Source organism: Tyto alba, unplaced genomic scaffold, assembly GCF_018691265.1.
Source record: "Tyto alba isolate M040663 unplaced genomic scaffold, T.alba_DEE_v4.0 Super-Scaffold_15, whole genome shotgun sequence".
NCBI classification, from domain to species: domain Eukaryota; kingdom Metazoa; phylum Chordata; class Aves; order Strigiformes; family Tytonidae; genus Tyto; species Tyto alba.
The window spans coordinates 7,067,522-7,137,753 of NW_024881277.1; the positions used below are offsets into that span (position 1 = coordinate 7,067,522).

At 50.8% G+C, this 70,232-nt stretch overlaps 4 protein-coding genes, 1 long non-coding RNA gene and 1 pseudogene across 5 annotated transcripts in view; 4 read left to right on the forward strand and 2 right to left on the reverse strand.

Annotated features, from left to right (window-relative positions):
* Positions 1–3,623: 3,623 nt before the first annotated feature.
* LOC122153154 lies at positions 3,624–6,146 on the reverse strand. The gene is made up of 3 exons (XR_006164989.1): positions 6,002–6,146; positions 4,478–4,510; positions 3,624–3,728 (listed from the first exon to the last, which is right to left on the reverse strand). It is a non-coding gene; the product is annotated as an uncharacterized LOC122153154 (long non-coding RNA).
* A 16,143-nt stretch (positions 6,147–22,289) lies between these two features.
* LOC122153053 (mucin-1-like) lies at positions 22,290–28,167 on the forward strand. The gene is made up of 4 exons (XM_042789172.1): positions 22,290–22,686; positions 23,018–23,722; positions 24,562–25,879; positions 28,135–28,167. Exons 1-4 carry the CDS (start codon positions 22,327–22,329, stop codon positions 28,152–28,154), a joined length of 2,403 nt encoding a protein of 800 aa, XP_042645106.1. The 5' UTR covers positions 22,290–22,326; the 3' UTR covers positions 28,155–28,167.
* An 8,278-nt stretch (positions 28,168–36,445) lies between these two features.
* LOC122153054 lies at positions 36,446–40,446 on the forward strand (annotated as a pseudogene).
* Positions 40,447–47,691: 7,245 nt separating this feature from the next.
* Positions 47,692–48,651, reverse strand: LOC122153055 (olfactory receptor 14I1-like). The gene has a single exon (XM_042789173.1). It carries the CDS (start codon positions 48,649–48,651, stop codon positions 47,692–47,694), a length of 960 nt encoding a protein of 319 aa, XP_042645107.1.
* An 11,643-nt stretch (positions 48,652–60,294) lies between these two features.
* Positions 60,295–61,290, forward strand: LOC116959385 (olfactory receptor 14A16-like). The gene has a single exon (XM_032983825.2). It carries the CDS (start codon positions 60,295–60,297, stop codon positions 61,288–61,290), a length of 996 nt encoding a protein of 331 aa, XP_032839716.2.
* A 4,815-nt stretch (positions 61,291–66,105) lies between these two features.
* LOC122153056 (olfactory receptor 14A16-like) overlaps positions 66,106–70,232 on the forward strand; it is an 11,233-nt gene continuing 7,106 nt past the window's right edge. Inside the window, exon 1 of the mRNA XM_042789174.1 lies at positions 66,106–66,286. Within this exon, the coding sequence (XP_042645108.1) occupies positions 66,106–66,286 (181 nt within the window). The remainder of the gene's footprint in view (positions 66,287–70,232) is intronic.

Here is a 70,232-nt window from a genome sequence, read left to right on the forward strand (position 1 = left end):
CCCCCAACTCAGAGGCGGAGGGGCAGAGGGACGATGGCCCCTCGCTAAAATTTAGCCAACAGGAGGGGCGCGAAGTAGGTGATTTATTGTGGGACGAGACCATCACTGGAGGCAATAAAGGCAGTGAAGCACGACAGCAAGGGCTGGTCTGGCGAACGCCCGTAAAAGCCCTGAGGGAGATGCCAGCAGAACAGAAAGTAGCTGCTGCTGCCATGGCGGCTGTCAGCGCTGTACCATCCCCGCCGGTCCCTGCCGAAACCAACCGCCCGTCCCGATCAGCCACCTTCTTCGGGGTTAATCAGCAGCTCCGCTCTATTAAGGGCACGGCACCAAGTGTTCCTGTTTGCTCCTCCGCGCAAGAAGCGGCAGAGAAATCAGGCGGCGCGGGGGGACAGGGGGGAGCGGCTGCCGCCCGAACCTCTGCCCCCCCCCCCCCTTCGGATGGTTCCGCCCCTGACGGCGCGTCAGCGTCTGAGTCGGAGAGAAAAATGGCGGCTGTGTCCGAATTAAAGCACCAGGGTCACACACCGGTAAGGGACAGGGACAGAGTCCGAGAGCTTGACAGAAAATTACAGAAGTTGAGCTACAGAGCAGAACTCTGCATTTACAATGACAAGAAGAGGAAGCGCTGCCGGCAGCCCCCCCACACCCACTCCCGTCACCCTCACCAGAACCAGCTCCGCTTTTAGCTCAGCCCCGATGGAGTGGGGTGATTCGGGGTGCCTTGTTAGAAGGGGACTGGCATGCTGCTGGGGCGTTGGCCTGCCCGGTAGTGACAACGGATGGGGGACACCCGGGAACACAACACCACAAGATTCTCCTCGGGGGGTCTGGAGAGTCCTTACGAACTTTAGAACTCTGAACTGCCATCTGGGTGTTTCAACATCAACACTGGTATCAAGAACTTGTTCATGTAGTATCAGATTCATTGTATGTTGTGAGTTCAGTGCAATGTTTAGAACATAGCATGCTGAAACCTGTATTAAATTCTGTATTGCATACTCTGTTGTTACAATTGCTGACACTTTTAAAACTGTAAGGGTGGTTTTCTTGCTACATAAGACTGCATAAGATTGGAACATGGACTGACAGAATGGTTACAAAACTTGGGAATTTGAAAAATGGACTGACAGAATGGTTATAAATCTACAAAATTTGGAAATTACTGGCTGTCTGAAAGCTTTGTTGATGTATGGACTGGTAATGCTGATTGTCATTATGATTGTCATGATGGTATTGGGGTCTGTGTGGAAATGCTTTATGAATGCTATGATTCAAACGTTAAAAGGAGTCTGGATTGTCCAAAAAAGAAAAAGGGGGAAAACCTGGTAGGAATTTTTTTTGCGGGGGGATCAGGGTCATGCACTGATCCTACAGGGTTTGGACAATCCAGGCTGGGTCTCTGAGCAGAAAACTGCCCCGTGGTAATCCTGCCCTTGAGGTCACCTGGAAGGGCAAGAAGGAGGAAGTCAATCTAGTGCTTCCTCCCTGTTTGAATGCCTGGATACACTAACCGCACAGTAGATTTAGTTTGTTCACGCGTGCTAAAGATGCAGACCTATCACAGCACTTCTGGGTGCGTGATAAGTGCCTTTAGTCAATAGATTGTAAGCCTGCATGCTTAAGTTGTGCCTTGTCATGTATTAAGAAAATCTTTGAACATACGTTGGGGCAGGCTCTGCTCGTACAAAAAGAAAAAGGGGGAATTGTTGGAGAATGGCTCAGAGACAAGGGTCCTGAGCCCCCCGAGCAGTTGTACGATCAGAGCCTGTTCTAAGGGCTGATGCTGCCTCGCTGATGCTGGGCCTCACTAGGGTTTGCCCGCAGCTGCCGATACATGAGGAATGTCAAGGACGCTTCGGCCTTGTGTACCGTGGTGTGTCGAAAACAGGTTAAGAGGAATTAGAAATAGTGGTCTGAGAAACCTAGTGTTATGGTAACGATGGTCTGAGAAACCCAGTGTTATGGTAATGGTGGTCTGAGAAACATTTTGTTACGGTACTGTTGTGTATCGAAAACAAGTCAAGAGGAATTAGAAATAGTGGCATGAGAAACTTAGTGTTATGAGCAGCTTGTGCTGTTTGCTGACTGCAAGTAGGTGGACCGTGCGAATACAACCTTTAGAGCTTAAGCCAATCAGCTAGTGACTAGTAGGCATAATAGTGTTGTCTGTATAAATATATGTACCCTGACCAATAAACACACACATGTAGATTGATGCTCTATCACCCACATTGAACCCGTCTCAGCGTGTCGTTCGTCCACGGCTCCGCACTTTACCTGCTTCTGTCCTTCTCTGTTACGAAGGGCTTTCATCTGCAGTGAGGGCAACACAAGGAACGGCTCCCTTGCAGGCTGTGGTATCTGCTATCACTGAAACCTCTCACAAGAGTCCTTTATAAAACTGGAAAGAAAGCCAAGGCAGTTCATAATATATAGAGAATAGCAAAGCCCTTACCTAAATGAATGAATGAGTGAATGTCTTGTTACGGTAAATACAAACTACTTGAATACTGAATGCTTGCCCTGAACACAACTCCAATAGAAACATTTGATTTTACTGCTAACAGTACTTATCTCAAAAAATCAAAAGGCAGCCAGCATTGTTGGAAACTGGAACCTTACAGATGTCTAAATATACTGCCTTATGGTAACTGCAGAACCAAGATTATTATTTTTTCTCCTTTTTTCTGACTGCTTTTCAAGTTGTGAGTGGGCGTATTTTAATTAATCCAATAATGATTTTTGAGATAGTGATTGATGTAGTTTAAACCTGGCTGGCAGCCAAGCACCACACAGCTGCTCACTCACCCTCCCCTCCCTCGGGGGTGAGGGAGAGAAATGGCAGGGTAAAGCTAAAGAGACTCGTAGGTTGAGATAAAAACAGTGTAATTTTTTTTTTTTTTTTCAGTAAAATACAAAGGGGTAATGCACAATGTGATTGCTCACCACCTGCCCACTGATGCCCAGCCCATTCCCAGCCAGTGATCCCAGAGAAGTGAAGATCCCAAAACTGCAATCCCAGAAGCGAGAGCCCTCCCTTCCCGACCACCCCTCCTCTATACACCGAGCACGACATTACATGATGGGGATTATTTCACTGGCTAATTTGTGTCCAGTGCTCTTGCTCTGCTCCCTCCCAGCTTCTTGTGCACCCACGCACAGGCAGGACATGGGGAGTTGGAGAGTCTTAGAGCTCTCAGCAACAACTGAAAACATCAGTGTATTAGCAAGATTCTTCTCCTACCACACCCATTACTGAATCCAAAGCACAGCACTACTCCAGCTGCTAAGAAGGAAAATGAACTCTATCCCAGCCAAAACCAGGACAGTATCCACCCCTTATTCCAACCCATTTATGTTATGCTCAGGTTCCATGTTTCCCAGTACGTTCTAAGGAATCACCATCCCATTTCCTGGTTTTTGAGGTATACACACAGATATCATTCCCTTAGGCTCTAGGCCATCCCTCTAACATGTATAGTGAGTTCATATAGTCCATAAGTTTGGGGTCCACTGTCATGACAGTCTTTTAAGTCAGGCGGGGTGATGTGCTGTTGGTTCGGTGGGTGGAGCGGGTGGTCTTGGGCACAGCAGGGAGGAGGGCACGTAGCCTCTGCTACATCTGGAGCTCCTAGCAGCTGTATCTGGTGTGGTCCATGCTCACAGATTGCGGGCTGAAGATGTTGATCTCAAGGAAGTTGCTGGGCACCAATTCAGTCCTGAATCTATCAAAGTTCATTTCTCATTAACCTGGGTGATTCTTAATCTGATGTCGTTAGTATAATATGTACCAACCGTAGTGATGACCATCTTCAATAACAGGGTTATTTAGCAATTAACATCATACAGTTCAATTCATCAGCTATTTTTACCCAAAACCAAATCCCCTTGAGGCACACATTTGAATTCCCCGTCCTTCTGCATTACCCACCAACTGCACCCGGGTCCTTGGGCAAAAATAATCCCACGCATGAGTTTACCTTTACCAGAGGCAGGAATAACCCAGACTGTCTCCCCCAGCATAATTTTAATGTGCCCTATGGGGACTTTATCTCCATCTACAGTACGTAGGAGGTTTGACTGGGCAGGTCTATCCTGGTTGGCAGATTCTCTAGTATCTGAAATCCTGTTCACCTAAGGCCTCTGATTTTGGTGCACTAAAATGCCAGATGTTTAGTCTAATGACTTTTAATTGTACAAGGAATCACTAGGCGTTCCTCCACAGTAACTGAATTACTGAATTCTAGTTATCTTGAAAGAAACGCTATGGGTTCAGCTTGTGTTCTCGTTTCACTGCTAAAAAAAAATTGAAACTAAGCAAAACAATTCAACAAAAAGCTGTGTAAACCACATCCTGTCGATGTTCCCCACCCTGCAGCCCTTTACTCAGCAGCCTTTTCACTTGTGTGATGAAAGGCACACGCAGACCCACAGAACACACGGTGCGAGAGCACACTCACCAAAAAATACTGACATATCCCACAGGAGTATCTTGAATACCGACTTTCTGAAAAAGGAGAACATTTTGTATCCGTTGCCTAATCACCACCGGTAGAATGTTTTAGGTGACATGAACATGTTTGAATGGCTCAAACACATTCAGTGCCACTGCAGGCAGGACACCTCACCATCTACTGAGGGCCTCTGCGGCCCTGGGAGGGCAAGAAGCCGGAAAGGCTGGCAGCACTGAAGGCTCATTTCACTGTCATTAGACCCTGAAAGCAGTTAGCTTTCCCAGGGAAATAACATGACTTCTCTTGCATTTAATATTTAAAATGTGATTTAAATGTTAATAATTAATGTCAGAATACTTTTAATTTCTATCAGTGAAAGCATATGCTGCAGTCTATTCCATTTCCAGTGGGAAGGAAACTGTGGGCGCTGTGGTCTTCTGTTATTAAAGCATTACAGTAGCAGTGTGAGTCAGTAGAAATGTGAATTTGTCACAATTTCCTTGTCGGATAATATTTACAGTGTTTCAGAGTGTATGTATGTGATCAGCATTTTGTACCCGCTTGGAAATTGTATCTGGACATCTCCTTTCACGGTTTGAGTTCACACAGGCCTGGTTCCTTCAGTGCTGGCGAGGTATGAAGCCTAATCCAGCTGCAGCACACTGCTAGTGTCACGGGTCTGTCCCATTTACTGTTCACAGTCCCACTAGCAACTTCTGCAATGTTTGTTCTTTACGATAGCTATGCCATTGCAATTCAGAGTATAAGAAAGCCTTTGGGCAAGCCAAGAGTGCCAAGATCTTTAGTTTATGCTGGTCATCATTGTTTCTCAAAAAACATTGAGACATATCAAAGCAGTATCCTAGAAAAGTAGTACACGGGAGGAAGGAAGGTGAAGGAAGACACATCGGTAAAGAAAGTCACAAAGAGCTGGGGCAAACGTCTACACTACATCATGCATTGGCTTTCCCCTGCTCCCTCCCTTTTCTGAAATCCAGTGGAGCTGAAAACAGTATGCACATCCACCAGAAGAACAGAAAAGTTGACACAAGAAAAAAAGAATAAAGTAAAAAAAGCCCTGCACAGATAAAGCCACCAGAAAATAATTATCTGAAAGTCCCACAGCTTTTAGAAACACTTAGCAATTTTAATATATCATAAAAGAAACTGGCAAAAAAACAATTCAAAGAGCATAAAAGAAAAAAAAGAACTACTCATCTAGCACTATCATCAAAAGTGAAACAAAAATGTTCCCGCTAACAGCCCAATTTGCCGCTTCCCGCCCCCCCGCCCCCAGGAGACACCCCCCCCCCGCCCAAGGGGCTCGCTCCCCTCACCGCCACCCGCCCCGCCCCGCCCCGCCCGCCCCGCCCCGCCCCGCCCCGCCCCGCCCCGCCCCGCCCCTCTCTCTCCCGCGCACCGCGCCTGCGCCGGAGGGGCCAGAGCCGGCGCGCGACCGCCGGGCTGCAGGACCGCGATCGGCGCGCAGAGCGCCCGGCGGCACCGCGCACGGGGGGGGGGCGGCGGCGGCGGCGGCTCCTGACCGGGAGGAAGCGACGGGCGAGGCGGCGCCGCTCCGCAAGCACCGCCGCGTCACGGTGCCGGTAACCGCGGAGGGAGCCGCGATCGCTGCAGAGGGCGCCCCCACCGCGCCTGCGCGGCCCCGGGGCTGCAGGACCGCATTTTCGGGGAGCAGCCGGGAGCCCGCAGGAAAACACCCAAAACCGGCACCGAAACTGCACCTCGAGCCGCGCTGCGGGGGCCGCGGCGGTAGAGAGGGCTGCGCCGGGCCACGCACCACAGAGAGCAGCGCAGCTGTCCGGCGGCCGGGCCCGCGAAAACTACAGCTCCCGGCATGCCCTGGGGCAGGCACAGCATGGCGCCCGCCGCCCAGTGCCGGCAGACTACAGCTCCCGGCATGCCCTGGGGCAAGCACAGCATGGCGCCCGCCGTCCAGTGCCGGCAGACTACAGCTCCCGGCATGCCCTGGGGCAAGCACAGCATGGCGCCCGCCGTCCAGTGCCGGCAGACTGCAGCTCCCGGCATGCCCTGGGGCAAGCACAGCATGGCGCCCGCCGTCCAGTGCCGGCAGACTACAGCTCCCGGCATGCCCTGGGGCAAGCACAGCATGGCGCCCGCCGTCCAGTGCCGGCAGACTACAGCTCCCGGCATGCCCCGGGAGGCAGCTCGCCCTGCGCTCTCCCCCTGCCGGCACACAGGGCAGAACTCTCCCAGAGCTCCGAGGGTGCCGCCGGGGGTGCCACGGCCAGGCGATCCGTAAGGCTTCAGGTAGTTGTTGCATAATTTTTGAAATGAAATGTGTTACTCTGTCCAAGTCTGTTCTTTCTATTAATCCATATCTGGGATAATGTTTTCCAATAACACCTTGGATACCATGTGTAAGAAACTATGAACTAAGGGTATTGTTTATTGAAATTTATGTTAAGCTCAATGTAAAGGTTAGGCGGCAAAAGACAGAAAAACTGCTTATGCAAATAGCTGCCAGACACCGCTTGTGTGAGACAAGATAACCTGTGAGACAAGATAACCGCAATTGCTTACACAAACCAGATAGATACCGCTTGTGCAAGCAGAAGGGGTACTGATCAAAGACAACCACGAATGTAAAAATGTATAAAAAGGAACTGTTTGAACTGATCAGTACGGCAGTTGGCGGAGCGCAGACTCCCCTGCCGTCCAGCGCTGTCTTTGCTCATATTCTACTTGCTATAATTAATAAAATTATAATTGGATTATGATCCATTGTGGTCTCAATTTATAACAATTTTGGTGCCGTGACTCGGATAAGGAACGGTGGGCTTCTGTCCTCCGGGGAGGCGCCCCGCGACAATCCGCGGCCCCGCGACTGATAGCCCACCCCATCCTTACCGACGAACCTAAATTCTAGAATAATGAGCAAAGGAGAAACCGGTAAAATCCCATAAAAATTCTGTGCACGGGAGTCCGGACGAAGACGCAGGACGCGTAAGTATATTGCGAATTTGTTCGCGGGTTTACCGTTCGGGCGGGATTGGGTTTCCTGGATTATAGCGAATGAGAGGTTCGATATACTGAACCAAGCGAGTGCGGACCCTTAAGTACTGCGTTTCCCATTTCCCGCGAGGGACTGGGCCAGGAACAAGGGGAGCAAGTGAGTGTGTGTTTGTGGATAATCCAGAAGATGGGGGCGAAGGGCAGCAAGCCTTCGACTCCCATGGGAAGGGTACCCACTGTACCTAAGAATACCCCTCTGGCATATGTCTTAGACAATTGGAGATATTTCCCTGGAACACTAGGGAAAGATAAGCAGAAAATGATAGAATATTGTACTAAGATATGGGGAGGGAAGAAGATTTCTAAAAATGTCTTTTGGCCAGTCTGCGGGTCAGAAGAAGATTGGATAAAGGCAACAATTAAATCTCTGGGTTAATAATAAAAAACCCCTTAACCCAGAAGAAAGTCAGTATGCGGAAGTGTGGCTAAAAAGACCGGGAGCTAGACTTTACCTGCTGAATGAAATAAAAACTAAACAAAAGAAAAAGAAGGAAGAGTTAGACGAAACCCTTCTAACCCCCCCTCCTTACATTTCCCCTCCTGCTCCCACAGCCCCTCCAGAGGTCCCCAGAGCGCCCACTCCCCCACCGGAGTCGGAACAAGAGTCTCCCCCTCCTCCTAGACGTGTAACTAGAAGCCAAAAAGGGGCAGCTCAGATGTACCCCCTAAGGGAAATACCCATGGGGGGACCTCAACCCGTGATCGGATATATTTCCGTACCCTAAACTCGGCTGACCTACGAGATTTTAAAAGAACCGAGATGGGAAACTTAATTGAGGACCCACTCGGAGTGGCAGAAAGATTAAATCAATTTTTGGGACCAAACCTTTATACCTGGGATGAGATGCAATCTATCCTTGGTCAATTATTTACTACCGAGGAAAGAGATATGATTAGACGAGCAGGAATGAGACTGTGGGATGCTCAACATGCCCAGGGACCTCAAGCGGATATTAAATGGCCACTCCAAAGACCTAATTGGGATAATCAGGATCCGGTGCATAGAACTCATATGCAGGACCTGAGAACTATAGTAATTCAGGGAATTAGAGAAGCAGTACCCTGTGGCCAGAATATTAATAAAGCATTTAATGAAATGCAAAAGAAAGATGAGAGCCCTACTGAGTGGCTGAAACGACTGAGGAAAGCCCTTCAGCTGTATTCTGGGGTAAATCCAGATGACCCTTTAGGGCAAGCACTCCTCAAAACTCAGTTTGTGGCAAAATCATGGGAAGATATCAGAAAGAAGATTGAAAAGTTAGAAGACTGGCAGAATAGAGGGTTGGATGAATTATTGAGAGAAGCTCAGAAAGTCTATGTAAGGCGAGAGGAAGAGAGCAGCAAGCGACAAGTAAAAATGATGGTAGCAGCGGTCAGAGAGGATCGTAAAGGACGAACTGGTGAACACAGATCTGCTGGAACGAAACAAGGGAACGTAGTAGTAAAGAAGGAACAGAGATGTTGTTTTTACTGTGGAAAGAAGGGACATATAAAGAAGAATTGCAGAGAAAGGATCAGGGATGAGGAAATATTGAAAACGGAATAGGAGAGCCAGGGGCTCTATATCTTAGGGGACCGGAGTCATCATGAGCCCTTGATAAAATTAAAAATAGGTCCCCATAAACAAGAGTTCACCTTTTTAGTAGACACTGGGGCTGAAAAATCGACTATTAAACAAATACCTGAGGGATGTAAAATTTCCCCGGAAAAAGTACAAGTAATTGGGGCAAAAGGAGAACCATTTAAAGTAAACAAAATCAAAAATGTGGTATTCGAAACTGAAAATAAATTTGGAATGGGTGAACTCTTGCTCGTCCCTGAAGCAGAATTTAATCTGCTAGGACGAGATTTAATTGTTGAATTACAATTAGAAATTAAAGTGAAAAATCAAGAGCTAACAGTGTCTACTTATCCTTTGACCGTGGATGAGCAAAAACAAATTAACCCCGATGTCTGGTACTCTCCGGACACAATTAGTAGACTGGAAATCCCACCGATTAAAATCCAAGTTTCTGAACCCCACATACCTGTGAGGGTAAAGCAATATCCCATTTCCCTAGACGGACGGAGAGGATTAAAACCAGAAATTGATCGATTATTAGCACAAGGAATCTTAGAGCCTTGTATGTCACCCTTTAACACCCCCATTCTGCCTGTAAAGAAACCAAATGGGAAATACCGGCTCGTACATGATTTAAGGGAAATCGTTTAAGGGAGCACGGGGCGGCTAGGGTTAATCCCTTGCGGGGAAGTCCCAGCGGCAGGAATTCAAGGGGGGATGGGATTTGTGGATGTGCCGCTCACTAATGTAGAAGTGAGAGCGTATAAGAATGAATTTAGGAGGTTATTAGAGGACCCTGTGGGGCTGTCAGAGAAGACTGATCAATTTTTGGGACCCAGTATATATATACATGGGAGGAGATGCAGTCGATTACGGGAATTTTTTTCTCTCCTGAAGAAAGACAGATGATCAGAACGGTTGGAATGTGGATATGGGAGAGAGAAAATCAGCAGGGGATACCTGGGGAAAGGAAACTCCCTGTAACCCCTCTGCAGTGGAATCAGAATGAACAAGAGCGGAGGAGAGATATGAGTGACTCTAGGTCATTATAATAAGAGTCTGGAGGAACTCCTGAGAGAAGCACAGAAAGTAGATATTAGGAAGGATGAAGAAGAGGCTAAAACTAAAGCTAAAACTATGATAACTGCACAAGAAGCTGTTAGAAACAAACACAAGGAATCTCAGACAGGTAAATCACAAATTTGAAACAGGCAAGGGAATGAAAGGGAAGGTGGAACCAAGAGGCACCACTGGCTAGGGAAATCACAAGGGAATGTTTTCATTGTGGGAAGGGGGGGCATTATAAACAAGAATGCCCCCAGAGAATACGGGACCTGTTGGTGTTTGAAGTAACCCAACAGGATGAGGGTGGTAATCACTAGGGGTGTCAGGGACTCTACCTCCTGGGGGATATACCAACAGAAGAGCCCTTGATAAATTTGAAATTAAGACCCCAGGAGGAAGATTATGTAAAAGATACAACTTGGGCTGTAGGGGCTAAAGGTGAAGGGGTTTTCGGTCCCAGTTATAAAGAATGTGTTAATACAAGGGGAAGATCAATATGCTGTTAATGATTTGTTGTTAATGCCAGGGGTAGGATGTAATTTGCTAGGTAGAGATTTACAAGTGCAATTAGGAATAGGTGTGGTGCTGGGTGAAGGAAAACTAGTGGTTAAATTACTAGAATTATGGGAGGAGAATCGGGGAGGATATTTAGGAATGAGAGCATCACTGTTTGGATTTTATAAATTATCAAATGAAAATAAGAGAAGATCTGTTAAATAAACCTTTGCCCTATAGAGAAAAACTATTTATTGATGGGTCCTCTCGATGCCTAGAAGGAAAAATATTGGGTTATGTAATTATCGAGAGGCAGAAGATGGAAGTGTTTGAAAAGGGGAAATTACCTGCTGGGTGGTCAGCACAAGCCTGTGAACTCTATGCCCTAAAACAGACATTGGTATATTTGAGAGATAAGGAAGGGACAGTGTACACAGACTCAAAGTATGCATTTGGAGTGGTCCACACATTTGGAAAAATATGGGAAGAAAGAGGGCTTATAAATACAAAAGGGAAGGAGCTAGTACACGAGCGGCTGATCAGAGAAGTTTTAGAAGCCCTGAAGCTCCCCACAGAAATTGCAATTGTGCATGTGAAAGGACATCAGAGGGGAGCATCAATGGAAATAAGGGGGAATAATTTAGCAGATTAAGTAGCCAGAGAAGCAGCTACAGAATCATCATTGGTAGTTTTATTGGTAATAATACCAGGGGATTATGAGAATTTAGCCCCAAATTTCACAGAACAAGAAAAGGATATACTTAAAAATAAGGGGGGAAAAGATTCAGAAGGAAAATGGACTTTAGCAGATGGAAGGCAGATGTTAAATAAAACAAGATCATGAGAAATTCTGTCATTAATACATTAGAAAATACATTGGGGAACGCAATCACTTTGTGATCATTTTCTTAGACAATATGGGTGTATAGGAATATATACGGTAGCTAAACAACTAGTTGATCGATGTTTAATTTGTTAAAAAGTGAACAAAAAGGTAACAGGAAAAAAAAAAAAAAAAAAAAAAAAAGGTGGCTGGGGAACAGGAGCTAGCCATACAAAGCCTCCAGGTAGACTTAACAGAGCTACCTCAAATACAAGGGTGAAAGTATTTGTTGGTATTAGTGGCTCACTTAACTCATTGGGTGGAAGCAATCCCCCACACCGAGGGCAATGGCAAGAATGGTATCCAAGGTGTTACTGGAAAACATTATCCCCAGATATGGATTAATAGAAAGAATAGACTTGGGCGGAGGAACACATTTAATTTTAAAAATTATACAACAGCTATCTGAAGCCTTAGGGATCGAATGGGCATGGCACACCCCATGGCATCCTCGGAGTTCTGGAAGAGGAGAAAGAATGAATCAAACTTCAAAACAAACCTTGACTAAGTTAATGATTGAGACTCAGATGTCTTGGATTAAATGCCTGCCGTTGGCCTTATTAAGGATCAATACTCAGCCACGAACAGACCTGGGAATTTCTCCCTATGAAATGATGTTTGGATTACCATGTATGAGTAATGACAGGGATATTGTCATCCCTGAAGTAGGAGATCAGTATGTAAGAAAGTATGTAATAAGAATTGGTAACACTTTAATGAAACTAAGAAAGAAAGGACTTCTGCCTCAAATACCACCATTGGCTTTTAATATCCACAATGTAAAACCAGGTGATTGGGTATTGATAAAAGTGTGGAAAGATTAATCATTAACTCCCGAGTGGGAAGGTCCATTTCAGGTGCTGCTGACCACCGAGACAGCGATCCGAACAAAAGAAAAGGGGTGGACTCCTGCCTCCCGAGGAAAAGGACCGGTGGAAAAGCCTCAGGAGTGGACTGTGGTACCATCAACTGACCAACTACAAGTCACCCTCAAAGGACTAAGTAAATTCATCAGGAGGGGATTGAATGACTCTTAACCAGTGGTTTGACTGGGTTTTTGACTGGGTTCAGAGGTAACACTGTGAAAATTTACTTATTCATTTACTTACTTGCTGTATAAGGAAACAAAAACAAAAAAACAGACAAAACCAAACAAAAAAAACTGTCAGGGAAAAGCTGGCGTTTACCGAGCATTAACTGACAGACATGTGAGATTATGAGCATTTTGGAGTCAATTAGGCATTGCTAGAAAATCAACCTAATTGGGTAATACCTTGTCTCGAGTGTATGTATGGATGTCATGAAGCGTGGGTTTTGTGTGAATGTGTGATGTGTTACCGGATGTGGTATTTCTTGCAGATGGAGAAAATTGTCTTATAACTGTATAGGGAAGGGGCATGAACTGTAACCTTGATTTACGGGGAAAAAGAGGTTAGTCCCCAGAATTTGTGATGTCCCTGAGAGTTGATGGGAGGACACTATCAGGAAGTGCCAAAATTTTGCTTTGCTTAGAAACAAAGGAAGTGGCTACAAAGGAGCTGCACTTGAATTGACTAACTCTTAACACACGGATTTGTTAAACAGTAGAGGGCAAGACCGGGTTAACCTCTGTGCTCGCCACCAAGAAGACCTTTTTCTCAGCTGTGGGCTGCAACCCCATAGGCATGAGAGGTGGGAGTATATGTTATACCGGACCTCTGCTAATCATCCTGGTATGGTTTGCTTTAATAGTGGCAAATTTGTGCAGCAAGTGCTTTACTGTTATGTCCAACATCAGAGTGGCTTTGTTTTCCCAAAGACAGAAGGGTGGATGGAGATATTTTAGTGGGAAGAAGAGAATCCAAGTAAAAGATGTGACAGAAGTAAAACAGCCAGTACCAAAACCGCCGAAAAGACCTATAACAGAATTTTCAACATGGTTAACCAAAGGAGATGGTGGTTTACATAAGCAGATACAACTACATGGGTACTTGAAAGAGGAACATTTACAAGGGCAAAAGATATGTAGTAAAAAGGCAAACAAAGTGAGGGCTACCAACATCAAGGCTGCACAATAAATTGCTGCCCATGCATAAGCACGCTCCATTGTTTTCGCGGTATCGGAGGTACAAGAGTGAGAGCGCGAGTGGCGAACCTGCCTGGTCTGTAGGGATCAGGAGTCAGGGTCCACATACGCAGCAGGAAAATGGATTTCCACGCCCCCAGTCCAAAGCGCATGTGTTGCTGGAGGGTCTCGAAAGTTCGGCTATACCCGGATGGCAAAAACAACTGCCAGGCCCGCCCAGATCTAGGCAGCACAGGCATTCTGGGTGGAAGAGAAACTTCCGCTCATTGCGCACTTGGACCTTCCTCGGTCAAGCCGCTAGCCTGGGGCTGGACTATCCCACTAATCTTACTGATCCCGCTGGATTGCAATCTTGGGAAGATGGGAGTAGGGGACGATCCCGTGTGCGCCGGCCTGCTGTTGGGATTTTTCATTATATTGGTGGTGACTGTCGTTGCCATCGCGGTATGCGAGGGAATGTCTCGTGGCTGGTGTTGGAGAAGATCACCTCCTCCCCCCAATCCTCCAAGATCACGAAGACAACTAAGACGCCCTCGAAACCTTGATGAGGTGATGGAAACAGACTTATAGTTCAAAGAAGAAAATGTTGTTGATCAGAGGAGTTACCGCGCGGCGTGTGACTGGACTGTTGTTCTTGGACTCTTTCTGTCTTTCTATCGCTATCGCCCCGTGAGTAAGGGTAACAAGACATCGAAGGACAACATCCAAAGGACAGTGCTGATATCTTTGGTTCTTACTTTTTCTCTTTCTGATTGTGTCGCGTGGGACTTTGCTGGATTGTTATACAGTTAATTATTTCAGGTTCTTGTTTGCTAATAAATTGTTGATTATTGTTTACAGAGTGTCTGATAGTACGGTTGACTGTGCAGTTCGGCACACAGCTCGAATTTGCTTAACACCAACAGGTGAAACAGTAGTAGCAAATTGCATGTTGGTCACAACTTGTTGGATTAACTGAACAAAGCAAGGAATAAATAACACACGGCAAAAACATTAAGGCGACAACTGCACATAGCAGATAGAATAAGAGCTGTTTTACCTATGGTGCTCTGAAAACACCCTCAATGTTAGACTCAGAATGGTGGGATGATCTATTAGGAGCTTCCTGGTGGAAAAGATTGTTGTGAATGCGTTATGCCACGTGAAAACTATGATTGTAATTGTAAGGTATTATCTTGAGAGTGTTATGATAAATGTTGGAATTGTGGAAAAAGGTTTGTTTGCAGTGACGAAAATGAAAGTAGCATCTAATAAACAATAATAGGATAAAAGAAAAAGGGGGGATTGTAAGAAACTATGAACTAAGGGTATTGTTTATTGAAATTTATGTTAAGCTCAATGTAAAGGTTAGGCGGCAAAAGACAGAAAAACTGCTTATGCAAATAGCTGCCAGACACCGCTTGTGTGAGACAAGATAACCTGTGAGACAAGATAACCGCAATTGCTTACACAAACCAGATAGATACCGCTTGTGCAAGCAGAAGGGGTACTGATCAAAGACAACCACGAATGTAAAAATGTATAAAAAGGAACTGTTTGAACTGATCAGTACGGCAGTTGGCGGAGCGCAGACTCCCCTGCCGTCCAGCGCTGTCTTTGCTCATATTCTACTTGCTATAATTAATAAAATTATAATTGGATTATGATCCATTGTGGTCTCAATTTATAACACATGGTTGCCATTGCCCTTGGTGTGGGGGATTGCTTCCACCCTGTGAGTTAAGTGAGCCACTAATACCAACAAATACTTCCACCCTTGTATTCGAGGTAGCTCTGTTAAGTCTACCTGGAGGCTTTGTACTGCTAGCTCCTGTTCCCCAGCCACCTTTTTCTCATTACCTTTTTGTTCACTTTTTGACAAATCAGACATCGATCAACTAGTTGTTTAGCCTCCGTATATATTCCTATACACCCATATTGTCTAAGAAAATGATCACAAAGTGATTGCGTTCCCCAATGTATTTTCTGATGTATTAATGACAGAATTTCTCATGATCATGTTTTATTTAACATCTACCTTCCATCTGGTAAAGTCCATTTTCCTTCTGGATCTTTCCCCCCCCCCTTATTTTTAAGTATAACCTTCTCTTGTTCTGTGAAATTTGGGGCTAAATTCTCATAATCCCCCGTTGTTATTACCAGTAAAACTACTGATGATAATTCTGTAGCTGCTTCTCTGGCTACTTAATCTGCTAAATTATTCCCCCTTATTTCCATCGATGCTCCCCTCTGATGTCCTTTCGCATGCACAACTGCAATTTCTGTAGGGAGCTTCAGGGATTCTAAAACTTCTCTGATCAGCCGCTCGTGTACTAGCTCCTTCCCTTTTGTATTTATAAGCCCTCTTCCTTCCCATATTTTTCCAAATGTGTGGACCACTCCAAATGCATACTTCGAGTCTGTGTACACTGTCCCTTCCTTATCTCTCAAATATACCAATGTCTGTTTTAGGGCATAGAGTTCACAGGCTTGTGCTGGCCACCCAGCAGGTAATTTCCCCTTTTCAAACACTTCCATCTTCTGCCCCTCGACAATTGCATAACCCAATATTCTTTTCCCTTCTAGGCATCGAGAGGACCCATCAATAAATAGTTTTTCTCTATAGGGCAAAGGTTCATCTAACAGATCTTCTCTTATTTTCGTTTGATAATTTATAAAATCCAAACAGTGATGCTCTCATTCCTGAATATCCTCCCCGATTCTCCTCCCATAATTCTAGTAATTTAACCACTAGTTTTCCTTCATCCAGCACCACATCTATTCCTTATTGCACTTGTAAATCCCTACCTAGCAAATTACATCCTACCCCTGGCATTAACAACAGATCATTAACAGCATATTGATATTCCCCTTGTATTAACCCATTCTTTATAACTGGGACTGAAAACCCCTTCACCTTTAGCCCCTACAGCCCAAGTTGTTTCTTTTACATAATCTTCCTCCTGCGGTCTTAATTTCAAATTTATCAAGGGCTCTTCTGTTGGTATACCCCCCCAGGAGGTAGAGCCCCTGACACCCCTAGTGATTACCACCCTCATCCTGTTGGGTTACTTCAAACACCAACAGGTCCCATATTTTCGGGTGGCATTCTTGTTTACAATGCCCCCCCCCCCCCCTTCCCACAATAAAAACATCCCCTTGTGATTTCCCTAGCCAGTGGTACCTCTTGGTTCCACCTTCCCTTTCATTCCCTTGCTTGTTTCAAATTTGTGATTTCCCTTCTGAGATTCCCTGTGTTTATTTCTAACAGCTTCTTGTGCAGTTATCATAATTTTAGCTTTAGTTTTAGCCTTTTCTTCATCCTTTCTAATATCTACTTTCTGTGCTTCTCTCAGGGGTTCATCCAGACTCTTATTATAATGACCTAGAGTCACTCATATCTCTCCTCCTCTCTTGTTCAGTCTGATTCCACTGCAGAGGGGTTACAGGGAGTTTCTTTTCCCCGGGTATCCCCTGCTGATTTTCTCTCTCCCATATCCACATTCCAGACGTTCTGATCATTTGTCTTTCTTCAGGAGAAAAAAAGATTCCCATCTCCGACAGCCCCACAGGGTCCTCTAATAACTTCCTAAATTCATTCTTATACGCCCTCACTTCTACATTAGTGAGCGGCACATCCACAAATCCCAATATTGTTTCCCTTTCCAAAATCCTTCCCTTCCACTTACAACGACTTTCACACTGTCTCCCAATCCTCCTTTAATTCCAAACATACAAATACACAGACCTAATAATTATCGCCTCTCGTCTTCTGAGTATTGCGTGTCCTTATAAGCCCTCTCCTGGACACTTTAAACCCTTCGACTTTCTCTTATTAGATGCACAATGCCACCTATACCCACAACATACACATTTTACTATACCCACGTCTGACAAAAGTTTTTCCCTGTAAAGAAATTACTGGGAACAGAGGCGCAAAGGAAATAGGACAGGATCAGCTGGCTGCTCCCAATCTAGTGCAGCTGGCTGTCTGAGGGGGTTACATACAGTTTTTAACAAATATAAACTATTTCCGCGCTCCAACCACTCATTCCTTTCACACAAATAATCACTGGGTTCTAATCCAAACTAACGGAGAAGGGATTCACTCCTCTGTCTCCGATTTATACAAAGATCAATGCTTTTTACAATATATACAAATACCTAAATACAGTTCATTAATTAGACAAACTCCAAAGTTTTCAAACAGAATTCAAAAGGAGAACAAAAGAAAGAAGAGAACAAAAGAGGAAGAAAAAAGACTACAATTTCAACAAACCCAAGGTGGTCGGTGACACTCCCATGAACCCCAACAACCACTCATCCAGTTTGCTGAGGTGGTCTCCGACACTCCCATGAACCCCAGGTCTTATTACCCCTTTTAATTAATTCCGTTCCCTGTGCGCACTACCTCAATTAATCCAGTTCCTTACTTGAGTTTTAAGTTGTGCGCCAGGCGTCCCTGCGCGTCTTACCAACAACTCATATACAATTTTTAAACATAACTTTCCATAGTCCAGGCGGTCCTTGTCTGCTCCTGTAGTGGACAGCTGGGAGTGGAGATCCTCCGAGAAAAGGCTCGGGGTGCACCTAGGACGTCCACCCTTCAGCAGTCCCGGCAGCCGAGCAGAGAAGGTCCCATCTGGGTCGCCAAACTGATTTACGGATGAAAGACTTCACAACTGAGGGTTGTAAAGCAGGTATGTTTATTCAGCGCCGGGCACATGGGGGATCGCTCCGCCACAACAAGCCTGTGCCCCCCCCCCCCCGCCCCTCCCGCCTTGCTTATGTTACGAAGTGTTGCATATTCATGAGGTGTCTATACATATTCACAACCTATCCCCGCCTACCCTCCCTTCTTATTATAATTAGGTCTCCTCCTCCTTGCGGCTGCACAGTGAGTTCCTTTGGTCCTGGGCAGGGGTCGTGAAGTGCTGGGCAGTGGTCGTGGGAGGAAGTATCTCCTCTTCCTCAGTGCTGAACTTTTCATCCTGAATACCTGCGCAGTCTCTGTCGCCTCCTGGACCCGGGCTAAACCGCAGAGCGGGTTTGTGCTGGTTGTGAGGTGATCTTTTGCTGATACACACTTACTTAAGGAAAGGAAAGGGGGCCCTGTTTTGAACAGGAAATAGAGGCAGAGCAATACAAGCAATGTATCTTGTCTCGTGCAAGCATAATACCAAATTTGGTTAATATCCCATTTCACCATGCGCAGAGAGGGCTGGTGAGCATCTCCAAGGGGGGAGACCCCACACGCTCCCTGGGCAGCCCGTGCCGCAGCTTGGCAAGCAAGAGGGGCACGTGCAAGCACAGGGGTTTCAAAATCCCAGAATGTAAACCTCCTGATGGATGCAGCGGTGTCCCGTTGGTCCTCTTGATTCTCGGTGTCTTGGTGGTGGGCATCCCCCACCCTCGCTTCTCATGATACCATTTTTACCCAGTCCGAGTCCCAAAATCTCTTCCCGGTTCTGAGACACTTCATGCTCCTGCAATATCAGAGTCTCCAGCCTCTGCAGCCTCCCTATGGATTTTTTCCCAATGACGTCTAAGATCAAAACTGCCAGTGGCTGCTGCAGCCAGAGGCTGGTCTGGAGGATAAAGATCAGGCTCCTGCTCAGGTTCTACTGGACGGGGATCTAATGGATCATCATCATTCGTGTTCTTCTCAGTTGACAGCGCAGGTGCTGTGGGCGCTGATACGGCTTTAGAACCTGTGTGCTTTTTAAGTATCTCAAAGATGTTCACCAGATGGATAACAGATCTTTAGCAAGAGCATTATTCTGAGTAGCTGAGTCCCATGGTTTAACCCCAGCTTGATCCCAGATATCCCAGTCAAAACCCAATGTGCTAGTTATATCGGGGCTAGTGGTTTTCATCCATTTAAGCATTAGCCTTAAATCAAATTCTTTGTATTTACAGTCATGCTTTTTCAAAAGCTGCTTAAGTCTCTAACACCGCCTCTTCAGCCTGAGATGGTTGGTTCCCCCTAGTTCCTGACTGCTCACCTGTCAGTTCAGGCGATTATGCCGTACGGACTTCTGCGGTGCTCCCCACCGGATCCTTGCGTTCAGTCAGGCTACGCCACTGGAGTCAAGTTCAGGCCCAGGAGCCGGTCGGTCCCTGTTCGGGCACCATTTGTGGCGTATTGAGGCACGGGCTCAGATCATGGGTGATGCTGAGATGCTTTATTTCAGGCTGCTTATATACCTTTCGTAAGTTACAGCGATTTTCCATCAAGTTACAGTATTTTCCTACCAGCTTAACAACGTCAGGTGGTTACGCGCTAATTACGCAGTCCTGGCAGTCTTCCTGCTTGCTTCTTTCACAGCAGCAGCCGAAAACATCAGTGTGCTCATCAGCATTTTTCTCATAACACAGCACTCTTCTAATTACCAAAGAGAAACATTAACTCTACTTTTCCCAGGGTCGACTTAGCAGGAGCCTCTCAGTACTTGTGTTCAGGCTGAGGTGCCTGCTCCAAGGCCTAGCCTGCATTTCCATTTTGTCTCCCCCAACACTAGAGCACCACCAGCCTTGCAAGCACAGGCACGTACCTTCCTGAAGATGAGGAAGTACGAGGAGATACTCCAGATTACCACACAATGGTTTCTTCATCCATTTACCTTGAAGAACATACTACAAGGCAAGTAACGCGTTTTTGAAGGACTCTCCACCATCCCTGCACACATTCATCATTCCCAAACATTCACCACTCTACCAGTTCTTTCTGCAATGTTTCCAGCCTGAAGGAACAGAATGCTAATTGGCCTGGTTAATTTTCTATGGTAGAACAGCAGGGCCATTCTTTCTTTATACCCACATACTGGTATTGATTTGATCTTTGATGCTAGCAGCATCTATCCTCTCATTTTAGGGCAGCGTTACACCACCAGAAGAGGCTGCCATCCGACCAGAAATGGAGGAGGATGCACTGTCAAGATAGCACTAAGCATGCATATTTAAATTAACCCCCAAAACAAGGCTGTGTTTATAAGCACAACGTTGTGGCGTCCAGAATTACTAGACAGTGCCTGAAAGAACTGCAACAACTACTGCAGTAATATGCCCAAAGTTACAGGCAGAGCCACATAAATTCATGGGTTTTTTGCTTGCAAATTCTTCACGGGTTTCTTGCAAAAGCCTGTCCCCCAAACTCCTAAACAACCAGAACCTTGCAGGCAATTGCAGGCACACAGAATTCCAGATATAACTTTAAGGTGCTAGCAACCCGATATATGCTCACCCTGCACTACACAAAACGACTTACGGGTAGCTCCCAAATGGACCGGTCCCCAAACACAGTTCCAAAAAGAATGCCTTTATTTTAGATGGTCCTTGTCCATCCCCACAGCGATCCGATCAAGGACAGGAGTCTCTCGGGAAAAAAATCACCGGGGTTACCCAAGAGAGTCCCAATCTCAACAGGTCCTGCAGTCGGGTGGAGAGGGTCCCACCTGGGTCGCCAGACTGAAACACAAAAATTCACTCAACAGTTGGAATCCAGTAAAACTGTTAAGCAGGTATTCTTTATCTGCAGCGCTGGGCAGCACTGGGGCTCGCTCCACCACAAGGGCTCCAACGGAAAGGTGCAATCACAGAGAACCTACGCTGTGAGGTTATACGTATTCAGCGGATTTCTGGGAACTAATCTGCACACACAGAAGATTTCCTAGAATTTATCTACACTGTCCGAGCACACGTGATAAAATTAGGGTTAGGGGCTTTTCCCCCTCTGGTGGTGGTTCATGGTCTTCCTTGCCCTGTCCAGTGATTGAACTTTGGTTTTCCTATGCCCAAATACAATTGTGGAGTTAGCTCATCTGTTCTTTGGCCCTGGGATGCTCCAAGATGGTCAGTTTTAACTAATTTGCCAGTGCTAATCTTGACACTGTCGTCTTGGGCCCTTGTTATCAGGGGTACTCAGGAAGCTTAATGAACCGTCTCAAGGTCTACTTCAATTTTTTCTCAGGGAGAAGTTGCATATTTCAAAACACCTTGTTATTAATTCTGCCTAGCAGTTGACTAAACTATGTGAGTGAAATGAAGAGAATAATACGAGTAGAAAATGCTGACCAACTAGGATGCTACTATAAACAAGCTCTTTGCTCCAAACAAGAGAAAAAGTTTTAGCTTTCCCTCAGAAGAGCCTGGTGGCAGCGCTCTTACCCAGGGCGTCTCCCGGGAGCACCCCGAGGATGCCCAATGGCCTCTGGGCACGATGCCACCAGCCCATCACAAATCCCTGGAGGTCGCTGTGGGGAGGTCCACACCCGCGACCGGGTCTGCGAGCCTCCCCTGCCTTTCTCTACGCGGGCGCCCACCGGAGCGTCCCCAGGCCCGGGGGCCCTGTGTGGGAGCAGCGCCTGGGGACGCGGCCCAGGGCGCTGGCGCCCAGAGCTGCCGACTGCACACAGGACCCAGCTCTGCAGAGCCCGCTGGCACCGGGCGCACGTGGGAGGCGCTGGCCCAGGCCGGCCGGGGGCTCGGTGAGGGGAGAGCCGGGGCTGCCCCGCGCCGGGCACAGCCCGTCCCAGCCGGTCCCCGGCGTGGGCGTCTCCATGGGCACCGCCAGGGCTTTGTGAGGCGGGGGCCGCATCACCCCCAGAGGCCACTGTGACATGGGCCACCCCCACCCCCCCGCAGGGTGACCATGAGGGTATTTAAGGAGCGAGAGCCCTGGGGTGCCCTCCCCCAGGAGAGCAGCTCCCTCAGGAGGTAGCGTCTCCCCTGGGTGCTCGTGTAAGGTCTTTGGCTAAGGTCGCCAAAGATGCCCACGGGTGAGGAGGCGAACGCCCGCTCCCGGCCCGCCAAGGGGCTGCCGAGCCTGCAGGAGAGGCGCCAGGTGAGGGACGGGGCAGGAGGGAGAGGCCGGGGGTGGGACGGGGCCGCACAGAGCTGCCTTGGTGCCAGGGCCAGCCTTGCCGGCGCTGTGGGGGCCGCTGTGCCAAGGCAGCCGCCTCCATCCCATGCCTCCTCCTCCTCCTCCTCCTGGTCACAGGTGGGCCTCAGGCAGCCACAGGCAGTGCCGCAGGGCAGCCAGAGCCAGGCCTTGTCCCTCCATGGGGACAGGCTGCCACTGCTCTCCTGCCCAGAGAGCTCGCAGGACACCGCAAGGCACCGTGCACAGGTAGGGAGATGGAGACGGGGCCGAACGCCTTCCCGACCCCAGGAGCTGCCGATGAGCAGGTGGGGTGTGCAGGAGGGGACCGGTGGGCCCAGACCCATAGCAAGCTGAGCGCCCTGTGCGCTGCTCCCGGGAGTCACCATGGGCTGCGGGGGGACCAGCCCTCACCCCAGCCGGCTCTGGGAGCAGGGCGGCAGCCGCCTGCGGGGCTGAGCACTGCCCAGGGGCTGGCAGGGAAGCAGAGCCGCAGGAGCTTTTCAGTGGTGGGAGTACGTGGGGGCGCAGGGGCAAGGGCCGTGCTCACACAGCCTTCTCTCCTCGGCTTCTCTTGCAGATGGATGTTCTGGCACACAGGGTGACCCTGCCCCGCAACAAGGTGGTGCAGGAGGAGACAGCTCGTTGTCCAAGCTTGCCACCTGTCCCCAGGAAGGCAGCGGCACCCGGGCACGCACCCACCGCAGCTCAGCCAGCAGGAGCTGTCAGCACCTGCCCCAGGCTGCCTCCTCTGCCAGCAGCACCCTCCACATCTCCTGTCAGCAGCAGGGAAACCACCAGCGGCACCGCAGCCAGTGGCCGGCGACAGCTCATCCCATCTTCTTGGGGCATCCGCCATGGCCAGGGCACAGCCGCAAGTGTGGAGAGCTGGAGGCCTGCCCCACACAGCTCCGCTGGCCGTGCTGCAGCTGCGAAGGGGATAGCCCAGGGCCTTGTGACTGAGGTCCTGGACAAGGTCTTCCTGGGGAGCCGGGGACCCAGCCAGCAGCCGGCAGCCCAGTGGAACTGGGCACACAGCGCGACTGAGGCGGCACCACCAAGAGCAGCCGAGGTCTGGGCGGCCAGCGGTGGCAAGGCCCCCTCAGCTTTGCCCGTGCCTGGTCCCCTTGCACATGGGGACACTGGTGCTGCAGGCAGGGCCCCTGCGCCAGCTTCCCTGGCCAGGAACGCAAGGCCAGGGCAGCTCCAGCAGCAGCAGGAAGGCGAGGAGCGGTGTTTCCCCCAGTCGGCACCAGGATGGCTCCTCAGTATCAGATCCAGGCAGGTGAGTGCCAAGGTCTGTGCCATGGCTCTGCAGGACACAGTCCAGCACCTCGTGAGGGAGGTTGTGGGCAAGGTTGCAACTGCCAAGCAGGGACCCGGCCAGCAGCCGGCTGAGCAAGGGCATGGCCATTTTGCATGGTTGAGGCAAGCTGGGCAGCAAGAACAATGGAAGTCTGGGCAGCCAAGGGCAGCAAGGCCCAAGGTTGGGGGGCCACTGAGGAGGACAAGCTGGGAGATAGATGTCAGCAACAAAGAGCTTGTCCCAAGGGGACGACATGGTAACCTGCATCAACCCCTTGGTCCCAGAGCTCTTCCAGGACCCCCATGCTGGCCCAGCAGCAGCACAGGCACAGAGGCAGCTGGTGACCTGCAGAGCATGTCCCCTGCCCCAGAGGGTCCCACGGACACTGAGCTGGGCAGCTTCACCCACCCAGTGCCTTGGCTCCAGCTCTACTTGTCCCATAGGCACCTGCTGCCTTCTCACATGCCCCAGCTGGCCAGCAACGACCATCCCTCCTCAGACAGTGTCTGGGGCTCTGCACAAAGCTTTTCTGCCCTGGCCAGAGCTCCCGTGAAAGATTGCCAGCGTGTGGCTTCATGGGGCTGGCCCCGGTCTTTCTTTCCCTCTCCTTCCATCTCTCTGCTGCCAAGCTAACAAACTTGTGCCAGCAAAGCAGGGAGCAGCCCTACTTCCAGGGTCTCCCAGCAGAGAGAACTCTCCGAGCACTGCCCGGGGGCTGGCAGGGGAGCCCAGCTGCAGGAGCTCTTCCAGTGGGGACATGGGGGGCACAGGGGCAAGGGCCGCACTCACGCAGCCTCTCTCCTTGGCTTCTCTTGCAGATGGACAGCCTGGCATTCAGGGTGACCCTGCCTCACAGCAGGGTAACAAGGAAGCAGACAGACCATCTTGAAATCTTGCTGCCTGTTTCCAGGAAGGCAGCGGCACCTGGGCATGCGCCCACTGCAGCTCATCCAGATGGAGCTGCCAGCACCTGCCCCACGCTGCCTCCTTTGCCAGCAGCACCCTCCACATCTTCTGCCAGCATCAGGGAAACCACCAGTGGCACCACAGCCAGTGGCCACCAACAGCTGGTCCCATCTTCTTGGGGCATCTGCCATGATCAGGGAACAGCCTGGAGCGTGGAGAGCTGGGGGCTTGCCCCAAGCAGGCCCGCTGCCCATGTCACAGCTCTGATGGAAGCAGCACGGTGTGTTGTAACTGAGGTCCTGAACAAGGCTCTCTATGCGATCCAGGGACCCAGCCAGCAGCCGGTGGCACAGCGGGACCATGCACAAGTCATGGGGGAGGCAGCAGCAGCAAGAACAGCTGAGGACAAGGGAGCCAACAGCGTCAAGAACCCCGCAGCTCAGCCCACGCCTGGTCCTCATGGAGGTGGGGGCACCGATGCATCTGACAGATCCCTTGTGCCAGCTTCTCCATGCAGGGACGTCGTGCCAAGGTGCCTGGGTCAAGCATCAGAGCATGATCTGGCAATGCCGGTGACGCGTATCAAGTGCTACATCAGTAGTAGGTTGCTGCCCATGCAGGACAGGGTTTTTGCGGTCTATCTGGCCATCCCTTCCGTCAGGACGGACCCTCTGGAGGAGCTGGAGAGGAGTGGCCCAGGCTGCAATGAGAACAGCCTAGCTCAGCTCAGGAAACCCACTCTGCAAGTGCCAGAGGACAAGCAAGGGGCCTTGGCTAAGAAGGAAGATCTCGGCAACGAAGAGATGTACCAAGAGTCGTCCTCCATTACCATCCGCAGCATCTGTATCAACCCTTTTATCCTGGAGCTCGTCCCCCTCCCAACTTGTCCCCAGGAGGGGCCTGGCAGGACCAGCATCATGGGCCCAGAGGCAGCAGGAGAGGCAGCTGGCAACCTGCAGGACGCATCTCCTGCCCCAGCGGGTCCCATGGACCCTCAGCCGGCAGCTTCTGCCCTGGCCAGAGCGCCCGAGGAAGAGGAGGACAATCCAAACCTGTCTCCCATGTCTGGAGCCCAGCAAGGAGAGGCCAGCGCAGCCCTTGACTCCCTGGCGGTGCACGAGGATGAAGTGGCTTCTTCATTCCCTCAGAACCCTCCGACAGACACTGCCACATCCCACCCGGCAGATGACAGAGGAGACGCAGCAGCATCTCCCCTGCCTCTGGAGCCAGGTGGGCAGCACTGCGCGCACGGGGGCTGGCCGTGCCGCGGCCCCCACTCCCTGGGGACAGCCCTTGGTGGCGGGGGGCAGGCAGGAGCTTGCCCGTCACCCGCCCAGCCCCTCACCTACAACTCTCCTTCCCCCGCAGGCATCGCTGCTCTCTCGCACGCCCCGGCTCAGCGCCGACGGCCCTCCCTCCTCAGGAGGGCGCTCAGGGCTCTGCGCGGGGCGTTCTGCTGCTCCTGCATCGCGGGACAGCAGGAGCAGTAGCGCCCCGCTGCCAGCGCCCGGCGGGTCCCCGGAGATGGCCGTGGGCCCTGAGCCTGCGCAGGCCCCAGAGGGAGCAGCACGCGAGGGATGGGTGCATGGACGGCGCCCCAGGCATTCAGCTGCCCCGAGAACATCGTGCTGCCGGCCACCGCTCGGCCGTGGGTGCTTTCTGAGGCCAATAAAAGATGATCATTTTCCCCCAGTGCTCGTCTGCGCCTGGTCCCTCTCGGGAGAAGGGCGGGTGCAGGCAAGGCCCATGCCGGCAGGCAGAGCTGGAGAGCCCCAGTGCTCCCCCCAGGCTGGGCAGGGCCTGCGCCCTCGGCCTCTGCCCGGGCCTCCGGCGCTCCTGCTGCCGCCCAGCTGAGGCCTGAGCTGGCCTCGCTTCGCGGTGCCCGTGTTTTCAGCCCATCTCTGTCCTCGGGCTGTCCTGGCATTGGTTGGCCTGTTGGGCTTGTGTGTGTGGCAGGGATTTGGGGAGCAGGGGAGGGGGCTGCCGGAGCAGAGACTCCCCTGCAGCCTGCGGCGAGAGGGCGGGCTGGCCCCCTGCAGCCCATGGTCCGTTGCATCCAACTGGTAGACATAGACATGAGAAAGGCAAGGGGCTTTGGATGGAGACAGAGCAATGAGACCAGCGGCGGTGTGGAGAAAGTTTCTTCCCTGATGAGGAACGCTGTAGTGCAACCAGGCACCTGGCTCACAGACACGTGGAAGAAAAACATATGAATTCAAGTCGATGTTCCAGATGCACTGGGTCATTCTCTTCCAGGTCACAGCTGGGCAGATGCGGTATGCCTGAACTCAAGACTATTCATCGATTCAATCTGCTTTCTGGGAGACCACAAAACCCAGGCTGTTGTTCCAAGTATTTGTTAAAAATTAACTGCAAGTGGAAAAAAAAATCAAGTGGCCCAGTGGCAGATTTATTACAGTTTTAACAGGTAAAGGGAATGAATCTACTTTGTGAACCAAAATAGCAACAGGAAAGCATACTGAAGGATTTTTAATCAAATGACAAAATGGACACAGCATAAGCAGTATGTATTTATATAGAAATATATTGGTTACATTCTTCTTAAATAAAAAACATTCATTAGCAACAGCCAAAAGTATTTCTTTGTGGAAAGAGATTCATCTTCCTTCAGGGCAATTCTGGCTCTTTGTCAGGCAAGGCAAGCCCAACATGCCGAGGACCCAGGCTAAAGGAGGAAGAACGCAGCCGACTCAATATGAGTGATAAAGCATGGTTCAGTTTATTGATTTTCGTTACAGCCTTTTATAATCCTTCTACTAATTATGCCTACTAGTCACTAGCTGATTGGCTTAAGCTCTAAGGGTCGTATTCGCATGGTCCACCTACTTGCATTTAGCTTACAGCACAAGCTTCTCAGAACACTAAGTTTCTCATGCCACTATTTCTAATTCCTCTTGACTTGTTTTCGATACACAACAGTACCGTAACACAATGTTTCTCAGACCACCGTTATCATAACACTAGGTTTCTCAGACCACTATTCCCAATTCCCCTTAGCCTGTTTTCGACACACCACGGTACACAAGGCCGAAGCGTCCTTGACATTCCTCATGTATCAGCAGCTGCGAGCAGCTGCAGGCAAACCCTAGTGAGGCCCAGCATCAGCAGCTAGAGCAGGCTCTGATCATACAATTGCTCGGTGGGCTCAGGACCCTTGTCTCTGAGCCATTCTCCAACATTTACCCCTTCACTGGAAGAGGTTGCCCAGTGAAGTTGTGGCTGCCCCCTCCCTGGAAGTGTTCAAAGCCAGGTTGGACAAGGCCTTGAGCAACCTGGTCTGATGGAAGATGCCCCTGCCCATGGGAGGGGGTTGGAACTAGACAGTCTTTAATTTCCCTTCCAACCATTTTATGATTCTATGTTTCTCTGAAATGGAGGATGTCAGGGGCATAAAGACAAGGTCTTGTTTTGACACCAGTCAAGTTTCCCATTGTCATCTTGGTTATGTCTTCTGTCTGTTGTAGAAACGGCTCCAAGAAAATGACTGAACCCCAGAGGAGGTGCTCGGATTTGCAGCCTGGAGAAAGGGCTTATTCCCCACCGGCACTGTCCTACGCCCGTTCCTTCCTCAGTCAGTGGGCGGCCGGCAGCGAGCAGGTGGGTTCTGTGGGACCACAGGGTCTGCCTTGCCTGACCAAGGCAGCTCTGGGGAGGTGGCCAGGGCACCAGATGGATAGTGGACTTATTTCTGGGTCTCTTTTCCCTCCCACAAGCTGCAGCTTTCTTCGCAGTTGCAGCACCGCTCCCTCTCCAAGCACCCCACTTAGATCTGTCCATTTTCTCCACCTTTGGCCCTTCTGCCTTTGCAGCCCTCCAGGAGAGCCTTTGGGAGGCCCTTGGCTGTTCCCTCCCACAGCTCCTGGGGCTTCCTCCCAGTGCTGCCTCTGCCCAGGAGGAGCTCAGAGAGACTTTCCAGAGACTCGGGCAGCTCTGCTGGCTGGCCCCCCTGCCCAAAGGTCCCTCGAGAAAGAGTTTTAACCCGTGTTCCGCTTTTGGGATCAGCCTTGCAAAACCAGCACTCATTGGGAACGAGCAGTCAGAAAAGCCAAAGCCAGAGTTAAAAAAACTTGTTGCCCTTGCATGTGTAATTTACGGGGTGTTTCCTTCCTTCTCTGTAGGATTTGAGGCAGTTGGTGGAAATAGCCAGTACTACAAGTTTTTGGTATGGGGTTTTGAAAGCTGTGGGCTTGCATGTGCCCACCTTGCATTCTCTTAAAGTTCCAGTTCTAGTCACTGGAACGGCAATGGGCTGCATGAGCCAGCACCGAGCGGGACTGCAACAGGCTGGACGGCCGGGCCGAGGGTGCTGCTCAGTGGCACCGGGCGTAGTTGGAGGCCAGGAACCAGCGGTGGCATCCAGCGGTCAGGGCTGGGCCCAGGACTCTTTGCCACCTTCCTTAATTCATGGGCCGGGTGGCGGGCTGGAGCAGGGCTCGGCCCGGGTGAGTGCCCCCCCCGGGGGCTCTCCCGGCCAGCCTCACGGAGCCTGCGCTGCTGGGAAATGGCTGCCGAGAAGAGGACGCAGCCACCAACGCCGTCCCCCTCGGGCGGCCAGCGCCAGCAGGAAGCTGCAGCCCGCGGAGAGCCCAGGCCCGAGCGGGACCCTGGCAGGAGCTGCGGCCCCTGGAGAGGAGCCCAGGCAGCAGCAGGTTCTCTGGCCGCAGCTGGGGCCTGCGGGGCCCAGGCGGGAGCAGGGAAACGGCCTGAGGAGGAAGGGGCGGCAGAGACGAGGCGCCCGCAGCCCCGTGCCCCGTCCCGCTGCGGCGCTCGCTCGAGGGGGAGAGGCGGCCGAGGAGCCGGGCAGGGAGGAGCGCGGCTGAGCCCGGGCACAGCGGCGCTGGGGAAGCGGCTGCCGGCGGGGTTTGTTCCCGCTCCCTTTCTGAGGGACGGACAAACCGCCCCGAGCCCGGCCCGCTCAGGCCCCGCGCGCTGGGGAGGGGGCGCGGGGCGGCGCTGGGAGGAGGGGCCCGGGCTGCCCTGCCCGGCAACAGCCACGCCATTGGCCACGGCTGAGCCAATGGGCGGGGCCGGAGGCGGCCCGGCAGTCCCGGCCGGCCGGGGGCGGGGCCTGAGGAGCAGCGCGGGGGCGGGGCCGCCCTCCCCAGCCGCTCCCCGTGGGCCCCAGGGGAGCGCTGGGTCGGGCCGGGCCTGGCCAGAGCGGGCCGGGGCCGTTTGCCTTCGCCCGCCCTCGCTGGCTGCCGGGCGCAGCCGGGCCGGGCTCCTCCCGCTGTCCCCCAAACCGGGAATGAACCCCCTGAGCCCAGGGGAGCCCCCAGAGGCAGGCATTCTCTGTGCCCCAGCGCGGGGGGGGGGGTCCCTGCGCCCCGCGGGCATGCCCCGGGACAGAAGCCCGGGCTCTGGGTGCCTGCAAGGCAGGAATAGTCCCGGCTTTTCCGAGAAGCCTCCACCTCTCCGCCGGTCTGCTACGTTTACCTGTGAGAAACAAGCTCACGTCTAGCAAAAACATGTTTTATTGGGGACAGAGTCAGCGGAGCAAAGAACACAGCGCTGGGGGCAATGGGGCACCCCCTGCCCCAACAGGGGATTATTTTCATAGAGCAACCAGGAGATATCATTAGTTGAGCGAAAAATGGCGGGTTTTCACCTCTTCACACCTGCAGAGCTCCTTTTTCTTTGTTTCTCCCAGGCTGTCTCTCTCAGTACTTTTCCACTGCCCTCTCGGGGGGGGATTGGGGGGGGCGAAGTCCAGGTCTCTCTCCATCAGGAGTTCTTCGCTTAACCCTTTTCTGCTGGCTTCCATTCCTCCCCAGCCCCCCCCACCCAAGTTCCCCTTTACATGACACCTAACCACAGACCACTCCCCATCCTCCTCCTTGCCCAACTCCCCACCGATGCCCAACCACATGCCTAACTTGTGACCAAAAAAGCCTTGCTTGACTGTTATAATTTTAGCAACACTAATTTTAATAACAGCTTTAGCCTGACTCAATAAAAGTAATTGTTTAATTACTTTTAGCAAAAGCAGAATAATTCCGTTATTTATCACAAACCACTCTGATTTACGGATGAAAGACTTCACAACTAAGGGTTGTAAAGCAGGTATGTTTATTCGGCGCCGGGCACATGGGGAATCGCTCCGCCACAACAAGCCTGTGCCCCCCCAGCCGCTCCCGCCTTGCTTATATGTTACAAAGTGTTGCATATTCATGAGACGCTTATACATATTCACAACATATCCCCGCCTACCCTCCCTTCTTATTATAATTAGGTCTCCTCCTCCTTGCGGCTGCGCAGTGAGTTCCTTTGGTCCTGGGCAGGGGTCGTGAAGGGCTGGGTCGGTGGTCGTGGGAGGAAGTATCTCCTCTTCCTCACTGCTGAACTTTTCATCCTGAATTCCTGCGCAGTCTCTGTCGCCTCCTGGACCCGGGCTAAACCGCAGAGCTGGTTTGTGCTGGTTGTGGGGTAATCTTTCTGCTGACACCCACTTACTTAGGGGTGGAGGGGAGGCTTTGTACTAAACAGGAGATAGCGGCTGAGCAATACAAACATAGCAATATCTATCTCGTGCAAGCATAATACCAATTTTGGTTAATATCCCATTTCAATCAGCACTGCCATCTTTGCCTACCTGAAGCCCCCTCCATCTCCTCCCCATCCCTGGACCTGGTGGTGTCAGTTCTGTACTCGGTGGTGCCTCCAGCAGTGAACCCCCTCATCTACAGCATGAGGAACCAGGAGATGAAGGACGCACTGAAGAAGCTGATTCACTCAGCTGACTCTCAACAGGGATAAGCCGCCCGTGTCTCTTCAGAAGTCATTTCTAATTCTTATCTGAAACCTTCTGTGCAGTAAGCATTTTATTTGTGAAACTCTTGTTTGTTCCTAAAATGTCTGTATCCACTCCTCTTCCTCAGAGACATGAACCAGCCTCTCTGACAGAGAGGCTTTTGTGCATGTGTCTGGTAGGACAGTACAGCTGGCCTTCCTAGTCACATATCTGTAATAAAACAATTTTTTCAGTGCCGATATCTGGAGGTTGGTCTCTTCCTCCCAAGCTGAGGTCAGGAACAGGCTGAAGGAATTGCCCCTCTGAGCGTGCTGCTGTGCTGGGGTTCTCCAGGGGTTCAGGGCAGGAGGGCATGGGGGGATGTGTTAGGGAATAGGCCTGTGCTGCCCCTTCACGTGGGGGTGCCCAGTGCAATGGCAATGATGGCTGATCCATGGGGATCTCCCTGGGACCATCTCCCCGTGGCTTTCAGCCACCACTGCCCTGCAGAGCAGCACCGCCAGCTCAGGGCCGTGCCTGAGGTGACATCCCGCGACAAGAGCAGACCTATTTCTGGAGGCACCAGTTTGGGCAGCTTTTCTCTGGCTGGCACAGCAGGAGCTGCCTGGGGAGCCCCCAGTGCAGGAGTCTTGTGCTGGGGAGAGGGACGGGCACAGAGGGGCTGCCAGCACTGGGCAATCAGGATCTCTTGGAGAGAAGAGCAGCAGAGAGAGGGAGACGCTGGCCTGCGTCTGCTCATGGCATGGCTGGCCCCAGCCCTGGGGCTGATGGGGAGGCTGAGAGCCCTCTGTGCCCCAGGAGCTGCTGTGACCTTCCTGAGGGGCTGGGGCTGTGGGGTGAGTGCCCAGAGCTCTGCAGCACCCTGCGCTGGGCAATGCCCTGGGGCCAGCCAAGACTGGGATGTTGTACTGGGCTGGGATGGTCTGGGGAGAGTGTGGTGGGCATGGGGAGTGCTGGGGAGGTGCTGGGCTGGTGTGGAAAGTGCCTTGGAGAGAAAAACACCAGTGTACATCTTATACTGTGTGAAGATGCAGGGTGAGCACTCACACCAGGGGATTTGTGGTGCGGAGCCAGGGCTCATGACAGGGATCAAAGATATGAAGGCAGAGGAGAGAGGGTGCCACTTTGTGCTCTTGGTGGCATGGCCAGACTGGAAAGGTGGCCCAGGACATTCATCACCCCCCAGCCTATCTAGCTGGTCATTTACAGCACTGGCTGCTCACCCAGGTTTATGGGTGAGCGTTGCTGCTAAACCATCTCCATCCTCCTGCTGGTCTCAGTGCCTGTATGGGGGGACCAGCCAGCCCTGCCCGGCCTCTCTCCTGGTGCAGACCCTGGCAGACTGAAGAGAAGGGAGGTCTGTGAATGCCCACATGGGACACAGCTGGGGCTGGGAGAGTGTTGGATACTGAGGGAGCCTGCAAATAGTATGTTATGAGGTGAGCAGCTGTATTGTACGTTACCCATTCATCATGTCACCATATTATTCTGTTACTGTTATTAAACTGTTTTTATCTCAACCCGTGAGTCTCCCTTTGCCCCTCCGATTCCCTCCCCATTCCAAGTGGGGGGGAGGGTGGGTGAGCAGCTGCATGGCGTTTATCTGCTGACCAGGCCCAAACCATGACAACTGTCACACAGGTTATCCGTGAATGTGATACACATGCTGCAATCAGGCAAGCCAAGAGGTTAAAACCTCTTTGGTATCTAGGGCTGTGGTTAAAATATAGATATGGGGAGGCCTGGCAGAGTGATTACATCACACTTCCACAATACTTGACATGGCAAACTTTATGTGCTCACAATGGTGGAAGCAACTAGCGGGTGGGTGGAGACATAGGCCGTGCCCCATGCCACTGCTCAGAACACTATTCTGGGCCTTGAAAAACAAGTATTGTGGCAACATGGTACCCCAGAAAGAATTGAGTCAGATAATGGCACTCATTTTTTAAATAATCTCATAAACACCTGGACAAAAGAACATGGCATTGAGGGGTATATCACATCCCCTACCATGCACCAGCCTCTGGGAAAATTGAGTGGTACAATGGGCTACTAAAGACCACGCTGAGAGCAATGAGAAGAGGAACTTTTAAACACTGGGACAGACATTTAGCAAAGCCCACCTGGTTAGTCAAAACTAGAGCATCTACCAACCAGGATGGCCCTGCCCAGTCAAAATTCTACATACTGCAGATGGAGATAGAGTCCCAGTAGTGCACCTTAAGCACATGCTGTGGAAGACTATTTGGGTTACTCCTACTTCAGGTAAAGGTAAGCCCATACGTGGTATTTCCTTTGCCCAAGGACCTGGGTGCACTTGGTGGGCAATGCAGAAGGATGAGGATGTCCGATGTGTGCCTCAAGGGGACTTGATGTTAGGTGAAAATAGCCAATAAACTGTATTACATTAATCACCAAACAACCGTATAAATACATTGCTATGGTTGACACATATTATGCTAATGGCATCATATTCATGAAGAAAAACACGAACTTTGATAAAGTCACGATTCGTTTCAGCAACTGATACCCAGCGACTGCTGCAGACTGAATACAGACAGCGTCAGATGCATCAGCCACCAGCTCCAACTGCAACAGAGACTGCATGCCATCCTCTTGCCAGGCCCAAGGACACCTGTGCCCTACCAACTGAGAATCCCTCCTTCCTGCCTTAAGAGACTGTTAGGACAGATGGAACCTGAAGCTATGGACCAAATGAACTCACGATACATTCTGCAGTATATAGACTGCAAGGACCAAGTGCACCCAGGTCCTTGGGCAAAGGTAATTCCACGTATGGGCTTAAGATGGCCCATGGGCTAAGGGAATTATATCTGTGTGCACATGCCTAAGACCAGGGAAGAGGACAGTAATTTATTAGACTGTATTAGGAAATATGGAACCTGAGGATAATGCAAAGGATATGGAACAAGGGGTGGACACGGTCCTGGTTCAGACTGGAATAGAGTTCCTGTTCCTTTTTGGTAGCTGGAGGAGTGCTGATGCACACGGAGATTTCAGGGACTCTCCAGCTCCCCGTGTCCTGCCTGTGCACAGGCTCACAAGAAGCAGAGAGGGAACACAGCTGGAGCACCGGGCCTGGATTGGCCAATATTCCATGTCATGTGACGTTATGCTCACCATATAAAGGAGGGGTGGGCGGAAGGGGCACACTCTCACTTTTGGGATTGTGGTCGCGGCATCTTTGTGTTTCAGGATCGCTGGCTGGGAGCCGGCTGGGTGTCAGTCAGCGGTTAGTGAGCAATTGCATTTTACATTACCAGTTCATACTGCCACCGTATTATTTTATCACCATTATTCAACTGTTTCTATCTCAACCCAGTGAGTCTCCCTTTGCCCCTCTGCTTCCTTCCCCATTCCCAGGTGGGAGCTGTGTGGTGTTTGGCTGCCGACCAGGCTCAGACCATGAGTTACACCCACTGACACACACACCAACATGACATGCACACACACCTGTCTTGCCTGTTGCTGGCCTCACCAAAGAACAGTTGGAAGGGCAACTGACGTCATCTACGTGGACTTGTGCAAAGCACTTGACACGGTCCCGCATGACATCTTCGTCTAGAGTTGGAGAGACGGTGATTTGGCAGATAGACCACTCGGTGGATAAAGAATTGGTTGGGGGGTCGAACTCAAAGTGCTGAGGTCACAGGCTCAACAGTCCAATTGGAGAACAGAGATGAGGGTCATTCCCTCAGGGGTTGGAGTTGGGTCTGGTATTGATTGACATCTTTGTTGCCGTCATGGACAGAAGGATCGAGTGCATCCTCAGCAAGTTCACAGATGACACCAAACTGTGTGGTGTGGTGACATGCTGGAGGGAAAGGATGCCATCCAGAGGAACCTGGACAGGCTGGAGAAGTGGGCCCATACAAACCTCATGAAGTTCAACAAGGCCAAGTTCAAGGTCCTACCCATGGCTTGGGACAACCTCACATACAAATAGATGCTGGGCAAGGAGTGGATTGAGAGCAGCTCTGCTGGAGAAGGACTTGGGGGTGGTAGTTCATGGAAAACTGATTGTGATCCAGCAATGTGCACTCGCAGGCCAGAAAACCAACCGTGTCCTGGGCTGCATCAAGAGAAGTGTGGCCAGCAGGTCAAGGTGGGGGATTCTCCCATTCTGCTCTGCTCTCATGAGACCGGCCCTGTAGTCTGGTTTCCAGCTCTCATGATCCAAACATAAAAAGGGCATGGACATGCTCAAGCAGGTCCAGAGGAGGCCGTGAATATGATGGGGGGGTGAGAGCACCTCCCTTGTGAGGACAGGCTGAGAGAGTTTGTTTTGTTCAGACTGAAGAAGAAAAGGCTCCAAGGGAGAAATTCTAGTGGCCTTCCAGGACTTAAACAGGGCTACAGGAAAGATGGGGAAGGACTATTTATCAGGGATTGCAGGAATAGGACAAAGGGTAATGGGTTTAAACTGAAAGAGGGTAGATTTAGATTAAATAAAAGGAGGAAATTCTTTACTATGAGGGTAGTTAAACACTGGAAGAGGTTGCCCAGAGAAGTGGTGAATTTCCTCTCCCTCGAACTTCTCTAGGCAACCTGTTCCAATATCTCAGTATCCTCATCGGAAAAAATTTCTTCCTTATTTCAAATCTAAATCTACCCTCTTTCATTTTAACACCATTGCCGCTTATCCTTCTAATACAGATCCTGGTGAAAAGTATCACTCCATCTTTCTTGACCTGTAACCACTATGTTTTCATCTCCAAACACCTTTGAGAGTGCCCAGGCATCACCCCAAGATAGGGGTTTAGAGGACTCAAGCACATGTCCAATATGCTTAGATATAAACATTCTGAGCTAAGTGTTGTGGAGACTTGGGACAGTCTAGGAGTAGCCCAAGAACCCTTGAAGGGTGGTTTGAGAGACGGTGGACTTTTTCTTCATAGTGGAAAACAGCATGAGAAAGAAATAATGTCATACTGTGCAGCTGGGGAAGTCCTGACTGGACAACAGGATAAATGCTGTGGTGCAACACATGACCCAGGAGGAGTATGGATCAGAACAAGGCTTTGTTTTTCCAGGAAGAGCCAGAGAGCATGGTGAAATGTCAGGAAAGAAATGAAGATGCTCGGGAGGAGCAAGGTGAGAGAGCTGGGGGGATGAGGACAGCCTGCAGGGAAAGAGGCGCAGGGGATGCAACCCCAGAGGACAGCCTGTGGTGGAGATGACAGAGGGCTGTGGGAAAGCTGAAAGCCTCCAGTAAAGTCAACCCCATCACGATTTTGGCTATGGATGCTGTCCCTGACACTGATGCCTGTGAGGAGGCACAGTCCCTTGCAGCACAGGGTCCTCATGGCCTCCTTGTGGATCCTCAGGAGCCTGGGAGGTGCACATCTCCATACCCCCTACCCCAGGAAGAGCACTGAGGAATGTGGGAGGGAGAGGATCTCCCTTCCCAGGGGCTGGGGGTCGTGGCTTGGCCATTTGTTTAATGGGCTTAGGGCTTGGAACTTTGGCTTAATGCAACAAATTGAGGATTACTCAGCATCAGAGACAACTTTCCCTTTTTGTTTCCGACTTCTCATAACTGCCTTCAGATTTCTGCTCTAACAGGACACTGGGGAGGCTTTGTCAATAGTGTCCTCAGTGGATACAATTAAAGCCACAAGAAACTTTAGAGTTTGAATAAAACTTTGAATTCTTCAGAGGTTTCTTCAGCTTCTCTGTGTTTGATGTTCATGGAGTTGGCACCAAACCCTCCTGAGGGGTCATTAAAGTGCCTTGGTCTGTTGCTGTGGTGCTGAGCTGGGCCGGGCTCCTGGGCCGGAGGGAGCTCCTGGCAAGTGGGCAGCGCTGCAGAGAGACAGCTCTGCCCAGGAGCAGCTCCTCTGCAAAGCGCAGCAGGGCTGAGGGCACTGCCTGCAGGCACCCAGGGCAGAGCAGCGAGGCACACACAGCTTCAAGGCAGCCTGGGCTGGGAGGCTGCTGAGAGCTCCGAGGAGGAGAAAGCGTCAGGGCCCTGGCCACAGTAAGTCTGGGGGTGCAGGGCAATGCAGCTGCAGCTCGGGGAGGGATCTGGGGAAGGCGGCAGAGCCGCCAGGAATCTGCCTCCTGCCTAGAGGAGGAGGAGGAGGAGGAGGAGGAGGAGGATCTGCTCCCGAGCAGGGCTTCCCTGGTGCCCCCTGCGAGGGCCAGGGCATGAGGGCTGCCTTCTGGCGGGGCCGGCTGCAGGGGTGTGCAGCCGGGTGTGCAGGCAGGGGTGCCCAGGGCTGTCCTTCCCAGCAGGGTCCCTGCACCCCAGGGGGCTGTGTGCTGGGGCAGGGACTCTGCCGCCTGCCAGGGTCAGCACTCAGCCTGCCCGGGGAGCTCCCCACGGCAATGTGGGGAGAAGCTGTGGGGGGAAGGAGAGACCCCCGCCAGGGCAGGCTCCTTCTGCTCTCCAGAGGCTGCTGCTGCCTGGATCAGGGATGCTCACAGCTCCAGTTCACTCTGAGGTCTTTTGCAGAGGTTCCTTCTGAAGAAGGATATCAAGGCTGCTTTTACTTGAAATGGAAGGAACTTTTCTTTGAGATTTCTTGGTTGTCCGGGTGGGCATTGCTAAATTTTTTTCTCCACTCTAGTGGAATAACTCAGATCTCAGTTGTCTTTAGCACTCTCAGTCGCTCCTGAGCCCCTTCACCTAGAGAGCTGTCCCTGGGCCAGTGTCCTGCTACCAGGAGGGGTCTGCAGGGCAGAGCTGAGCACAGGGTGGCTGGGATGGGGGCTGGCAGCACTGACAGGGAGGAGATAAGGGGACAGAGAAGCGACTCCAGGCAGGGACAGCTCCAGGCACCAGAGTTATGGACATGAAGGGAGAGGGAGTTGCTGCCAGGAACGCTGTGGGAGGGGGGATTCGGGCACCTCCCTGCCATTCCCTGCAGTGCAGATGCCTTCCATGGAGCAACCCCCTGATCTCCCCGCTGTCCAACACAGCCTCTGCCCTCAAGGTCATGGGGCACCTTCCCAGCGGCCTCACCCTTGAAGAGGAGGAAACTACCCAATACCCAACTGCCTGTCCCTTTCTGCCTCCAAGAACACGAGCAGTGTGGTATTTCTCCATTTTCCCCCTCCTGTATCTGCTCCCCTTACTGTCATCCCTGGACTTGCTGGGATGGGGGGTGGTGGGGTTAAGCAGCAGTTTTGTGCTCAACCCTGTGGGTCCTGCTGTGCAGATGTGTCCATGGGAATAAAGTCTCCTCATAATCTGTGTGCTCAGGGCAAAACAAAGGACCCAATTCTCTCTTCAGGACACCTCCATTTTAGGACACTCAACTCTTGCTCTGAGGGGCTCGTGCTGGGCTGCAGGTTTCTCTCCAGGTGGGCAGAGCTTTCCCAGGACATCTCTGTGTTATCCAGCAGCCCCAGGGAGGAAACACCTCAGTGTTAAGGCCATGGAAATGCTGCTGGGCGTCTGCACACAGGCAGCTGCAATGAGCCCTCTGTGTCCCTGGCTGGGAAGGGAGAGCTGAGATCCTCCTCAGGTGTGATGAGAGGGGCTGAGGGCTTTGGAGAGCTGTGCTTGGAGACTGGATTCCTCTAGTCCCAGCAGTGCCCTGTTTCCATCATCCAGCTCAAAGCAGTGTCAGCACAGGGCAGATGAGACCAGGGCTGATGGACAGAGCAACTCTCCTCACTCTGAATTTCAGGACAGCCCCTTGGTCTCTCAAGAAACACAATGTTTCACTAGGACTTCAGCAGAAATGTCATCAATTTCTGCCTTAAAACCACTCCTCGTGTTGTGGTGCAACGAAAACAGTTTAAAAAACCAAATATCCCCACAGCTATGTCTTGCAGTAAGGTGAATTGGGAGCAAAAATGCTGAACATAAGTGGATTTAATCTGTGATCACCCATGCTCTGATTTATCTATGGCTGTCTGGCAGGACTGACTCGTCCAGAGCTCACAGCAGAGCCGGAGGACTTGGTTAAAAGAGAGAGGCAGTCACTGAGAGATATGAAGTAGGTTTTATCTCAGACAAGTCTACACTAACATTTCAATGTCTTTTCCTCCATGGACAGTGCCCAATGACCAGTGGAAGCAATTTTTCAACAGTAGCTCCATCACCCAGTTCCTCCTCCTGGCATTTGCAGACAGACGGGAACTGCAGCTCCTGCACTTCTGGCTCTTCCTGGGCATCTACCTGGCTGCCCTCCTGGGCAACGGCCTCATCATCACCGCCATCACCTGCGACCACCGCCTCCACACCCCCATGTACTTCTTCCTCCTCAACCTCTCCCTCCTTGACCTGGGCTCCATCTCCACCACTCTCCCCAAAGCCATGGCCAATTACCTCTGGGACACTAGTGACATCTCTTACTTGGGATGTGGTGCACAGCTCTTTTTCTTTGTCTTCTTGATAACAACAGAGTTTTATCTTCTCACTATCATGGCTTATGACCGCTACGTTGCCATCTGCCAACCCCTGCACTACGGGACCCTCCTGGGCAGCAGAGCTTGTGTCCACATGGCAGCAGCTGCCTGGGGCACTGGGCTGCTCTATTCTTTCCTGCACACTGCCAACACATTTTCCCTACCACTCTGCCATGGAAATGTGGTGGACCAGTTCTTCTGTGAAATCCCCCAGATCCTCAAGCTCTCCTGCTCAGGCTCCCACCTCAGGGAAGTTGTGACTATTGTGCTTAGTGTCTGTTTAGCTTTTGGGTGTTTTGTTTTCATTCTTTTCTCCTATGTGCAGATCTTCAGGGCCGTGCTGAGGATCCCCTCTGAGCAGAGATGGCACAAAGCCTTTTCCACGTGCCTTCCTCACCTGGCCGTGCTCTCCCTCTTTATCAGCACTTCATTTTTTGCCTACCTGAAGCCCCTCTCCATCTCTTCCCCATCCCTGGACCTGGTGGTGTCGTTTCTGTACTCGGTGGTGTCTCCAGCAATGAACCCCCTCATCTACAGCATGAGGAACCAGGAAATCAAGGATGCCCTGAGGAAACTGGTAACAGGATGAATTTCAGAAACAATAAAATATGTGTCTTCTGTAAATAACTCTAAATGTAACTGATTGCATACAGGATCTCAGTCTGTAGTTTCTAGTTGGGTCTTTTGGGATTGATTTTTTTTGTTTTCTTTGTTTTACTCTACATTATGTTCTCTGCTAAAAAGTGTGTCATTATTTTTCCCTGTTATCATTAAGTATCTATCAATCTTTTGTGTGACCCAGAGTCTGTGTAAATGAGGATCCATGCTCTCTTGTGGTTAAACAAAATAAAGGACACTGTAGAGACATGCTTTGAGATCCTTCCTCCAAGTCATTCTCTGGACCTGCCAGATCATCCCTTGTGTTGGTCTAAGATGTGAGTGGTTTTGTGCTGTGGTCAGCGTCCCACGGTGTGGCAGTCCTTTAACTGCAGGTAGAGACAAGCATTGAGCACTTCTGTGACAGAGATGGCCTTTATGACAGTGTTTCCGTCAGACAGGGGGATCTTCTCTGGGCAGTGCATGAAGGCTTAGGTCTTCTTCCAGAGTTGCTTTCAAGACCATGCCCAGGAAATATCCCAGGAGAGAAACCACCACTGAGGAGTGGAAGCGTGTGTCTGTGTGTGCAGGGTGGGGGCAAACAGCAGTGTCCTCGTACAGCCAGGCTCCTGTGAGAGACCTGAAGGAACAGCAAAGTGGGGACTAACCTGTGCCCATGTGCGCTGGGCACCCCGGGAAGCTGCCCCATGGCAATTGTCACAGACCATACAATAACAACCACCATTTACAGCACAGGCCTCTCACTGCAGCACAGAGAGGTTGTTTATCCTTCTACAGAGTGACACCAAATGGTTATGTCAGAAGTTCAACTTTGCATTTTACAAACCATAAACCTGCACATCATGTGTGTGTGTTGAAATAAATCTGAGTGAGCAGAAAATCCATCAGCTATTCCTGGGGGTGCCATGAAGGCCTGTGACACTGACTGTGTCTTGAGGTCACTTCATGTAGAGAGTCACATCCCCTGGGGAACCCCCTGAGTGCAGGACTGGGTTGTGCTTCCCTGAACCATGGTGCCTGTGTCCATTCCTCATGCCTCGGGGCATCTCCCACGGGTGCAGAGCAGGGTGAGCACCGCAGGGCTCAGGTGCCTCCCAGCCTCTGGGGGTGGCAGCAGGAGTTCAGAGAGACACTATGGCTCCTGCAGTGCACTGCCTCTGCGTGTGCAAGGGAAGGACTCGTGTCTCTGAACAGCCCTGTGTGTGGGTATATTGAACTAAAAGAGAACAGATTCAGACTAGATATAAGGAAGGAAGTTTTTACAATGAGATTGGTGAAACCCTGGAACACATTGTCCAGAATGATGATAGATGCCCCATGCCTGGAATGATTCGAGGTCAATTTGGACAGGGCTCTGATTAACCAGCTCTAGCTGAAGATGTCCCTGCTTATTGCAGGTGGAATGGACCAGGTGACTTCTAAAGGTCCCCTCGAACCCAAACCATTATGATTCTGATTCTATGACCTCTCTAAAAGGAAATGTCTCGACCTTTCCCATCCCACAGACGTGCTCAATATCACGCCCTCCTAAAATAATGATTGTGGCATTGGACACCATAGGCCTGCCCAAGGCCTCCCTATTGAGATAAAACAGAAGCACAAAGCATTCATCCCTGCAGGTGGAACATTACTGTGCACCCTAGGTACAGGCCTTGTCTTTCCTGAGAGCTTTCCTCAGGTCCTACCTGACCTCCCTGTTCCGCAGCCTGTAGACAAGGGGATTGACCAGGGGCGTGAGGACAGTGGCAGAAGAGGGAGAGCACTTTGTTGAGCTGCCTCAGCGGGGTTGTTCTGGGCAGCAGGTAGACAGTAAGGAGGGTGCAGGAGAAAAGAGAGATGACAATGAGGGGAGAGGAGCGGGAGGAGAAGGCCTTCTGCTGCCCATGCTGGATGGCATCCTCAGGATGGCAGCTATGATGCACACATGGGATGCAAAAGCAAACAGGAAGGGGAAGACAAGGCTCAGGAAAGATAGAATGAAGGATGTGAGTGTGACCACGCTGGTGCCTCTGCAGGCAATCTCCAGCAGAGAGGTCACAGAACAAGTGGTCAGTTGTGCTGCGGCCACAGAACTTCAGCTGGGATAAGAAGACTGGGACTGTTGCACACACCAACATAGCCAAGGTGCAACCACCAGCTGAAGGCAGACCTTCCAGGTCATGAAGCCTGCATAGAGCAGGGGCTGGCAGGTGCCCAGATCCCAATCATAGGCCATCATGGCCCGCAGGTAACACTCGGCAGTTGCAAAGCAGCCAGAGCAGTGGAGCTGAGCCATACAGCTGTGAGCAGAAATGGTCCCGTCCCCATTCAGCAAGCTGGCCAGCAGCTGGGGCAGGAGGGTGGAGCTGTAGCAGGTCTCCAAGGAGGGCAGATTGCCCCAGAAGAAGTACGTGGGGGTGTGCAGATGCTGCTCTGACACCATCAAAACAATGATGAGAATGTGCCCAGTCACAGTCATGATGAGTGATAGGAGGAAGAGTGGAGTCAGGAGTGAGGGCGCATTCCCCTTTCTAAGAAGGAGGAACTCTGTGGGTGATGTCTGATTCTCCTCTTCTCATTTTTCCATACAGCTTTGATTATCTTTCTTTCCCTACTTGCCAGGAAGGAGGCCTGTGACAAAACACCTGTATTTCTGCACTAAGTGGAAGAAGAGATTGGATGGAAATATGGTTTAAAAATATGCAAAGAAACAAAAATTTCATACTCTAGCATTGTTTATAGTATATTTTTGTCTCTCTCTAACCTCAAAGAAGGTATCTGGATTCTTCAGGACCAGAGAAACCCACTTGTCCCAAGAGTATTCCCTCCAACCACAGGGCTGACTTGCCCCATGGAGCTGCCTCTTCCTTGTGCTGGAATGCAAACATCATGTGCATTTGCTCACATTTTGACATCCTGCTTTCCTGTGCTCGGGGGATTCTCAACATGACCAGAATAGCTGTTTAGAACTGAGATCCTCTCTGCTCTTCCAAGGAAAACCAGTGCCATGATTTGAAATAATTTGTTTCTGTGAAAAGATCAAGGCAGATGTCCTTTCTCCAACTGGGAGAAGGCTGAGCACAGTGCTGGGTGAGTGGTCTCAGCTCTTCTGAGGAGAAATGCTGCCCTTCTGAGGAGAGCATTCTTGCCCTGAGCAGGCCAATTTCTTGCATTGACAAGGAGCAGGTCAGGAGTTACCTGCTCAGACAAAGGGACTGTTCAATGAGATCATGACAGGATGCTTGAGCCCACACTGTGTGTGAGACAGTAAAAGAAAAGGTGAGAAACAAAGAGAAAAAAAAAAAAAAAAAAAGAAAAGTATAACTGTGCATCAACCAGAAATCTTATGAGAGACTTTGTTCAGGGAGGAAGGAAAATGCCAGTGAGGACCACTCACTCCTCATGCTCACCTCCTCAGCACAGGGTCCCCAGGGCTTTGGGGCTGCCCCCCTGCACATCCAGCCCAGCAGCAGGACCTGGCACAGCCAGCTGTGCTCGCAGGGCTCCCTGCTCAGCACTGCTGGGCACTGGGAGGGGTGTCCCGGGGGTGCCTGGGGCTGAGGTGGGAGAGTAGCAGGCTCAGGGCCATGGGCGATGCCCGGGACATGCCTGAGGGCACAGCCAGGGAAAGTGCCTGCCTGAGAAGCAGCCTCACCAGCTGTGCTCCTTGAAATACATGTTAATCTCAATGTTGACAAACCCACCTCCCAGCAGGGAATGTTTGGCTTCTGGAAGAGAGGAAGAGAACCAGCCTTAGCAGAGCTGACGAGGATGAGTAAAGCCCCCAGCCCTCCCCACTGGATGAGTGAGAGTCCATGTCAGAAAGCTGAGGGTCTGAGCTTGTGGAATGGCGAGGGAAGGAGACAAGAAGGAGAAACTGGGAAAGAAGAGAGCCCTGTGGGAGGAGAAGGGCTCAGGTGATCTGGCCCCAAAGACCCTGATCTGACTTTTCCCCCATGCCAACTGAAGTGGGTAAGTGCCAAGGAGGGCTCCAACAGAGCCCAGCCCAGCTGGAACTCAGCACCACCAGCCCCTCCCCAGCATCTCTGCTGGAAGTTACTGGGTCTCAGGGGATCTGGGGAAGGAGGGAGCTGGGCTGGGGACATGTGCAGCACAAGACAGGGCTGAGACTCAGCTCTCACTCACACACTTTCACTGCACAAACACCCACAGCAAAATCAGCAGTTCCCTGACTCGGGACATCCAGCACCCACCTGCAATGCTCAGCATGAAGGGTTGACCTCTGTGCTGACAGTGCCTGGGAACAAAGACCTGGGGCCTCACTCTTTGCCTCTACCCCACCACATCTTCCCTTCTGTGATCTCTCTGCAAACCCTGACTCAGATCTAATGTCCTGCTCTGCCCTTGCCTTTTCTCCCCACAGATCAATAAGTGATGCACCAGCAGCAAAAAAAAAAAAAAAAAAAAAAAAAAAATCCCCCTGATTTGTACTCTGTCACCACCTCAATATCTTTCTTGTAATGAGGGACCCCAAACTGATCCCACACCCACTATCTCACACCCACACTGCTCTCCACATGAGCCTGTAGCCCACTGGAACCACACACAGATGTCTAATTCTTCCTTCTGCATGCCCTGCACATCAGTGCACTGGCACTTCAGAGAGGTCCCCGGCAGCACTGATTTCCCAGAAAGGATGTCACAGGACCATCAAATTACAGTAAAGTTGAGGTTTGGAGGGACAGGACTGGACCCAGTATTGACCCCTGTAGTGCCCCACTGGTGACCGGCCTCCATCGAGACCTGATGACACTGACCACCATTCTCTGGGCTCGGCCGTTCAGCCAGGTTTCAACCACCTCACTGTCTGCTTCTCCAGCCTCTGCTTCACCAGCTCTTCGATGAGGATTCTTTGGGAGACAGTGTCAAAAGCCTCCATGAAGTCCACGCGGACAATTTCTACTCCTCTACCAAGCCAGTCACACTGGAGAAGTTTATCAGGTTATCAGATAGGAAGGACATTTCCTTTTGTTGGCTGTGCCCTGGGCCTCTGTGTATATGTTGGGGTCTGGCACTTGGAGGGCCGTGATGTGCCATTGTCCACCCTATACAGATTTGGCCAGGTCAAACCCAGGGAACATATGAGGGAAATGCTACAAATGCTTTCTTTGCTTGATAGCAAGGAAACACTAGTGGGCTCTATGTAACCTCTTCAACCAGAATTGCTCTCAGCTCTGTTTAGATGCAATGGAGACATTAAATGTCTTAATAGAAATATGTCTTGGAAACAATTTCTCCATTCAAAATATAAATAGGAAATGTGTTTTAGAAATGGATGTATAAGTCTATATTTTTGAAGAGGGAATGAAAGAGTCATGGGCTTGTTGGTGTATTCAGGTGTTTCTGAAGTTCCCCCCATTACGTTGCCAGTGAGATCAATCAGTTCATCATCCCCCTCATAGCCCATAGGAGGATGGAGATGGTTTAGCAGCCACGCTCACCCATAAACCTGGGTGAGCAGCCAGTGCTGGAAGTGGCTAGTGAGAGAGGCTGGGGGTGATGAATTCTGTATCCCGGATGAGCCCCCAGTTGTGAGAAACAAGCCCACGTATATTTCAAAATATGTTTTATTGGGGACAGAGTCAGTGGAGCAAAGAATACAGCGCTGGGCGCAATGGTGCAACCTGCCCCAGCAGGGGCTTCTTTTTATAGTTCCAGTCCTCCTTTTTGCACCCACACAGTTCCTTTTCCTTGGTTTCTCTGAGGCTGTCTCTCTCTCTCTGTACTTTTCCACTGCTTCAGTACTTCTTATCACAAAACAGGCAGCTGCTGAGCGGGGGAGGCATCCACAGTGTTATATGTAACCGTTCGGTTTAAACATGAAATCAAACAAAGAACAATGCAACACAACCAAGCCAAGCAACAAGTCCACTCGCTTTCCTTCCCCCCCCTCTTCTTTGGCATTTCCAGTTGGTCTCGGTGGTCCTCTGGGTGGGGGGGGTTGGTGGAGGGGGTGAAGTCCAGGTTCCTCTTCATCAGGAGTTCTTCGCTTAACCCTTTTCTGCTGGCTTCCATTCCTCTTTACATGACACCTAACCACAGACACACACCCCTATCCTTCTGCTTGCCCAACCCCCCACAATGCCCAACCCTATGCCTGACCTGTGATCAAAAAAGACGTGCTCAACTGGTATAATTTTAGCAACACTAATTTAATAACAGCTTTAGCCTAACTCAGTAGAAGTAGTTCTTTCATTACTGTTAGCGAAAGCAAAATTCTACCGTTACTTCTCACATAGCGAATCCTTCAAGGTGGGAGTGGTTCCCCGTTGGTTTGTGACATCACTGGAGTGGGGGGGTCCCTGCCTGAGCAGTGACATCACAGGAAACTCTGTGAGATGGGGGTTCCCTGTGGGGCTGTGACATCACTGAGGACCACGTGGGGTGTGCGGGCTGGATGGATTCCCGAGGCCCTGGCACTGGTGCTTGGAGGGACCGTGGAGCATTTCCAAAGGCACCAGGTCTATCTCTAGCTCTATCAGCTCTACTTTACTAATGGTGACATGAATCACTCACCAGCCTCCCTTCCCCATCCCCTGGGATTTCAGAATCCACGTTCTCCTGTGGATACTGGGACTGAACTTTTGGGTGACTCGACCTCAGAGAATCTCACACTTTGTGGGGCTCCATTCCCTGGTCACCCCAGGCACACAGTGTCCCTGGAGACCCCCCATGCTCTCCATCGAGCTCCAGGTTCCCCTCCTGAAGGACATCACCTGCCACCTCCCATGTGGGACAGGCCTGAGTATGTACCTCAGTGCCGACTCACCATCTTCACTGTCACAAGCGCTGACAGCGGAGTGCAGAGGTCAGTCTCAACAGGTCACAAGGTGTCTGGGAGCTCTTTGCTCCTGAAGCCATGGAGAATCATAACCAAAAAGTCTCTTTTCAGAATGTAATTCCCTGGTCCTATTGTTCACATCCACATTGGAAGAAGAGCCCAGACTTCAAATGTTCTACTGCTGAGATCTGATTTTATTATAGAGATGCTGTGAGAGAGTTCAAAATACTTTTACATGGGCTCCAGCGGAAACAAAAAAGATTAATGCTTCTGCAGAAGTGGGATGAACATAATGGGAACATAGTGGGAACATAATGATAATGAAGTTGATTTTGATAATAATAGAAGTATTATCAATAATTATAATACTAATACATGAAAAAAACAAACAAACAAACAAACAAACAAACAAACAAACAAAAACAAAACAAAACAAAACAAACAAACAAAAACAACAACCCTGAGGCCTTTTGTGGGATATATTGAAAATCATTTCCAGAGAGAAATGGGGAGTTTATCACTGCTGAAAAATGTCCATGAAAACAGCTTCCTCAGGGCATCCTTCAGCTCCTTGTTCCTCATGCTGTAGATGAGGGGGTTCACTGCTGGAGGCAACACCGAGTACAGAAATGACAGCACCTGGTCCAGGGTTGGGGAGGAGATGGAGGGGGGCTTCAGGTAGGTAAACATGCCAGTGCTGATAAACAGGGAGAGCACAACCAGGTGAGGGAGGCACGTGGAAAAGGCTTTGTGCCATCCCTGCTCAGAGGGGATCCTCAGCACGGCCCTGAAGATCTGCACATAGGACAGCACAATGGAAATGAAACCAACAAAAAATAAACAGGCACTAAACACAAGAAGCCCAGTTTCCCTGAAGTAGGAGTCTGAGCAGGAAAGCTCGAGGATCTTGGGGATTTCACGGAAGAACTGGTCCACAACATTGCCTTGGCAGACTAGTAGGGAAAATGTGTTGGCAGTGTGCAGGAGAGAATAGAGCAGCCCAGTGCCCCAGGAAGCTGCTGCTATGTGGACACAAGCTCTGCTGCCCAGGAGGGTCCCGTAGTGCAGGGGTTGGCAGATGGCAACGTAGCGATCATAGGACATGGCAGTGAGAAAATAAAACTCTGCTGTAGCAAAGAAGACAAAGAAAAAGAGCTGTGCAGCACATCCCGGGTAGGAAATGGCCCTGTTGTCCCAGAGGGAATTGGCCATGGCTTTGGGGAGAGTGGTGGAGATGGAGCCCAGGTCGAGGAGGGAGAGGTTGAGGAGGAAGAAGTACATGGGGGTGTGGAGGTGGTGGTCGCAGGCGATGGCTGTGATGATGAGGCCGTTGCCCAGGAGGGCAGCCAGGTAGATGCCCAGGAAGAGCCAGAAGTGCAGGAGCTGCAGTTCCCATCTGTCTGCAAATGCCAGGAGGAGGAACTGGGTGATGGAGCTGACATTGGACATTTTTTTCCCTTTTAATATGGAGTCAGCCCAAGGAGGAAAAGACATACAAATATTAAAAGAAGCTTTTATGAGCAGAACTTGCCTCACCACCCAAAAGCCCACAGACTCCCTGGCTGGAGCTCTGGGTGGTGCTGGCTGAGTGTGCCCTGCAGAGCGGCACCATGAAATCCTGATGGGTCATCCCTGCTCTAGAGCAGTGACACGTGGAGGTAACAACAGCCCAGTGTCTTTGGAGGGAGAGTGCCTGGGGAGGGCTTCCCTGGGCTGAGTGAGAGGAATTCAGTTCAGAGAGTCTGTGGCTATTCCTTTTTCACCACACAGAGAGATGAAATCAGCCTGCATGCCAGCTGTTTCTGGAAGGAGATGAAAGGGAAACATCTCCTCCTACTATACGGTCCTTGGCAAGAGGAATCCCTCTCAGAATCAGACACCATCAGCTCCTATGCTGGGCAAGGGAAAGAAATAGGCATGTGCAGGCAGAGCAGTCCCAACTCAATACAGAAGTTCCTGTTTTGGTGAGGTAGATGCCATCTTCTCATCCCTGTACCATCTACACTATATGGTTATCAGCAGGTAAAAAGCTCTGAAGGACATTTTCTTCTGCAGGTGAAGGTGGAAAATAAGGTGCAGAAAATATGTGCCACTACACAATGCTTTAGTCTTCAGACACCCCCATCCCATTTGGGAAATGTTGTTGGTCACCCTTATCAATTCCCCATCTCCCCATTGCTCTCAGTGTAAACCTCTATCCAGGGTAAGAATGCTGATTCACATGGGTAGATCAGGGGCTCTCAGACATCACCAGGGTCCTACATGAGAGCTGTGCCCTTCTGGAGCCATGTCTGCACCCCCACAGGACTCTCCATCCAGCATAATCAGGCGGATTAAGGTGAAATCTCTTATGGAGAGTGGTGCCTCATTGCCCAACCACTGAGAGCAATGCCTCAAGCCTGGAAAGTGAAGAGAGGGCTCGGGCACCTTGGGCCCATGCACACACCTCCAGGGCAGCACCCTCTGGGTCAGTATCAAAACAGGAGCTCAGCATCCCTACCCCTGGTGCCACACCACCACCATTATTTGCAGGGAACCCAAGAGAAGGAAGAAAAGCAGCACAAATCGGTGGAGAAATAAAGAAAATCTGCATGGCTCTCCTGCTGAGGGAAACAAGGAGAGGTGAGACAGCCAGGCACTCAGGAAAGCCTTCTGCTTACCCAGCAGCGCACAGTACCTCCCAGGCAGCAAAATCCCAGGGCAGTCACTCTCGGCCCCTTCAGAAAGGGGAAATGGGCACGTGGCAGGAGAGATGCACCTCTGCTGTGCTGGAGCTCGGGCTGCAGAGGAGGCAGCTCCTGCCCCGGTCCCCACAGCCCTGAGGGCAGAGACTCTACTGGGTGGGAGAGGAGACCAGGGGGTGTTGTCTGGGGAAAACCATGTTCACTGAAGGTGTGACAGGGATGTGGCCAAATCCCCACTCACAGCCTTTGCTGTCAGCACTTTCATCCCCTGCCCGTGTCTCTGCTGCCTGGGGCTGTCTCTGGATGTAGCGGTTTCTGTGTCCCCATGTCACCTCCCTGTCAGTGCTTCCAGCCCCCATCCCACCCGCTGTGTGCTCAGCTCTGCCCTGCAGACCCCTCCTGGCAGCAGGACACTGCCAAGGGACAGCTCTGTGTTGTAGAGTCCTAAGGAGCAGGTCAGAAGAGACCACAATGCTGAAGAGACCACAAAAGCAAAGGGATTTTGCAGTCAAAGGATTGGGTGAAGGGGCTTTATCAGGTTCCTCAAAGACCTACTCATCTGAGGGCTTTCTCAGAGGAAGGTGTCTGCATTGGATGGGGATGACAGGGAGATTTACAAATTCTTCCTCCCATGACATTTATGGTTGCACTTTCCTATAGCTCTCTGCCCATGTCCCTGCTGCCTGCAGCTGTGCCTGCCCAGAACTCTCTCTGTCCTCAAAATTCTTTCCTATCAGAGATGATAGACTTCATCAGCAACTGCTGCATGCTCAGCTCTGAACTGAAGAGACCTCCCAGTTTCAGGCACTCACTCAGTGCCTCTCCCCTTTTGCAGGCAGTAAGGAGCAGGTTAGACAAACACTGATGAGGAGAAAAAGAAATGATGTGGGTGCTCAAATGATGCACTTGCTGTGGCCCCTCTGGGCTCCCTCAATCTGTCCCTGGGGCTCCAGGGAACCTGCTGAGACACAGCCTGAATGCAATCACTGATAATCCCTCCTTCAGCTGGGATAGACACTAATTTCCAGCACTGCCATTTCTGCTTCTAAATTCCGATTTGGTTCCTATAATCAGTCTTTACTGTCCTGTCATTACATAGGACACCCAGGCTCTTATTGGGAGGCACCTGTAGCTGAGCTCCTTTTGTCATCTCAGGTCATGATAGAGATGGAGATCAGGAGTGAGCTGTTCAGACACAGTTAGAGATATCTGAGGGTCAGGAGGTGTTCCAAGAAATGTGCAGAATACTGCAAGTTCTTATGGAGCAGTGCTGAGAGACAGGACAGCATCTGGGGGCATCTTCTTGGAGTCTGAAGGGGAACATCTTTGGCCAGCAGTAATGACAGCAGATGCCCACATTTAGTACAAGTGACTCTGCCACTGTCTGTTTTGTTCCGTGCAGCCTGTGCAAGGATTCCTCTGAGCAAATGGAGTCATGTACATTTAGGAGAGCTCAGTTTCTCTCTGTCTTTTCCATCAGCTGAATTTACTTGATCCCCACAACAGTGGTCTCATGAACACCTCCACATTACTTCACCAATCTTAGGGCATTTATGCTGTTTAATGCCAAACAGGGGCTTCCAGTGTTACGTGAGGTGCCAAGGCTCTCTCACACAGCTCCATGGGGTTGGCTGGGACAGCACTGGTACTATACATGCAAGCAATCTCCCTCCAGATCGGGGATGTGACAGACCCCCCGCACAGCACTGCAGACAGATTCGAGGCTGCTGTGCAAGACACTGACTGCCACCACTGCAGTGTGGCAAGGTCTGTCCCTTCTCTATCCAGGAGATGGAGAGCAGTCCAGGAACACCAGGCACATCACACTGTGGTCTCCACACAAGTGTTTACCTTCTCAGACTGTTGGTTTTTATCTCCAACAAACATTACCCACCCCCTCGATGATGCAGTCAAGGAAATGACCAACAATTTTCACACCAGGCCTGTCAGCAGAACCTAGTTGTTCATGGAAATCACCTCCACATCCAATGATGTCCATCCCTAGCAGAGAAACCAGCAGTAAAATTAACCTGAATCTATCCAGGACTGCACTTCCCTGTCCTATTTCTATCACACGTAGATGGTGAGAGAGCTGAGATACTTCATGTCCTCTTTGCCTCATCTTTCACCAAGTTCTCCTAAGCCATTGTGCCTCAAGGCAGGACTCTAGAGGAAAACAGCTGAAGGTGGGGAGGAATCAAATCAGGGGCTACTTGAGTAATCTCAAATGTCACCTGTCCAAAAGAACAAGTTTTATCAATGTGTCTATACATAGGGGAGAGAAAGTGTCATCAGCTTGCTCGTTCTTGTCCATGGCCTATGAAAATATTTATGGGAATGTACAGAACAATGTCAAAGTTCTGAAAATGAACTCCTCTTACACACTGACTGCACCAAGGACTTTTCTGCAAATGTTGAAACTTTTGGCTAATATCTTCACTCCAGAGTTGATGCAGTTGATCACAAATTCATGGCCACCACCTCCAAGATACAAGAGGGTAGATGAAACCTTGACATGGGAGAGGGAAATGTGACCCTGGGCTGATGGGAGACTTTGTGGAGGGGTACCTGGTGGACAGGCAGTTGCCTGCCTGGACGAGGAAGCCTGGACAATTGCACCCAAGCTGTCCCGTGTTGGATGAGAAAGACAAATGAGTGGATCTAGGTGTTGCAGAGCCTACCTGAAGATGCACCTGTAACTCAGATACACTGGGCTGAGTGTGGATTTGGCTGTGAAAAAGGGGGCGATTCATTTCTTTTGGTTCTTTTCTTCCTTCTGTGAATCGAGGGAGCTCATGACTTGAGGGTGTGAGTAGCTGGGAGTGAAAATGGACAGAGTCTGGGTCAGGGAGTGCTCTGGGGGTTCTTGGGATCTCTGCTTGACAGGAAATATGATTTTCTTTGGTATAAGGCCATCTCTGCTATGGAAATTGGACTGCAGACGAGGGAAGTTGGGCTTCATATACAGCAGAGATGTGTATTTTATATTTTATTAAACTTTGCCTGCATTTGGTTTTGCTTTTTTGGCAATTAAGAAACATCCTTCAGTGTCTGTGTATAGCTTGATTCCCAAGTATGGCAGGTGGGAGTTGGTGTCTGTGTGCTGAAGCGTGCACCTACAGCCAGCCGTGGAGAAAGCTCAGATTGGAACAAAGGTGCTGTAAGTCACAGGAGGCTGGTAAGAGACATGTAGGGTTGGAGGTAGGGACAAACACTGTCCAGAGAGTGTCTGACATACAGGGTCTTGACTTCCCGCTATATTCAGACTCGATAGGGAGAAGTTCAGGATCAGTATCAATTGGAATTGGGTGATGTCTCTTAGTGTGTAAGCACAAAAGTAAGAACTAATTGAAAGAGAAGATATTGTTTCCTATTGACATTTAGTACAAAAAGATTTATACTATGACTACACTCCTGAAACTACCCAAATTCATCACATGGGAACTAAGGAATTCTGTTCTACCCAGAGACTTGTCTTGTGCAGACTTTTATGATGTTATTGAGCCCTCTGGTGCCAAGTTGCTGAACTGCAGATCCTGGAAAGGGATTGACCTGGCCTCTAGAAAAGTAGGAGTCAGCAGGAACCCTCCAAGTTCCTGAGGGTGTCAGTGATCTCAACCGAGGTCCATCACTGAAGAGCCCATGGAGGGAATGAGGAGACAAGGTTCCTGTCTCTGGGGGTGGTGAAGCAGGAAGGCAGAGGCACTGCTGCCAGGCTGAAAATCAAATGTTCAGGCAAATGTGAAAGCCCTTGATGTGTTTCCTCACGCAGGATGATCAAGCCCTGATGCCCATAGCCTGGGAATGGGGATCCTTCCCCTCAGGGGATGCTGAGGAACCTTCACACAGACACCTCACATCTTCTTCATGTCTTTCAGACACACACTGTCACACATTACCCCACTCCCTTGGACCAGGAGGTTTGTGCATCCTCCAGGCTCCTGATGTTTCCTGAGGCCCATCCAAGTGTGGGGAGTTAAGGAAGGAAAGAGAGGTGTCTCAGGCTCGCCACCAGCCCCAGGGCAGAGGGCCAGCCATGGCATGAGGAGGCGGAGGCCAGTGTCTCCCTGTGTCCGTTGCTCTGGTTTCCCAGGCATTCTTGTTGTCCCCTGCCAGCAAGCCCCTCTTCCCCTCTGTGCCAGCCCCTCTCCCAGGAAAAGACTCCTGGACCAGGGCCTCCTCAAACTTCTCCACTTGCCCCAGCAATAGAGAAACTTATCCTGAGCTGGTGCATTCAGAAATAGATTTCTCCTGAGAGGAACTGATGCTAAAGAACATGCAAAAAGATATGAAGAAATTGAAGGAGTAATTTCCCAAAATAAGAGAGCAGACTTAATCACAAATGAGGATGCTCTTATGGTCCACTGACACAGACACTGGTTACAGATTAAATAACTGCAGTTAGGTATTGGCCAGGTACAAGATTTAGAAAGAGAACTACAGATTTTAGAAATTGAGATAGAGAAGTTTGGAACAGCAGCTCAGTTTGTAAAAGGGGAACGTATAATCACAAGCGTAAGTCACAATAAATGCAAAGCCAAAACACAGCACATCCCAGGCTGGTTCTGTAATGCCATGGGAAAGGGGAGACAGAAAGGCCAGGAAAGGGGCTGGGTTTGGCTGTTGAACATGGGCTGCAGCAGAGATGAGGAGTCAAGGGAGTGGATGGGGAGAGATGGGCAAAGGCAACACCAATTGTGGTGTTGAATGTGAGGCCACGACTGTTACAGGAGCCTGATTGTCCAGCAGCTGGCCCCAGCAATATGGGGCCAAAACGTGCATCACAAAACCACTCATCCCAACAGAGACAAGCTAGGGACAGAGAGGACAGGGAGAGACAGACCAAGGGCAGGTGGCAGGAATGGTGATGATGATGAGGTGGCTTCCACTGCAGCAGCCTGACTGGCCCTCAGGAGACATGCTGGCCAGCAGGCATTCTGAGGTCATCCAGTGCATCTGAGAAGCCACCCAACAGAAATGACCTCCTTGGGGAGGGGAGGGCTGAGGCAGGTGGAAGAGGCCCACCTGCGTTCTGATTCTGGGGGCACCTCTGTTCTTGTGATCTGAGCAGCCATGGCAGACAGGAGGGCAGGCATGGCTCATGGCCACCCTGCTCAGGACTAGCCCTGAGACTGCTGGAAAATCTTTTCATTATCTACAGGGTGAACATCCCCTGTTTCACCCAACCCTCCTCTTTCAGCCTCTTAACATGCTCCGTGGTGGAGAACCCCATTCTGTGTTCTTCAAGACCTCCTCATAGGTGTGGAGAGGCTGCAGGGAGGTTCCCCTCAGCCTTCCCTTCTCCAGGCTGCACAAGCCCAGCTCCCTCAGCCTCTCCTCACAGGCAAAGTGTTCCAGCCCGGCCTGTCTTGGGGGCCATTCACTGAACCCCCTCCAGCTTGCCAACATCCTTCCTGTACTGGGGATCTGCAATCCAGACACAGTAACCTGGACAAGCGCCTCTCCTGATCTCCTGGCCGTCGTGCTGGCCACAAAGGCCTGGGTGCAGCTGGCCTCCCTTGCTGCCAGGACACATGGCTGCCTCCTCTCCAACCCACCAAGACCTTTCCTTTTTACTATATTTTCCAACTGTTGGTTTGCAATGAAGGTAAATTCTGCTGTGCCCGTGTGCAGCCAGGTCTCTGAGGAAAGCCAGTGGGAGCTGGTGCAGTGGAGCTGTAACATCCAGCTGCGGGCCTGGGTGGAGAAGTCTGATGGAAGGAGTTGTGCTGCAAGTGCCAGGGGGACGATGAGAGAAGTGGCAGGGCTGGGGAGGTGAGGAATCAGGCTGTCCATGCAGTGTCTGATCTCCAGCAGGATCTTGTACTACCCATCCTGACAGCACTAGGAGACCCTCTGCATCAAGATCAGAGGACACTGCAATCACTTCTGTAAAATGAAAAATACAATAAACATAAAACTAAAAATTACTTCTGTATTAAATGCTCAGTCAAATGTTCCCCTTTACATACACTCCAGAGACCTCTGCAGTTATCTGTCCAAGGCTTGATAACTGAAGAAGACAATTGGAGGAGACATGGGTTTTTCCACATTCACATCGCAGGTGTGCTGCGTTTCACTTCTCTCATGCAGGCATACAGGCACACAGACACGCAGTTACACACAGGGCCCCTGTCCTGGTTCGGGCTGGAATAGAGTTCCTGTTCATTTTGGCAGCGGGAGGAGTGCTGCAGCACACTGAGGCCCCAGAGAATCTCCAGGTCCGAGAGCCCTTGCCTGTGTGCAGGGGTGGGGGGAGCACAGCTGGAGTGCTGGGCCCGGATTGGCCGATATCCCATGTCATGTGACATTACGCTCACTATATAAAAGAAGGAGTTTGCTGGGAGGGGGCTCTCACTTCCGGGAGAGTGTTGCTGTGGTGCCTTTGTGTTTGGGATCGCTGGCCGGGAGCAGGTGGGTGTCAGTCAGCAGGTGGTGAGCAGCTGTATTGTACATTACCTGTTGATACTGCTGTCAGTGTGTTATTCTATTACTGTTATTAAACTGTTTTTATCTCAACCCGCGAGTCTCCCTTTGTCCCTCTGCTTCCTTCCCCATTCCCAGGTGGGAGCTGTGTGGTGTTTGGCTGCCGACCAGGCTCAGACCATGAGTTTCACCCACTGACATACACACCAACATGACATGCACACACACCCGTCTTGCCTGTTGCTGGCCTCACCAAAGAACAGTTGGAAGGGCAACTGACGTCATCTACGTGGACTTGTGCAAAGCGCTTGACACGGTCCCGCATGACATCCTCGTCTATAAGTTGGAGAGACAGTGATTTGGCGGATAGACCACTCGGTGGATAAAGAATTGGTTGGATGGTCACACTCAAAGTGCTGAGGTCACAGGCTCAACGTCCAATTGGAGAACAGAGATGAGTGTCATCCCTCAGGGGTTGGAGTTGGGGCTGGTATTGATTGACATCTTTGTCTCCATCATGGACAGCGGGATCGAGTGCATACTCAGCAAGTTCACAGATGACTCCAAACTGTGTGGTGTGGTGACATGCTGGAGGGAAAGGATGCCATCCAGAGGAACCTGGACAGGCTGGAGAAGTGGGCCCATACAAACCTCATGAAGTTCAACAAGGCCAAGTTCAAGGTCCTACCCATGGCTTGGGACAACCTCACATACAAATAGATGCTGGGCAAGGAGTGGATTGAGAGCAGCTCTGTGGAGAAGGACTTGGGGGTGGTAGTTCATGGAAAACTGATTGTGATCCAGCAATGTGCACTCGCAGGCCAGAAAACCAACCGTGTCCTGGGCTGCATCAAGAGAAGTGTGGCCAGCAGGTCAAGGTGGGGGATTCTCCCATTCTGCTCTGCTCTCATGAGACCGGCCCTGTAGTCTGGTTTCCAGCTCTCATGATCCAAACATAAAAAGGGCATGGACATGCTCAAGCAGGTCCAGAGGAGGCCGTGAAGATGACGGGGGGGGGGGGGGGGGTGGGAGCACCTCCCTTGTGAGGACAGGCTGAGAGAGTTTGTTTTGTTCAGACTGAAGAAGAGAAGGCTTCAAGGGAGAAATTCTAGTGGCATTCCAGTACTTAAACAGGGCTACAGGAAAGATGGGGAAGGACTATTTATCAGGGATTGCAGGGGTAGGACAAAGGGTAATGGGTTTAAACTGAAAGAGGGTAGATTTAGATTAGATAAAAGGAGGAAATTCTTTACTATGAGGGTAGTTAAACACTGGAAGAGGTTGTCCAGAGAAGTGGTGAATTGCCTCTCCTTGGAACTTCTCTAGGCAACCTGTTCCAGTATCTCAGCATCCTCATCGTAAAACATTTCTTCCTTATTTCAAATCTAAATCTACCCTCTTTCATTTTAACACCATTGCCTCTTATCCTTCTAATACAGATCCTGGTGAGAAGTATCACTCCATCTTTCTTGACCTGTAACCACTATGTTTTCATCTCCAAACACCTTTGAGAGTGCCCAGGCATCACCCCAAGACGGGGTTTAGAGGACTCAAGCACATGTCCAATATGCTTAGATATAAACATTCTGAGCTAAGTGTTGTGGAGACTTGGGACAGTCTAGGAGTAGCCCAAGAACCCTTGAAGGGTGGTTTGAGAGACGGTGGACTTTTTCTTCACAGTGGAAAACAGCATGAGAAAGAAATAATGTCATACTGTGCAGCTGGGGAAGTCCAGACTGGACAACAGGATAAATGCTGTGGTGCAACACATGACCCAGGAGGAGTATGGATCAGAACAAGGCTTTGTTTTTCCAGGAAGAGCCAGAGAGCATGGTGAAATGTCAGGAAAGAAATGAAGATGCTCGGGAGGAGCAAGGTGAGAGAGCTGGGGGGATGAGGACAGCCTGCAGGGAAAGAGGCGCAGGGGATGCAACCCCAGAGGACAGCCTGTGGTGGAGATGACAGAGGGCTGTGGGAAAGCTGAAAGCCCCCAGTAAAGTCAACCCCATCACGATTTTGGCCATGGCTGTTGTCTCTGCCACTGATGCCCGTGAGGAGGCACAGTCCCTTGCAGCACGGGGGCCTCATGGCCTCCTTGTGCATCCTCAGGAGCCTGGGAGGTGCACATCTCCATACCCCCTACCCCAGGAAGAGCCCTGAGGAATGTGGGAGGGACAGGATCTCCCTTCCCAGGGGCTGGGGGTTGTGGCTTGGCCATTTGGTTAATGGGTTTAGGGCTTGGAACTTTGGCTTAATGCAACAAATTGAGGATTACTCAGCATCAGAGACAACTTTCCCTTTTTGTTTCTGACTTCTCATAACTGCCTTCAGATTTCTGCTCTAACAGGACACTGGGGAGGCTTTGTCAATAGTGTCCTCAGTGGATACAATTAAAGCCACAAGAAACTTTGGAGTTTGAATAAAACTTTGAATTCTTCAGAGGTTTCTTCAGCTTCTCTGTGTTTGATGTTCATGGAGTTGGCACCAACCCCTCCTGAGGGGTCATTAAAGTGCCTTGGGCTGTCGCTGTGGTGCTGAGCTGGGCCGGGCTCCTGGGCCAGAGGATGCTCCTGGCAAGTGGGCAGCGCTGCAGAGAGACAGCTCTGCCCAGGAGCAGCTCCTCTGCAAAGCGCAGCAGGGCTGAGGGCACTGCCTGCAGGCACCCAGGGCAGAGCAGCGAGGCACACACAGCTTCAAGGCAGCCTGGGCTGGGAGGCTGCTGAGAGCTCCGAGGAGGAGAAAGCGTCAGGGCCCTGGCCACAGTAAGTCTGGGGGTGCAGGGCAATGCAGCTGCAGCTCGGGGAGGGATCTGGGGAAGGCAGCAGAACGGCCAGGAAGGAATCTGCCTCCTGCCTAGAGGAGGAGGAAGAGGAGGAGGAAGAGGAGGAGGAGGAGGCGGATCTGCTCCGGAGCAGGGCTTCCCTGGTGCCCCCTGCGAGGGCCAGGGCATGAGGGCTGCCTTCTGGCGGGGCCGGCTGCAGGGGTGTGCAGCCGGGTGTGCAGGCAGGGGTGCCCAGGGCTGTCCTTCCCAGCAGGGTCCCTGCACCCCAGGGGGCTGTGTGCTGGGGCAGGGACTCTGCCGCCTGCCAGGGTCAGCACTCAGCCTGCCCGGGGAGCTCCCCACGGCAATGTGGGGAGAAGCTGTGGGGGGAAGGAGAGACCCCCGCCAGGGCAGGCTCCTTCTGCTCTCCAGAGGCTACTGCTGCGTGGATCAGGGATGCTCACAGCTCCAGATCACATCTAGGACATTGGCATTTCAAGAAGTTCAAAGAAGGGGCCACCTTAAAAATGTGAACTTTTCTAGGCTCTATGATCTCATGTTCTGTCTAAGGAAAAGTAGAAACAGGCTATGAAATTGTAATGTCACTGAGACTCCCAAACTGCTAAACTGAGGGATCAGCAGAATTGCCAGAAACTTCATAATGTGCCTTCACCTTTTCCTCTACTTACAGACACACCAGCATCACTTTTGTTTGATGGTTCTGTTTTTTTCTTGCTGTTCTCCTTTGAATCTGGAAGTAGGGAATGTCCCTGGGCAGTGTCCTATTGCCAGGAGGGGTCTGCAGGGCAGAGCTGAGCACACAGAGGGTGGGATGGGGGCTGGCAGCACTGTCAGGGCAGTGACTTGGGGACACAGAAATGGCTCCTGGCAGAAAACAGCTCCAGGGAGCAGAGACCCAGGACTTGCTCCATCATTCTCTTGATTATCAACTAGGGCACAGGGAGCCTTTTTGACACTCCAGTCTCCACTGTGTTCGGGCTGAAAGAAATGTGAAAGATGAGGATTTCTGCCCCTTCAATGAATGTTTCCTCAGCAACATAGCAAATCTGAGCTCATGAAAATGAATTGAATATATTTTCCCCAAAGAAAGAGAAATAATTTTAAGGAGACATTTTGGTAAACAGCATAAGATTGAATAAAAGAAGTCTGTCCTAACTTGTCAATGTCTCCTAGTTCAACCTCCCTGCCTGAAGTGAACAAATGTCCAACAGCAGCTCCATCACCCAGTTCCTCCTCCTGGCATTTGCAGACACACGGGAGCTGCAGCTCCTGCACTTCTGGCTCTTCCTGGGCATCTACCTGGCTGCCCTCCTGGGAAATGGCCTCATCATCACCGCCATCGCCTGCGACCACCACCTCCACACCCCCATGTACTTCTTCCTCCTCAACCTCTCCCTGCTCGACCTGGGCTCCATCTCCACCACTCTCCCCAAAGCCATGGCCAACACCCTCTGGGACACCAGGGACATTTCCTACCCGGGATGTGCTGCACAGGTATTTCTGTTTCTATCTTTGATATCATCAGAATATTTCCTTCTCACCATCATGGCCTATGACCGCTACGTTGCCATCTGCCAACCCCTGCACTACGGGACCCTCCTGGGCAGCAGAGCTTGTGTCCACATGGCAGCAGCTGCCTGGGGCACTGGGCTGCTCTATTCTCTGCTGCACACTGCCAACACATTTTCCCTACCACTCTGCCAAGGCAATTCCATAAACCAGTTCTTCTGTGAAATCCCCCAGATTCTTAAGCTCTCCTGCTCAGATTCCTACCTCAGGGAAGTTGGACTTATCATGGTTAGTGCCTGTTTAGTGTTTGGTTGTTTTCTTTTCATCGTGCTCTCTTATGTACAGATATTCCGGGCCGTGCTGAGGATGCCCTCTGAGCAGGGACGGCACAAAGCCTTTTCCACGTGCCTCCCTCACATGGCCGTGCTCTCCCTGTTTGTCAGCACAGTCATCTTTGCCTACCTGAAGCCCCCCTCCATTTCCTCCCCATCCCTGGACCTGGTGGTGTCATTTCTGTACTCGGTGGTGCCTCCAGCAGTGAACCCCCTCATCTACAGCATGAGGAACCAGGAGATGAAGGACGCACTGAAGAAGCTGATTCAGTCAGCTGACTCTCAACAGGGACAAGCCGCCCGCGTCTCTTCAGAAGTCATTTCTAATTCTTATCTGAAACCTTCTGTGCAGTAAGCGTTTTATTTGTGAAACTCTTGTTTGTTCCTAAAATATCTGTATCCACTCCTCTTCCTCAGAGACATGAACCAGCCTCTCTGACAGAGAGGCTTTTGTGCATGTGTCTGGTAGGACAGTACAGCTGGCCTTCCTAGTCACATATCTGTAATAAAACAATTTTTTCAGTGCCGATATCTGGAGGTTGGTCTCTTCCTCCCAAGCTGAGGTCAGGAACAGGCTGAAGGAATTGCCCCTCTGAGTGTGCTGTTGTGCTTGGGTTCTCCAGGGTTTCAGGGCAGGAGGGCATGGGGGGATGTGTTAGGGAATAGGCCTGTGCTGCCCCTTCACGTGGGGGTGCCCAGTGCAATGGCAATGATGGCTGATCCATGGGGATCTCCCTGGGACCATCTCCCCGTGGCTTTCAGCCACCACTGCCCTGCAGAGCAGCACCGCCAGCTCAGGGCCGTGCCTGAGGTGACATCCCGCGACAAGAGCAGACCTATTTCTGGAGGCACCAGTTTGGGCAGCTTTTCTCTCGCTGGCACAGCAGGAGCTGCCTGGGGATCCCCCAGAGCAGGAGTCTTGTGCTGGGGAGAGGGACGGGCACAGAGGGGCTGCCAGCACTGGGCAATCAGGATCTCTTGGAGAGAAGAGCAGCAGAGAGAGGGAGACACTGGCCTGCATCTGCTCATTGCATGGCTGGCCCCAGCCCTGGGGCTGATGGGGAGGCTGAGAGCCCTCTGTGCCCCAGGAGCTGCTGTGACCTTCCGAGGGGCTGGGGCTGTGGGGTGAGTGCCCAGAGCTCTGCAGCACCCTGCGCTGGGCAATGCCCTGGGGCCAGCCAAGACTGGGATGTTGTACTGGGCTGGGATGGTCTGGGGAGAGTGTGGTGGGCATGGGGAGTGCTGGGGAGGTGCTGGGCTGGTGTGGAAAGTGCCTTGGAGAGAAAAACACCAGTGTACATCTTATACTGTGTGAAGATGCAGGGTGAGCACTCACACCAGGGGATTTGTGGTGCGGAGCCAGGGCTCATGACAGGGATCAAAGATATGAAGGCAGAGGAGAGAGGGTGCCACTTTGTGCTCTTGGTGGCATGGCCAGACTGGAAAGGTGGCCCAGGACATTCATCACCCCCCAGCCTATCTAGCTGGTCATTTACAGCACTGGCTGCTCACCCAGGTTTATGGGTGAGCGTTGCTGCTAAACCATCTCCATCCTCCTGCTGGTCTCAGTGCCTGTATGGGGGGACCAGCCAGCCCTGCCTGGCCTCTCTCCTGGTGCAGACCCTGGCAGACTGAAGAGAAGGGAGGTCTGTGAATGCCCACATGGGACACAGCTGGGGCTGGGAGAGTGTTGGATACTGAGGGAGCCTGCAAATAGTATGTTATGAGGTTATGTCTTGCTGGATCTACGGGGGGGACAATGAACTGATTGCTCTCACTGGCATCATAATGGGGAAAACTTACCCTGACAGCAAGTAGGCTGGGGGTGTTTAAGAAGCTGGGAGGGGACACAACTGGGACAGCTGACCTCAGCTAACCAAAGGGATGGTCCATACTGTATGACAGTGTGCTCAGTAATAAAAAATACAGGTAAAGCATAAGGGAAGATATTTGTAGTGACAGAGCTTGTCTTCCCAAATAACCTCTGTGCATGATGAAGCCCTGCTTTCCTGGAGATGGCTGAACACCTGCCAGCCTGTGAGAAGTAGTGAATGAATTTCTTTATTGTGCTTGACACTTGTACACAGCTTTGTTTTATTTATTAAACTGTCTTTACCTCAACCTATTATTTTTCTCACTGTCTTTACCTCAACCTATTATTTTTCTCACTTTCACCCTTCATATTTTCTCCCCCATCCCACTGGGGAGGAGTGAGTGAGTGGCTGTGTGAGCCTAAGCAGTCTACTGTGATTAGTCCACAACATCTCAGCCTCTCTAGATCTCCCTGGATGGCAACTCTGCCTTCCAGTGTACTGACCCTTACTTCCACAATTCAGTGGCATCTTCAATCTTAGTGAGAGTGCACTCTTTCAGTTCTTCCATGTCCTTGGTAAGGATGTTTGCCAGGACAGATCCCAGGGTGAACACTTGCAGTACTCCATGTGTTACTGATCTGCCTGCAGAGAAAAATTCGTTCACCATGAACTTCTGAACCCCACCATCAAACCAGCCATCCATACTGTAATGTCCTTACTTGGGCATCTGGCCAGGCCCAAAGAGTAGTGGTGAATGGAGTTCAATCAAGCTGGTGGCCGGTCACAAGTGTTGTTCCCCAGGGATCAGTATTGGGGCCAGCTCTCATTAATATCTTTATCAGTGATCTGGATGAGTGGATCAAGTCCACCATCAGTAAGTTTGCAGACAACACAAAGTTGTGCTGGAGTGTTGATGTGCTGCAATCTAAGAAGGCTCTACAGAGGGGTCTGGACAGGCTGGAGTGATGGGAAAGGCCGATTTTATGAGATTAAAGAAGGATCATTGTCAGATCCTGCACTCTGGGCACATCCACCCCATGCAAGGCTACAGGCTTATGCAAGAGTTGCTGAAAAGCTGCCCATCAGAAAAGGACCTGGGGATGTTGGTTAACAATTGGTTTAAAATGAGACAACAGAGTGCCCAGGTGGTCAAGAAAACCAATAGCATCCTGCCTTATATTAGAATTTCTGTGGCCAGCAGGATTAGGGAAGTGATCATCCCTCTGTACTCAGCACTGTGAGGCTGCACCTTGAATAGTGGGATCAGTTTTGGGCCCCTCATTACAAGAAAGACATTGAGGTGCTGCTGCGTGTCCGCAGAAGCATATTGAAGGTGCTGAAGTCCTGTGAGGAGCAGCTGTGAGAACTGGGGTGTTTAGCCTAGAGAAAAGGAGGCTCAGGAGAGACCTTATCGCTCTCTAGAACTACCTGAAAGGAGGTTGTAGTGAGGTCTGGGTCAGTTTCTTTTCTCATGTAACAAGTGAAAGGACAGGAGGAAATGGCCTCAAGTTGATTCAGGGCAAGTATAGATTGGATATGAGGAAACATTTCTTCACTTGAAGAGTTTTCAAATGTTGGAACAGGCTGCCCAGGAAAGTGGTTGAGTCACCATCCCTGGAGGTATTTCAAAGACATGTAGATGTCGCACAGAGGGACCACATTTAGTGGTGGACTTGGCAATGTGATAATGGCTGGATATGATGAACTGAAGTGTGTTTTCGTACCTAAATGATTCTATGATTCTGTGACTGCCAGGGAAGATGGGGAGTGAGGCATGGCCTGTTTAATGTGGCTCACATACATGGAGCTCCTCTATGGGACACTTCAGGTTGGTTCTTGTCATAAAATCACAGAATCACAGAATGGTTTGGATTGGAAGGGACCTTTGCAGATCATCTGGTTCCAACTCCCTGTCTTGATGATTAATTTCTATCAGTTTGTTTGTTTATTTGTTTTGGTTTTTTTTTGTTTGTTTGGTTTGTTTTTTGTTTGTTTGTTTGTTTGTTTGTTTGTTTGTTTTCTGATTCTTCAGTGTTTTTCATAAGATAATAATTTCCAGGAAATAACATGAGTATGCTAATCATTGGCCTCCCCCAATTCTATTTAAATCAATCAGTAAAGATGACCAATGATTTCTGTAAAATAGGAATATAGATGAGATGAGGTAACTGAAAGCCAATCATTATTATGGTCAACTTAAACTTTATGAATTTTGTTGATCTTATGTAACTATGACTCTGCTGAAAAAGTTTATAAATATGTTGTGCTTTGTACCTGTCGGGGAACACGTCTTTGGCGGAGTTATCCCCTGTGTTCCCCAGCACTGGAATAAAGAAGTGCCTGCTTATCTGCTCTGTGTAGATAAGTTCTTTCGCTATTGCGACCGCTAACACAGGCAGGATGGGCAAAAGTATGCAAAACCATCACAGCCAGGAGGTGGGTTTGAAAATGATGAGAGCAATATGTATTTCAAGGAGCACAGCTGGTGAGGCTGCTTCTCAGGCAGGCATTTTCCCTGGATGTTCACTCAGGCATGTCCTGGGCAGACTTTTTCTCACCTTTTCTTTTACTGTCTCACATGCAGTGTTGTCTCAAGTAACCTCTGTCATGATCCCATTGAACAGTCCCTTTGTCTGAGCTGGAAGCTCCCTGCCTTCTCCTGGTCAATGCAAGAACTTGGCCTGCTCAGGGCAGGAATGCTCTCCTCAGAAGGGCAGCATTTCTGAGAGCTGAGACCACTCACCCAGAGCTGCGCTCAGCCTTCTCCCAGTTGGAGAAAGGACATCTGCCTTGATCTTTTCACAGAAACTATTTATTTCAAATCATGACACTGGTTTTCCTTGGAAGACCACAGAGGATCTCAGTTCTAAACAGCTATTCTGGTCATGTTGAGAATCCCCCAAGCACAGAAAAGCAGGATGTCAAAATGTGAGCAAATGCACATGATGTTTGCATTCCAGCATGTGGAAGAGGCAGCTCCATGGGGCAAGTCAGCCCTGTGGTCAGAGGGAGTGCTCTTGGGACAAGTGGGCCTGTCCTCCTGAAGAACCCAGGTCTATTAGTTTATAGAGAGACAAAAAACAGACTAGGAACTAAGGCCAAGTATATGAGATTTTTTGGGTTTTTTTTGTATCTTCTTTTAGCAGTATTGTCCATCACAGCCCTTCTTCCCCTTAATGCAGAAATTGAGGTGTTTTGTCACAGGTATCCTTCCTGGTGAGTAAGGAAAGAAAGAGAAACAAAGCTGTATGGAAAAACGGGAAGAGGAGAATCAGACAAAACCCACAGAGCTCCTGCTTCTGGGAACGGGGAATGTGCCCTCACTCCAGACTCCACTCTTCCTCCTATCACTCATCATGACTGTGATTGGGCACATCCTCATCGCTGTTTTGGTGCTGTCAGAGCAGCATCTGCACACCCCCACGTACTTCTTCTGGGGCAATCTGCCCTCCTTGGAGACCTGCTACAGCTCCACCCTCCTGCCCCGGCTGCTGGCCAGCTTGCTGACTGGGGACGGGACCATTTCTGCTCACAGCTGTATGGCTCAGCTCCACTGCTCTGGCTGCTTTGCAACTGCTGAGTGTTACCTGCTGCGAGAGCACAAAGTAGGAACTGTTTGTCTCGAGTGGTTTGTCTCAGAGATTTCCTGTTTGCAAGGATGGCTACAAGGCCACAGAGATATCTGGCCTGTGAAAAGCATCTGCTGCAAGGCCACAGAGATATCGCTGGTGAGAAACATCTCTCCAAGGGCTGCAAGACACTTGGGAAGAACATCCTGGCATATGTGCAGGAATGGGGAAGAACCACAAGTTCCTGTCATTGTTATGGAAACAGCAGCCTCAAATGGGGACAGGAAGGGCTGTTGAGACAAGCCCCGTGTGATTGTCCACTGAAAAAGCACCAAGAGACTTGAAACCCCAGACACCATGGATCCATGGTGGTCACTACCCTTGTAACCCGATTCCCAGTGCTTTCTTGATTTCTACCTTTTCCTTCCAGTCTAGCCTATTGCTACTTTTTTTACTTTTTTTTTATTATTATTATTATTTTTTCTAATTTTGATTAAAAAAAAGGCTGTTTCTATTGTAAGGCATTTGACCTTGTCTGCATCTTAATCTTGTTCTTGGGATCAAATCAAAACCTCCCCTGACATTGGATCGGGACAGCCAGGCCTGGGCACTAAGAGGGTTGGCATACGAGCCAGTGGTGCATGTTCACCATGAACAAGGCCAGCTGAGCTTGCTTTAGGAAGAATGTGGCAACCCAGAAAACTTGCGTGAGCTTCCCCTTCAATTCAGCACTGGTGTGGCTCCACACACACAGGTGTGAGCCTCTGTGCAGTTCCTTGTTTTTTAGGGGTTGGGAGGAGGTGGAGAGTGCTGAGGGGAGGTCTGCAAACAGGGGGTTTGGGGCCTCAAGCACCTGACCTGTGTGTAGAGGCTGAGGGACATGGGCATCTTTGGCCCAAGGCATGGAGGTTCCAGGCAGTAAAGGATTAACCTGAGCATGCTTGAGGGGTGGTTTCAGAGGTGATGGAGCTTTTCTTCCAAGTGGAAAACAGCAGGAGAAAGACATCGTAGAACAAAGTGCATCTTGGGAGGTAGAGAATGGAGACAAAGAGAAAGAACTGTCACCCCAAGGGCAGTGCTGTGCTGCAACAAGTCTCCCAGAGGGAGTCTGGAAGAGCCCACAGCTTTGTGTTTCAAGGAACAACCAGGAGGATGGATAGATACTCAGCATTGGTGCGTCCTCACCTTCGATACTGTGTGCAGTTCTGTGCCGCACAGTTTGAGAAGGACGTGAAGGTCCTCGAATGCATCCAGAGGAGGGCAACAAAGCTGGTGACAGGGCTGGAAGGAATGTGCTATGAGGAGTGACTGAGGAGTTTGGGTTTGTCTGGTTTGGAGAGGAGGAGGCTGAGGAGTGACCTCATTGCTCTCTGCAGCTTCCTGAGGGGGGGACACGGAGTGGGAGGTGCTGATCTCTTCTCCCTGGTATCCAGTGATAGGACATGTGGGAACGGTTCAACGCTGTGCCAGGGGAGATTTAGACTGGACATGAGGAAGCATTTGTTTTACTGAGTGTGTGGACAAACACTGGAACAGGCTTCCCAGAGAGGTGGTCGATGCCCCATGGTGGTCAGTGTTTAAGAGACATTTGGCCAATGCCATTAATACCATGCTGTAACTTGGTCAGCCCTGAATGGGTCAGGCAGTTGGACTAGATGATCATTCCAGGTCCCTCCCAAATGAAATAGCCTGGTCTATTCTATTCTCTACCAGTGAGGGCAGTGAGATGCTCAGGTGAGAGGGAGGTGGGGAAGAAAGGCTGATGTTGAGAGTCTGCAGGCAAAGAGCTGCAGGTGTGGGACACTGAGGACAGCCTGTGGGAAAGACAACTGAAGGCTCTGGCAAGGCTAAGAGCCCCAGCAGAGCCAAGGTCATTTCCCCTTTGTCTATGACCTTTGCCTCTGTGACTAAGGCCTTCCTGGACAAACCTTAACCTTATGGCACCAGGACCTTATCACCCCTCTACCCCACCCCAGAGAGACCCATAAGTGTCACTGTAGTCCTGCCCTTGTCACTGCACATTCCCACATGACACTGCCCCAGGAAGAGCCCTGGGCAATGTGTGAGGGACAGGATCTCCCTTCCCAGGGGCTGGGGGTCAGGCTTTGTCACTTTGGCTTAAACACATTAAGGTACAGTAAGCACCAGAACCACCTTAACATTGTGTTTGTTTGCCTCTCATTGACACCTCCAACTTCCTGCTCTAACCAGCCCCTGGGGAGGCTTTGGTGCTGATGGCCCTCACTGGGACCCATTAACACTCCTTGAAACCTTAGGGGTTGCCTCTGATGTTGACTTCTTCAGCCCTTTGCTCAGGCTCTTCTTGGTGTCTGAGGCTCATGGTCTCAGCACCAAAGACACCATGAGGCTCATTCAAATGCAAAAAACCATGTCTCCTTTAATTGTTTTCTTCAGTTATCAAGCCATGGACAGATAACTGCAGAGGTCTCTGGAGTGTATGTAAAGGGCAACAATTGACTGAGCAGTTAATACAGAAGTATTTTTTAGGTTTCAGTTTATTGTATTTTTCTGTTAACAGAAGAAGTGATTGCAGCGTTCTCTGATCTTGATGCAGAGGGTCTCCTAGTGCTGTCAGGATGGGCAGGGCCAGCTCTTGCTGGAGGTCAGACACTGCATGGACAGCCTGATTCCTCACCTCCCCAGCCTTGCCACTTCTCTCTTCGCCCGCCTGGCACTTGCAGCATTTCTCCTTCCATCAGACTTCTCCACGCAAGCCCACAGCTGGACATTACAGCTCCACTGAACCAGCTCCCACTGGTTTTCCTCAGAGACCTGGCTTCACACGGGCACAGCAGAATTTACCTTCATTACAAACTAACAGAAGGAAAATATAGTAAAAAAGAAAGGTCTGGGTGGGTTGGAGAGGAGGCAGCCATGTGCCCTGGCAGCAAGGGAGGCCAGCTGCACCCAGGCCTTTGTGGCCAGCAGGACGGCCAGGAGATCACGAGAGGGGCTTGTCCAGTTTACTGTGTCCGGATTGCAGATCCCCAGTACAGGAAGGATGTTGGCAAGCTGGAGGGGGTTCAGTGAATGGCCCCTAACACAGGCTGGGGCTGGAACAATTTGCCTGTGAGGAGAGGCTGAGGGAGCTGGGCTTGTGAAGCCTGGAGAAGGGAAGGCTGAGGGGAACCTCCTTGCATCCTTTCCGCACCTATGAGGAGGTCTGCAAGAATACAGAATGGGGTTCTCCACCATGGAGCATGTTAAGAGGTTGAAAGAGGAGGGTTGGGTGAAACAGGGGATGCTCAAGCTGGAGATATGGAAAAGATTTTCCAGCAGTCTCAGGGCTAGTCCTGAGCAGGGTGGCCATGAGCCCTGCCTGCCCTCCTGTCTGCCATGGCTGCTCAGATCACAAGAACAGAGGTGCCCCCAGAATCAGAATGCAAGTGGGCCTCTTCCACCTGCCTCAGCCCTCCCCTCCCCAAGGAGGTCGTTTCTGTTGAGTGGCTTCTCAGAGGTACTGGATGACCTCAGAATGCCCGCTGGCCAGCATGTCTCCTGAGGGCCAGTCAGGCTGCTGCAGTGGAAGCCACCTCATCATCATCACCATTCCTGCCATCTGCCCTTGGCCTGTTTCTCCTCTTCTTCTCTGTCCCTAGCTTATGATTGTTGGGATGAACGGTTTTCTGATGCATATCTTGTCCCCAAATTGCTGGGGCCAGCTCCTGGCCAATCAGGCTCCTGTAACAGTCGTGGCCTCACAATCGACACCACAATTGATGTTGCCTTTGCCCATCTCTCTCCATCCACTCCCTTGACTCCTCATCTCTGCTGCAGCCCATGTTCAACAGCCAAACCCAGCCCCTTTCCTGGCCTTTCCCTCTTCCCTGCCCCACAGCTGGACAGAACCAGCCTGGGATGTTATGTTTTTTGGCTTTGCATTTATCGTGACT

What these genes read in the sequence shown, in the direction of transcription:
- LOC116959385 (XM_032983825.2), top strand. Translation starts at nt 60,295, where the DNA reads ATGTCCAACAGCAGCTCCATCACCCAGTTCCTCCTCCTGGCATTTGCA.
- LOC122153053 (XM_042789172.1), top strand. Translation starts at nt 22,327, where the DNA reads ATGCCCACGGGTGAGGAGGCGAACGCCCGCTCCCGGCCCGCCAAGGGG. An exon ending in TCAGTATCAGATCCAGGCAG is followed by an intron (nt 23,723 to 24,561) that starts GTGAGTGCCAAG and finishes CTTCTCTTGCAG; the next exon opens with ATGGACAGCCTGGCATTCAG. An exon ending in TCCCCTGCCTCTGGAGCCAG is followed by an intron (nt 25,880 to 28,134) that starts GTGGGCAGCACT and finishes TGTCTGTTGTAG; the next exon opens with AAACGGCTCCAAGAAAATGA.
- LOC122153055 (XM_042789173.1), bottom strand. Translation starts at nt 48,651, where the DNA reads ATGTCCAATGTCAGCTCCATCACCCAGTTCCTCCTCCTGGCATTTGCA.